Here is a 70,522-nt window from a genome sequence, read left to right on the forward strand (position 1 = left end):
TGCATGGGCCAGCTGGCCAGCCCTGCTCTGCTCTCTTCCGGCCTTTGAGGGGCTCAAGCTGCTCCAAACCCCCGGGGAAGGAACCCCAGAATGCCGGAGGATACGCAGCTCAGCACCTTCCCGGCTGGCATTGGAAGTGGCTCCTTGTTACGGCAACGCAGCCACCCAGTCCATGGAGCAAGGGCCTTGGCTGCGATGCCCAGGACAGCCAGGCGTTATCGCAAGCTGCTCCGCAGTCTGCATCCCCTCCTAGCACAGCCCCTGGGAGCCGAGAGCTGAGCTAGTGTCTGGGGCACGGCCTAGACGCTGGTTCTGCCTGCCGTTGGTGTGAAACGGGATGGGGGGGAGAAAACGTCCTGCCGATTCAGGCTACAGCATTGGCGTAGCTGTTGGTGCTGGGGCATGAGAGGGACAAGGTGCGGGAGGGAACGTGGTCCAGGCGACCAACTTGTGCTGGTGAGAGACTCTGCTGGGGGGCTGCATCGAGCTTGTCTGCAGCTGGCCGGGGGAGAAGAAGTGGGCCAATGAGTGATATTCCCGCACCCCATTGATCTCTCTTCAGAAATGTCATTGCCCCTCCTGCCCCCGGCTCAAGGCGGAGTATGGCTGGAAGGGTTGCTTGAAAAGTCAAAGCTTGGGTCGAAAGGCAAAGCGATGTGGGTGTTGCAGGACCTGCAACAGCAGGTGATTTCTGAAAGCAGGGGCCTTGTTAATGCAGCGTGAGATCCCGTGACCGGGGAGTCTCAGCTGGGAAATGGGGTGCAGGTTTGTAACACGGTGGGTGGGAAACCATTGGAACCGCTCAGAGCCAGGATGGAGCCTTCTGCACTCTGGCTTTTCAGCAAGATTGCTGCCTCCTTCTCGAGCCGAGCTAGCTCCCCCACCAGCTAGGGGCTGAAGGCAGGAATTAGGGTTTGTGAGGCTCCAGCCCGGGTTCCATAGAAGGTCATATGGGATGAGCAGAATGGGCCCTTCAAAACTTACACACACTGGCTGGGTTTTGACTAGAAAGATTGGGAGCAGGTGACAGAGGGGAAAATTTTAACTCTTGTCCTCCTGGCAGAATCCCACCCCACCCCCCCTTTGCAAAATTGCCCCGTTGGCTCACAAATAATATTTTGGCAGGATCCCTCCCCACTGAGTGCTCATCCATGATCGGCGTGGGATGTTCCCTCTTGTGAGGCATGGGGGATTTAAGGGATGTGTGTTTGATGGGGCTGGAGATTATGGCTGTTGGTGGGGAAGGGCTGGAACTGGCAGCTGGGTTAATGGACTCCTTGGAAAAATTGTTCTTGGTAGTTATCTTATTGCCTTTGAAATAAAGTTAACGCTCCGAACAGGAGCTTGTCTGCCAGGGCTTGACTGTCACCAGCCACTGTGGGCGGCAGGTCGGGGGCCCAGAAATGGCACATGCTGGTAAGGACCAGCAATTTATTCCGAGTATTTAACACCGCTGAGATTTGTAGGGCTTGCTCGTGCCTTATGAATGACAGGCTCCACCTCGAATTGATTCCTCGCTCTCAGCTACAGCTGTGCATCAGTCCAGCACAAAGCACTTTGCAAAGCAGGTCATCAGCCTTGTCTCCACTTTACAGATGGAGAAACTGAGGCACAGAGCAGGGGAATGACTCACCCATAGTCCCCCAACAGGACCAGGAATTGTGCTTAGAATAGAGTCAGGTGTCCAGTGCTCTAACCCCTGGGCCATGCTCCCTCCTGCCTGCATCACATTCCCCAGCCAGCAGGTTCCAGCTCACTTCTTGAGGTTCTTGCATTTCTTAAGGCCAGACTGCAGTGACTCAAACCACCACCAGCAGCTCTGGAGCAGAACGAAAGGCTAAAATCAATGGGCCAGTCAAGCGAGTCAGTCACAGCTGCAGAACAGGAAGCCAGGCAGGAGTTCAAAGCAAAAGCTTACGAAGGCACAGTCCTGAGAGGCCAGGCTGCTTAAAAGAGTTTGGGTCTCAGCTTGGCCACCCAGGAGCCTTTAATGTACCCAGGGAACAGGACGGTGTCATGGATTTAGCTCCCAGTGTGGGAGCTCAGTACAGCTGTTGTCCAAAGCATCTGATTGTGTAAGGGCCCCCGATGCTCCGCATTGAAGGTATTTAGGCACGTACCACTTATTGGAGTGCCCCTCCCAGCATACAGCCATGCACCCATGCATACTCCCCCATTGTACCGTGCCCCCCTTCCTATTGATTTCAGGAGTCAGGCCAAACCCTCTGAGCACAGGGAGTAACTCCATAATATTCAGTGCAAGGGCTCACGCTTTCTTTCAACCAGTGTTGGCAGCTAAACGGGCCGGCCAGCCAGCGAGGGCCCAGAACCGCACGCACGCAGCCAGCCTGGGGTGCGGCTGTAGCCTGGCGTGCCACAGGCAGCAACCGGATTTCGCTGCGTCTGGTGGCAGACAATTGCACAGGTGCACTCGGGCGCTGTCGGGGCTCAGAGGGTGAACAGCCAAGGGGGATCCTGTCGGAGCAAGGACAGGGGGTGGTACCTCTCAGTGCAGCCTGGGGCACACCTTCTGTTCTGATGAACACACTTCAGAAGGGCTGCGGACACATTGGAAAGGGCTCAAGGAGCCACGGAATGATTCCAGGGCTGGGAAATCTGCCTTAGAGCAAGCGAGCGAGCGAGACTAAAAGCAGCTCAATCTAGGTACTAGATGAGTGTACTTCACCACTGGACATGATGGATACAGAGGGAGAAAGTCTGGGCTAAATGCACTGGCATTGCGGTGGCAGCGCTCTGCAGTCTGGTGACCTAACACATCCGTGAAAGCAGGTTGGCAGCTGCTCTGCGGCAACAGGGCTGAACCAACCCAAGCACACTGGGGACTCTCTCGCCCTTGCAATTCAAAGAAAAATCAAGTGAAAAGTGGGCCTTCTTCACAGCCGAGGCTGTTAATTGCCCAGCCCTGGCCCCTCCCCCATGCAGCATGGCCAACAGAGTTTAAAAGCCCTAACTCCAACTCCTGAAATTTCCAACAGTCTCTAGAGTTTCCTCCTTCCCGGCCTCTCCTTGGCATTTCCCCAGACCCCCCGGGGCTATTTCACTGCCTAACCGGTGAAGTTGGCCACTAGGTGCTTCTGAGGCCACTTGCCAAGACCTTGGGAGATCAGGTGAGTGAAGGGTTGTTCCTTGGCACTCTGGTAAGACGCAGCCTGGGTCTAAAGAGGAAGAAAGAGGCACGCTGAGAATTGGCCAGGGCACAGCGGGGTTAACAGACTCTTGAGCAAAAGGGTTTCAGTCTCACTGTCAGACGTGGGTCAGAATCAGCCCCATGTTACAGAGCTGGAGCTGGGGGGGACGGAACGGGGACTGAGGCATAAACTGGGGAAGTGATCTGACTAAATCAGAGTGCTTTGTTCCAGGTGAGCCTTGAGTGGGCCTGACTGTTACAAAAAGCCAGTCAGCTGCCAACCAGCTGAGCAGCAAACAGCAGAGCAGCTAACCAAGGGAGTTTGCCAGGGATCTGCTGGGGAGAGCCCACTGAGGTTTACATCTTGCCGGCTTCTCTGAGTAGTTACTACAACTCCTAAGGAAGCTCGTAGAAGGAAGGTAATATGGATGGGGAGTGTTCAGCTGTTGTGACCTGCACTGGATGTGCCATGTTTGTCTTTCTTCCTCAGGACAGAAGCGACTTTGTCTGTACAAAGTGCAAATGTACAAAGTGCTGGTCTCCATATTGTAAGAGAAGGTTCAAGGTTTGGAGAAACAAGTAGCGACCCTGCATTGCATAAGAGAAACTGAAGATTTCCTGGACAGAAGTCAGGATATGCTTCTACAGACACTACGTTCTGAAGATTCAGAGCAGGCTGCACTGCGGGGACAGGAGGATGGTGAAGAAATTTGGCAGCATGTGACCTCCAGAAGAAGAAAGGGGAGCATCCATGTACCAGCAATGCAATACAAGTAAGTAACCGTTTCATGTTCTCTCCACAGGTACTAATGCAGAGAGTGGACTAGATAATACATCTGAGGGAAGGGAACAGAAGAAGACTCTGCCGATTGGAAGACATGAGATGCCCTGTCCTAGGGTTGGGAGTTCCATGACCACCACTCGCAAGAGAAGGAGGCGGGTGGTGATGGTCAGGGACTCTCTCCTCAGGGGGACTGAGTCATCTATCTGCCACCCCAACCGGGAAAACCGAGAAGTCTGCTGCTTGCCAGGAACTAGGATTCATGATGTGATGGAGAGACTGCCGAGACTCATCAATTCCTAGGATCCCTACCCCTTCCTGCTTCTCCACATGGGCACCAAAGATACTGCCAAGAATGACCTTGAGTGGATCACTGCAGACTACGTGGCTCTGGGAAGAAGGATAAAGGAGTTTGAGGTGCAAGTGATCTTCTCGTCCATCCTCCCCGTGGAAGACCAAAGCCCTGAGGTAAGTGGGGAAGTGGGATACTGGGAGGAAGCACGAGCAGGAGTGCACGAGAGGGAAGGGCTCCTGCCTCATACTGAGAAAGAGGGATGATCAGCGAGTTATCTCAAGCGCCTATACACAAATGCAAGAAGCCTGGGAAACAAGCAGAGAGAACTGGTAGTCCTGGCACAATCAAGGAATTATGATGTGATTGGAATAACAGAGACTTGGTGGGATAACTCACATAACTGGAGTACTGTCATGGATGGATATAAACTGTTCAGGAAGGACAGGCAGGGCAGAAAAGGTGGGGGAGTTGCTTTGTATGTAAGGGTGCAGTATGACTGCTCAGAGCTCAAGTATGAAACTGCAGAAAAACCTGAGAGTCTCTGATCAAGTTTAGAAGCGTGAGCAACAAGGGTGATGCCGTGGTGGGAGTCTTCTATAGACCACCGGACCAGGGGGATGAGGTGGACGAGGCTTTCTTCTGGCAACTCACAGAAGTTACTAGATCGCAGGCCTTGTTTCTCATGGGAGACTTCAATCACCCTGATATCTGCTGGGAGAGCAATACAGCGGTGCACAGACAATCCAGGAAGTTTTTGGAAAGTGTAGGGGACAATTTCCAGGTGCAAGTGCCGGAGGAATCAACTAGGGGCAGAGCTTTCCTTGACCTGCTGCTCATAAACCGAGAAGAATTAGTAGGGGAAGCAAAAGTGGATGGGAACCTGGGAGGCAGTGACCAGGAGATGGTCGAGTTCAGGATCCTGACACAGGAAGAAAGGAGAGCAGCAGAATACGGACTCTGGACTTCAGAAAAGCAGACTTTGACTCCCTCAGGGAACTGATGTGGAAGATCCCCTGGGAGAATAACATGAGGGGGAAAGGAGTCCAGGACAGCTGGCTGTATTTTAACGAATCCTTATTGAGGTTACAGGGACAAACCATCCCGAAGTGTAGAAAGAATAGTAAATATGGCAGGCGACCAGCTTGGCTTAACAGTGAAATCCTTGCTGATCTTAAACAAAAAAAAAGAAGCTTACAAGAAGTGGAAGATTGGACAAATGACAAGGGAAAAGTATAAAAATATTGCTGAGGCATGCAGGAGTGAAATCAGGAAGGCCAAATCACACGTGGAGGTGCAGCTAGCAAGAGATGTTAAGAGTAACAAGAAGGGTTTCTTCAGGTATGTTAGCAACAAGAAGAAAGTCAAGGAAAGTGTGGGCCCCTTACTGAATGAGGGAGGCAACCTAGTGATAGAGGATGTGGAAAAAGCTAATGTACTCAATGCTTTTTTTGCCTCTCTCTTCACAAACAAGGTCAGTTCCCAGACGACTGCACTGGGCAGCACAGCATGGGGAGGAGGTGACCAGCCCTCTGTGGAGAAAGAAGTGGTTCAGGACTATTTAGAAAAGCTGGACGAGCACAAGTTCATGGGGCCGGATGCGCTGCATCCGAGAGTGCTAAAGGAGTTGGCGGATGTGATTGCAGAGCCATTGGCCATTATCTTTGAAAACTCATGGCGATCAGGGAAAGTCCCGGACGACTGGAAAAAGGCGAATGTTGTGCCCATCTTTCAAAAAGGGAAGAAGGAGGATCCTGGGAACTACAGGCCAGTCAGCCTCACCTCAGTCCCTGGAAAAATCATGGAGCAGGTCCTCAAGGAATCAAATTTGAAGCACTTAGAGGAGAGGAAATTGATCAGGAACAGTCAAAATGGATTCACCAAGGGCAAGTCATGCCTGACTAATCTAATTGCCTTCTATGACGAGATAACTGGCTCTGTGGATGAGGGGAAAGCAGTGGATGTGTTGTTCCTTGACTTTGGCAAAGCTTTTGACACAGTCTCCCACAGTATTCTTGCCAGCAAGTTAAAGAAGTATGGGCTGGATGAATGGACCATAAGGTGGATAGAAAGTTGGCTAGATTGTCGGGCTCAACGCGTAGTGATCAATGGCTCCATGTCTAGCTGGCAGCCGGTATCAAGTGATGTGCCCCGACGGTCGGTCCTTGGGCCGGTTTTGTTCAATATCTTCATAAATGATCTGGAGAATGATGTGGATTGCACCCTCAGCAAGTTTGCAGATGACTAAAGTGGGAGGAGAGGTAGATACGCTGGAGGGTAGGGATAGGATACAGAGGGCTCTAGACAAATTAGAGGATTGAGCCAAAAGAAATCTGATGGGGTTCAACAAGGACAAGTGCAGAGTCCTGCATTTCGGACGGAAGAATCCCATGCACCGCTACAGACGAGGGACCGAATGGCTCGGCAGCAGTTCTGCAGAAAAGGACCTAGGGGTTACAGTGGATGAGAAGCTGGAAATGAGTCAACAGTGTGCCCCTGTTGCCAAGAAAGCCAATGGCATTTTGGGATGTATAAGTAGGGGCATTGCCAGCAAATAGAGGGACGACTACAAGAAGGCTTGGGAAAAATTGGAAAGATTCCAGCAAAGGGCAACAAAAATGATTAGGGGACTGGAACACATGACTTATGAGGAGAGGCTGAGGAAACTGGGATTGTTTAATCTGCGGAAGAGAGGAATGAGGGGGGATTTGATAGCTGCTTTCAACTACCTGAAAGCGGGTTCCAAAGAGGATGGATCTAGACTGTTCTCAGTGGTAGCAGATGAGAGAACGAGGAGTAATGGTCTCACGTTGCAGTGGGGGAGGTTTAGGTTGGATATTAGGAAAAACGTTTTCACTAGGAGGGTGGTGACGCACTGGAATGGGTTCCCTAGGGAGGTGGTGGAATCTCCTTCCTTAGAAGTTTTTAAGGACAGGCACGACAGGACCAGCCAGGGGACTCAGGGTACCAAGGGGACACAGAGATAAATTACCCCCCTGCATTGTGATCCCCGTCCCCCCACTCACTTCAGCACGGCCATCCCAGGGGCACCATCCACCCGCTCTGGGGCTGCATCCCTGCAGCTCCAGTTGAGGCTAAGCCTGCAGTACTTGGTGCTGGAGCTGAGGGGGCAGAAGTGGGGCCCCAGGAAGAAGCAGACCTGGTGCTGGGTGTAGGGGGCTGGCAGGCCGGCCTCGGGGCCAGCTGCAGCTGCTCATTGATGACCCAGTTGAGGGCAGGCTGGGTGGGGCCGGGGTCCGCTTGGCAGTGGGAGGAGAGAGGCAGAGGCAGCTGCAGAGCCATTGCTGTGTGGCCCCTTCCAAGGCATTGAGCCCCCCACCCTGCTCCCCACAGCACAGCGCCCCCTTGGGCCACGCTGGGGTCAGTGCTGTGCGTGGAGAGCGCCCCCTACTGAGCCCCCCTCCCTGCGGCACAGCGCCCCCTTGGGCCACGCTGGGGTCAGCGCTGTGCGGGGAGAGCGCCCCCTACTGAGCCCCTGGCCCCTCCCCGTGGCACAGCGCCTCCTTGGGCCACGCTGGGGTCAGCCCTGTGTGGGGAGAGCGCCCCCTACTGAGCCCCTGGCCCCTCCCCACAGCACAGCGCCCCCTTGGGCCATGCTGGGGTCAGCCCTGTGTGGGGAGAGCGCCCCCTACTGAGCCCCTGGCCCCTCCCCACGGCACAGCGCCCCCTTGGGCCACGCTGGGGTCAGCGCTGTGTGGGGAGAGCGCCCCCTACTGAGCCCCTGGCCCCTCCCCACAGCACAGCGCCCCCTTGGGCCACGCTGGGGTCAGCGCTGTGCGGGGAGAGCGCCCCCTACTGTACTTCCACCCCGCTCCACAGATCCTCTCCCGAACAGCCCCTTGCCCAGCTCCTCAGCACGGTTCCCCCATCGGGCCCGCTCCATGCTCTGCTCCCTGCTGCACAGAGCCCCCTACTGAACCCCCCTGCACCATCGTGCCCCCCACTAGCCCTCCACCCCACTCCCTGCAGACTGGCACCGCTACTGACCTCTCCCCGCCCCCGCATTACGCCTCCCCACTGAGCCCCCTGCAGCCCAGCACCCCCCCCCAGCCCCCTGCCCACGGTGGCCTCAGTTCTCACCTCGGACGATGCTGGAGGGGTTCGGCGGCTCCAGGAAGTGGCTGAGGGGCGCCCCCTGCAGGCCCAGCGCGCTCCAGCGGCTCAGCTTGTCGCTGCCGGAGGCGCAGCAGATGCGGGCGGCCAGCAGGCTTGGGGGGCAGCTGGGGACGGGCATCAGCGCGCCCTTGGCATGGACGTAGAGGCCGACCGAGGGCTTCCTCTCAGGGAGCGGGATGCTGCAGTGAGCGGGGTGGGGGGACGGGCACGGCGGGTCACAGGGGGGCAGGGGACAGGGGCACTGGGCCGGGGGCAGCTCAGAGTTTATCAGCCACTAGAAAGAGGGCTGATTTCTAGGGAGAAAATACAAACAGGCCCCAGCCCGACAGCAGCACCCCCGGGATCACCCCATGCCTCTGCCCCTCAGCCCATCCCCACCATCCTGAGCACCACACCCCCAGCCACTCCACTGCCCCACATCTCTGCCTCCCCAGGACTGCCCCTCAGCTCCACCCCACTGCCCTGCCACACCCTCGTACTGCTCCCCAGCTCCGCCATGCTCCTCTGCCCCATGGCAGCACCCTGCCCCCTAGCTCTGTCCCACTCCTCTGTTGATCCCCAGCTCTGCCTCCCCAGCCCACCCTCCCACAGCAATGCTGCCCCACAACTGTGTCCCACGGCACTGCCCTGGCACCACCTCACACCCTCGACCCTTCTACCCACCAGCCTCTCTGCCCCACCCCCACACTCACGGGAAGTTTTCGGAGGCCCCTATGGGTGTGCGGCTCAGATACAGGTGCACAAAGACCTTCGGCTTGAGGGCCAGCAGCCCCCCCTGCGCCGAGGGCTGGAAGATGCATTTCTCCCGGTCCGCCGGCTCCTTCACGCTACACCCCAGCAGCAGCTGTTTGTACAGGTACCTGCTGGGGGGAGCGGGGAAGCAGAGATCCCCCACCACAGTAGGGACTGGTCCCACAAGAGCTTGGAACCCTGTCCCCACCCCCACAGCATCGGACTGATCTCCCCAACCTTCACATCCGTCCACAGAAAACCCACAATGGGACATGGGACTAGATCCTTTTCTCTGCCCTCCATTGCTTTAAAACCCAGCACTCATCACCCCAACTTCTCCAGCCCAGATAACACCTTAATTTCATCTCCTCCCCCAAGGACTCAGCCACCCTGTCCATACAGTGGGTTACAGAAGGAGAAGTAGGAGGCAGGACTCCTGGGTTCTAGTCCCAGCTCTGGGAGGGAAGTGGGGTCATAGAATCATCATAGACTCTCAGGGTTGGAAGGGACCTCAGGAGGTGTCTAGTCCAACCCCCTGCTCAAAGGAGGACCAACCCCAACTAAATCATCCCAGCCAGGGCTTTGTCAAGCCTGACCTTAACCTCTAAGGAAGGAGATTCCACCACCTCCCTAGGTAACCCATTCCAGGGCTTCACCACCCTCCTAGTGAAAAAGTTTTTCTAATATCCAAGCTAAACCTCCCCCACTGCAACTTGAGACCCACGACTCCTTGTTCTGTCATCTGCTGCCACTGAGAACAGCCGAGCTCCATCCTCTTTTTGGAACCCCCTTCAGGTGGTTGAAAGCAGCTATCAAATCCCGCCTCATTCTTCTCTTCTGAAGACTAAACAATCCCAGTTCCCTCAGCCTATAAATAAATGGGTGGCTGATGATAAATGGGTTGGTGTGTTGCTGGTGCTGGGAGCCGGGACTCCTGGGTTCTGTCCCCCGCTCTCAGAGGGGTGTGTCATTTGAGGGTCAGAGCCAGGAATATTAGCTCCAAAACCTGCCCCCGCCCGGCCTTCTTCCAAATTCCAAGTGATGCAGAAGTCCCAGGAAACTCCACACAGACATATGGGTTGGGGTCAGGAGTGGGAGCCTGTCCACCTCCCCACCTATCTGACTGATGGAGTCTATGGCCTTGGGACCCAGCAAGGGAGCTAGACACCGGGGCTTTTCTGCAGGGTCCACCTCGTTCAAATCGCCAGCCTGCTCCAAGGCAGTGAGGGGGCATCCACATCCCCCCCCCCTTAACCAGGGGCAGCAATTTAGTCTCGAGGTTCCCTGAATAACTGGCCCCCCGGGGTCTATCCCCGCTCACCCCTGGGAGGTCCCCTCTGCCTCTCTGCTCCACCATCGCCAGTTCATGCTGCTGCTGCTCCTGCAGCTCTTTCTCGGGCTCTCTCTGTCTCTCCCAGTCCTCTTGGTCTCTCAGACTCAGCTCCAATCCCGTCCATCTCCAATCCCCCGATAGGGAACCCGATCGTGAAGACCCCCGTCTGGTCGGGGACAGGAGTCTTGGGAATGCCTGGCTACCACTCCAGCTGCTCCCAGATCCTGCTATAGCCCCATTGGGGTCAGGAATCTGCTCCTTAGAGCGATCATCCTCCTCCAGCTGCACGATTAACTGTGCCTTGGTGAACTATCCAATGTCAACCCTCTCTTTTTGCACAGGGTTACAATGTCCTTCTTAAGGAGACGGTGACAGGCCATCACTCCGCTCTTCCCAAGTTGTTGTGGACTCACAGGTCTGTGTGCTCTCAGCTCCCCACAATTTCCAAGGAGATCCCCTAGTGTGCCAGCCCTTCTCGAGGTCACCACCTCTTTGCCAGGGTTGAGCTGCAGACTCCTCCGCCCCAGGACCTCTCGCTGCAATTCCCAGGGGATCCCTGTTACTGCAAAAGTCCTTCTCTCTCCCAGAGCCAAGCCGCAGGCTCCTCCCACCCCTGAGAATGATCACCGCAGTCCCCAGGGGGACCCCATTACTGCACAGTCCTTCTCGCTGGTCACACACTCCCAGGGGTTAACTGCCCCCTGAAACCGTTTCTCTCTCAGCCTTCAGCACATCTGGTCCTCGTCAATTCCCCTTTGTTTTACTGCTCCCCAGCCACTTACTGCAGGAAGCGCCATCCATGGGGTGCAGTACATCCCACCTCTGCCACCAGATGTCACGGAGCCCCTGGGCGATGCTCTGGAACTGCTCCCTAGGAAGCCAGGCAGGACTCTGGGGGATCCTCCTCTCTGGGAGCAGCCTGTCTGCAGGACACACAGCTCACACAGCTTCCACCTTCCTGAGTCTGACCTCGGACCACTCAGCATCCTCTGCCCCTCCGTGCTCTTTCCACAGTGAATCCACCCAGGCGGGGTCCTGGGGAAACAAATGGGTCTTGCACCCCAACTCCGCAGTCAGACGTGACTCTCAGCCAGCCAGTAAAACAGAAGGTTTTAGATGACAGGAACATGGTCTAACACAGAGCTTGTAGGTGCAGATAACAGGACCCCTCAGCTGAGTCCATTTTGGGGGCAGTGAGCCAGACAAGCACTTCTGCACGTCACTCCATGTCCCCAGCCAGCCCCAAACTGCCTCCCGCTCCAGCCCCTCCTCCTCTGGGCTTTGTCCCTTTCCGGGCCAGGAGGGCACCTGATTCCTTTGTTCTCCAACCCTTTAGCTCTCACCTTGCAGGGGGGAAGGGCCAGGCCATCACTTGCCAGGAAACAGGGTGTCGGCCATTCTCTGTGTCCAGACCCCTGCACACACCTGCCCTCTAGGGCTCTGCAATGATCACACAGCCTTATCCCACCCCCTAGATACTTAAGAACTGCCTAGGGGAAACTGAGGCACCCCCACAATATTCAGAGGAAACATTAAGAACAGTCCTGCTTCGTCACAGTAGGAATCAGCCTGATGGGCCAGAGGTGATTCTGGATGTAAGTGAGACCCAGAAAGAACCTGTTGTTGCTCAGGGAAGTGTTCCCCTAGAGCAAGCCCTAGGAGAAGAGGATAAGGGCAGACTTTCTGTGAAGGGTGAATTGTTGCATAGAGAAGCCCCTAGGGAAAGCAATCCTCATGGTCATCTTTGCAAGCAGGTTACTGCAACTGAAGGGTGTGAAAGTGATTTAATCAAGAAAGTTTCAGTTCCTAACAACCAGACATTTTCTGTTGTGAATGAAGCCACTGACTTTAACCAAGTGGCTGTTTTTGGCCAGCTTCTTGGGGAGACAAGGTTGTTGAGAAAGGGGTGTCTCCATGCTAGTTCTGTAAGTGAACAGTCTGTGGCCCAGAGGAAGAGGATGCTGGGCTGCCTCAAGGAGGCAGGACTGACAGTAAAAACTGAAAAGTGTAAGATGGAGATAATCAGAGAGTGGCCTGTTCTCCAGACCAAGAAACAGGTCCAGGCCTTTATTGGGATGGCGGGGTTCTACTGGAGGTTTGTACCCCACTTGAGCTCCCTAGCTGCCCCCATCACTAAGCTATGTAAGAAGGGGAAGCCAGATGAACTGCTCTTGTCAGAGTAGTGCCAGAGGGCTCTCCGTGCTTTGAAGGAGACTCTGATCCAGGGCCCGGTAAATCCCAACTTTGCCAAGGCCTTTGTAGTGTTCACCTACACCTCAGACACAGGGCTGGGTGCGGGGCTGATGCAAGCCCATACTAAGGAATGGGAGAGATGCTGGGGCATCCATGGAAATGTTGGTTGATTCGAACTTCCCCAGGTCACCGGCTAAAATGACCTCGCTCAGTTCGGTCTCGAAGGGGGGAGAGATGTGACAAAACGGGACTGTTCTTAATGTTTCCTCTGAATATTGTGGGGGTGCCTCAGTTTCCCCTAGGCAGTTCTTAAGTATCTAGGTGGTGGGATAAGGGTGTGTGATCGTTGCAGAGCCCTAGAGGGCAGGTGTGTGCAGGGGTCTGGACACAGAGAATGGCCGACACCCTGTTTCCTGGCCCTTCCCCCCTGCAAGGTGAGAGCTAAAGGGTTGGAGAACAAAGGAATCCAGTAACCTTCTGGCCCGGAAAGGGACAAAGCCCAGAGGAGGAGGGGCTGGAGAGAGTTTCAGTTTGGGGCTGGCTGGGGACATGGAGTGAAATTGTCTGGCTCACTGCCCCCCCAAAATGGACCCAGCTGAGAGGTCCTGTTCTCTGTATCTATAACCTCTGTGTTAGACCATGTTGCTGTCATCTAATAAACCTTCTGTTTTACTGGCTGGCTGAGAGTCACATCTGACTGTGGAGTTGGGGGGCAGGACCCTCTGGCTTCCCCAGGACCCCGCCTGGGCGGACTCACTGTGGGAAGCGCACGGAGGGGCAGAGGATGCTGAATGCTCCGAGGTCAGACCCAGGAAGGGGGAAGAGGGGTGAGCTGTTTGCCCTGCAGACAGGCTGCTCCCAGAGAGGAGACTTCCCCAGAGTCCTGCCTGGCTTCGTAGGGAGCAGTTCCAGATCATCGCCTGGGGACTCTGTGACAGCCAGGGACAGGCTTCCTAGTCAGGGCTAGGCAGGAGGGAGGAAGAATCCCAGGCTGGAGCCCAGCGCACCTCTCCTCCTCTGGGCACCTAGAGCAGAGGCAGCTGGTGCTGACAGGTCCAAGGGAAGGTTTATAAGCCACAGAGCAACCGAGGATGGGGCAAGAGGAGGGGAGGACCATGCCTATGCATGACTAGCAGACAGGCAACGAGACACACGGCCACTAGCCTGCTCCCTGGCATACCAAACACCCACTGAAGGCCACCCACAGACCAGCATGTGGGGCAGCTGCTGATGCTTAGTGGCCAGCATCAGAAGATGGTAGGAAAGCAGGGCCAGCCCCGCCGGTGAGGCCTCTGACTGTTCCCACTCCAGGTGCTCACTGTTGCAGCAGGGCAGGAGATTTTACCCCAAGAGGCTTTTCCCCAGCTGGTGAGAAACAGAGAAATACCCAGCTCCCCAGGCGCTATTTAGCCCCCTCAAGCACAGGGACAGCCGCACATTTGGAGGAGGGAAACTGCTCTACACGCTAGCCCGGGCATCTGCCCATTTACTTTGGCAAGTCAGGAATGGCAAAGGCTAGACTGGACGCACCTGGGGCTCATGCCCTAGCCTTTGTGATGCCCAAACCCAACTCTTTCCCAGGTGTCTAGCTGAAGCCAGAGCATTGGCCTGAGCAGCCAAGAAGAGGATCCAGCCCTGAAGAAAGCAGGACTTTCAGCACAAAGGGAAAACTGCACAAGTCCAACCATGAAGGGACTCGACCCCTCAATCGCCTGATCCGAAGTCAGATGCCTTATCCATTATGCCACGCGGTCACACAAGAAACGCCTCTCCAAGCTCTTCTTTGGAAAATGTGAACACTGTGTTTCTCGGGTCAGTTACAGAGGGGGGCAGAGACTCTCTGGGCACAAGAAGTCGAGTTCCCAGCGAGACCTGACACTTAATTCTATGGAGCCAAGTGCAGGACTTTGGCAGGGAGGCTTAGGCCTGGGGGATTGGGGTGCAGCGGATGTACCGGCTGTCTAGGTGCAGAGATTTAATCGCACTGAGGCACAGAAGGGAGGAGAAGGAGGAATCCAGCTGATAGGCTGTGGCTGTGGAGAAAAACGGGTGGCTGGATTCATGCATGTGTTTCTGTATATTTGTAATTGTGTGTGTGTGTGTGTGCCTGTGTGTGTATGCTCTGCTGTCCTCTGACGGCTGCAGTGACAACTACTTCTCCATGTGTCACAGCCCCCATACCATCAACCATGGTGGCGATTCCCCCATTCTACAAGGGTACACACTCTGTGGAGTGTGGCGGGGGCTGCGGCTCGCCCTGTCATAACCATACAGCTAAGGGTAGCCCAGAATTTCTCCTTACCTGTAAGGGGTTAAGAAGCTCAAATAACCTGGTTGGCACCTGACCAAAAGGGAAAGAAGATACTTTCAAATCTGGGGACAGGGAGGCTTTGTTTGTGCTTTTTGTGGGGTGTTCTCTCTCCTGGGACCAGAGAGGCCAGGCTGAAATCCATCTCCTCCAACCAATCCTGAACCAGTCTCTAATACGACAAAAATAGTAAGTAAAGCCAGGCAAGGTGTGTTAGATTATCTTTTGTTTTAGCTTGTGAAGTTTCCCTTTGCTAGTGGGAGGTTTATTCCTGTTTTTTGTAGCTTTGAACTAAGCCTAGAGGGAGTTCCTCTGTGTTTGTGAATCTTTTGTTACCCTGCAAAGTTATCTTCTATCCTGATTTTACAGAGGTGATTCTTTTACCTTTTCTTTAAATAAAATTCTTCTTTTAAGAATCTGATTGATTTTCAGTGTCCGAAGACGCGGGGGGCGGGTTGATCTCTGCTCACTTTGTAACCAATTGGTTAGGATATTATTCTCAAGCCTCCCCAGGCAAGGGGTTGTAAGGGCTTGGGGGGATATTTTGGGGGAGATAGGGTTCCAAGGGGCCCTCCCTAAAGGGCAGCTCAGGTGGGGAGGGCCAGGGCCTGTGGTTTCTGTTCTGCATGGCTTGGTGCGGGGCCATTGCACAATCCCCAGCCATACCGCACAGGGCACCCTGAGAGGGGGCGGGGGGCAAAGCAGATGCTCCAGCACAAGGGGGGAGAGGATGTGTGTTTGGGGGGAGGGAAGGCCTTAGGCTGCACTGGGGGAGTGCAGAGCAGGGGAGACACCCCAAAAACCTGCAGCAAAGGGATGGACATGTGGGAAGGGGGGATAGAAGAGCCTGTGAGCCTAAAATCTAAAAGGGGGGTGTAGTGGTCAGAGCAGGGTGGGGGGCTGGGTGCCAGGACCCCTGGGATCCATAGTGGTGGTGTTTTTTTTCTGTGTCGTGCTCCCTAGAGATCCCAGCCCAGCCCCCTAGTGGGATCTGAGCAGGGGTGGGGGAGGGGGTTGCCTTGCAACTTCAGAGTTGTGATTTGAACTCCTCCTCCGACAGGCTCTGACATCACAGAATCTCCCCCCTCCCCGAGCCCAAGTCAGAAAGGAGGGGCCCCTCCCCATGGGTTTCTTGGGGGTCTCTGGCAGAGGTGTCAGCACCCACCAGACCCCCCCTCATGGCTGCAAGGAGACCCCCCTGTACCCTTCTGGACAGCCCCCTGCTACAAGGGGCGCGGGCACCCAGACAGGGTCAGGAGGTGAGATGGGGCAGGAAGGGGGCAGAGCTGGGGCTGGTGCCGGGTCAGGGGCTGGCTACATGGGAAAAAACTGCGCTGCTCTCTTACATATTTCCAAAGGTTGTGGCTGAATACAGGGTTTGGGAGGACTTTAGGGAAATGTTTTGTTTCCAAGCAGACTCCAGATACCAAATGATGGTGCTAAGATGCTCCCCCTGCCCCAGGATCCAAGCATCTTCCTAACCTGCAGGGTTCGTCTGCTCCCAGGCTCGTGGGTGGCTGGGAAGCGCCACCAGCACCATTTCCCGGATGGGAGAACTGAGGCCCAGAGATGCTGAGTGATGTGCCCGAGGGCACCCAGGAAGTCTGTGGCAGAGAAGAGGATTGGGACTGGAGGCTTTTTCTTAAGCACGTTTCTGTCTCCGACCTCTGGGTCTGGCCTGCTCCTGGATCGCTGTGTGGTGCAGGGGCAGGGACTGGGGGAAGAGGTGGTGTGAGGGCGGGGCCTTGGGGAAGGGGCGCTGCGAGGGCGGGGCATCGCTTGAAGGGGTGGCGAGAAGGTGGGGCATCGGGGGAAGGGGAGGTAGGGCGGGACATTGGGGAAGGGGCGGGGACTGGGGGAAGGGGCGCTGCGAGGGGGGCATTGCGGAAGGGGTGGGGACTGGGGAAAGGGGCGCTGCGAGGGGGGGCATCGGGGAAGAGGCGGGGACTGGGGGAAGGGGCGCTGCGAGGCAGGGCATCGGGGAAGGGGCGCTGCGAGGGCGGGGCATGGGGGAAGGGATGAGGATTTAGGGGAAGGGGCGATACAGCAGTGGGGATTAGAAGGAAGGGGCAGGGACACGGGGGGAATGGGCAGCGTGGCAGTGGGGACTTGGGAAGAGGCGGCACAGAGGAGAGGCCTTGGGGAATGGGGTGGGGCAGGGGCGAGGACTGGGGGAAGGGGTGGTGGCAGGGTGGCAGTTTGGGGCAAAGGGGCAATGCGGGGTGAGGATTCAGGGGAATGGGCAGGGGGAGGGGCAGGGTCTCGGGGAGAAAGGGAAGCCCAATGGTGCAAACTTGGGAGAAGGGGCGGTGTGAGGGTGGGGTGGGACCTAGGGAAAAGGGGGCCTAGCGGGGAGGGGCAGTGTGGGAGTGGGGATTTGGGGGAAGGAGCGGAGTGGGGACACTGCAGAGAGAGACACCGACCCAAAGCCCACACCTTCGGGAACTGCCAACGTGTGAGAACCGGCTTGGAGAGAACAAAGAACCAGCCACGGAAGCGCTTTATTAAGCAACCCTGGAGTCGAAATAAGGGAACCAGTCACCACTCTGGAGAACTCCACGTTAGAGACACAAACCAGAGAAGCCGACAGAAAAGCGACAAAACACCCGCACGACACTGGGCCTTTTCTTTCTTGGAACCGGCCTGTTCTCCTGGGGCAGGGGCGCCTTTCGCACCAGTTCTGCACCACCAAGGTGATGGGCGCAGTGAAGGGAAGAAGCTCCTCTTCCATCGCCCTCTTCCTAGCAAACGAGGCCCTGTTCCTAAACGAGACCCCTGGTCGGGGAAATAACCCACCTCCTTTGCTGGTGAACAGCGGGACACACCCCATCCAGGTACCTGTTCCCTGCACCAATACTGAGCTTGACTCTACACACATGCAATGAGTGGCATAGCCGAGATCACTTCTTCAGTGACACTTTAGAAACTTCCCGCACCCCCATCTGGGTCTGGGCTAGTTACGCTCTTTGTATGTACGTTGGGAACCTGATAACCCATGCTGCTAACTCCAGCCCGACCCCGGTTGTACAGCACCTCCCTTCTTCACTTGTGTAAATGTGATTTTAACCATTAGCTTCAATAACGTTCTCACCCAAAGACAGATCTGACACTGGACTGACCAGCACAGGGCCTACACTTGATCTTAGATCTAAACCCAAGAAATAATAATTTCCTACCACAACACCCCCTACCCTCTCACTCCCACCACTTTCCACACCCCGTGAGCTGCCCCCCACCAGGCCGCACACCCCAGTCACACGCCTTTGGTCACTATGGAGCCCAGCGGCAACCACTGCCCCGAGGTGACTCCGGCACCGGCCCTCACAGCACGAACTCCCCACACCAGATTCTGTCCACACCCAGAGAATTCTCTGAGCCCGGCTCCTTCAGGTCACCTCCCTGCGCCCCCTGCTGCCGCCAGCCACGGCGCCTCTGCATGACCCAGCCCTGGACACGGGCTGTCCAGGTGGGTGCAGGGGGGGTCTCCTTGCAGCCCTGAGGGGGGGGTCTGGTGGGTGCTGTCACCTCTGCCAGAGACCCCCAAGAAACCCACTAGTTTCCTCCACATGCGGGGAGGGGCTCCCACTTTCTGACTTGGGCGGCGGGGGAGAGTCTGTGATGTCAGAAGGGTTCGAATCACAACTCTGAAGGGGTAGGGCAGTAAGTCGGACCCCGCATCCGTCCGCTGCCTGGGTCACTGTCACAGAGTCCCCAGGCGATGCTCTGGAGCTGCTCCCTACGAAGCCAGGCAGGACTCTGGGGGATCCTCCTCTCTGGGAGCAGCCTGTCTGCAGGGCAAACAGCTCACCCCTCTTCCTCCTTCCTGGGTCTGACCTCAGAGCATTCAGCATCCTCTGGATGGGCAGTGAGCCAGACAACCGCATCTGCACTTCACTCCATGTCCCCAGCCAGCCCCAAACTGAAACTCTCTCCAGCCCCTCCTCCTCTGGGCTTTGTCCCTTTCCCGGGCCAGGAGGGCACTGGATTTCTTTGTTCTCCAACCCTTTAGCTCTCACCTTGCAGGGGGGAAGGGCCAGGCCATCAGGTGCCAGGAAAAAGGGTATCGGCCATTCTCTGTGTTCAGACCCCCAGCACACACCTGCCCTCTAGGGCTCTGCAATGATCATACACCCACATAGATACTTAAGAACTGCAGAGGGGAAACTGAGGTACCCCCACAATATTCAGAGGAAACATTATGAACATGTGCATCACATCCACTTCATCACATCGGCACTCCTTTCTTCAGGTAATATGTGAGAAAGCCGAAAAGTGTGGCCGCAAGCACAAGAACCAAACTTGTGGGTATCAGGTGAAGCAGCAAGAACCCCAACCACCAGGTCAAACCACAGGACTGCTGGCATCAGTAGCCAGTTCTGGAGCCCCAACCCATTGCAGGCATCCTGACCAAACACCTGGCTCTAGTGGGCACGAGTCACCCAGTAGGAGGTAAACAACTCACTCTTGTGCAGCCAGAGACAGGGAAGGGGAGCACTTTGAGCTCCAGGGATTTATCACAAGGTCCCACTGAGATTTGAACTCAGATTGCAGGATTCAGAGTCCTGAGCGCTGACCCTTACACCATGGGACCAGCTTCTGCTGCTTTCTCTGGCCATCAGAGACCCTCACGGGGCTGGTTTGTGTAAGGGGACTGTAGGCCCTTTACTAAAACTTTGTGGGGGTTTTTGGTTGGCTAGTTCCCAGTCCCAATAGAAGGGACCCATGGGAAATCAGGACCCTGAGAGTGACAGTGGCCTGGGGCAATGGTCACCAACTGGTAGGGAACAAGTGAGAATTTGTTGATGGAGAAAAATTCCTGCTGAAAATTGGCAAAGCTGTGGATATTTTGAAAAGTTACAGTGAATTTACGCATGAAGATACAAACAGAGAGACAAACACACAGGGAGAAAGAGAAAATCACACAGTGCACAGGCCCACACATGTATAAACAAAAACCACACACACACACAAAACCATATATGCATAAGGGAAAGACAATCAAAACATAAAAAGAACAAATCCACACCAAAAAAACAGAAAAAGCACACAACAAGAAAACACAAAAACCACATACCAAAAGAATACTAAGCAAAAAAACAATATGCATTCAAAAATCATACACACAGGCACACTAAACTGGGCAAGACATCCACAAAAATCACCCAGGACCCACATGCACATCAACACGACAGACACAAAACATATCAACATACAGAAAGTCAGGTAGGGTTTGAATCTCACAGGCAGGAGGGTGGCACACAGGTGATTTGGGGAGCAAAGATTGAAGGGGAGTCAGGGGGTGAAGAATCACAGGATGAGCAGCGCTCTGGGCTCTGCTTGACCCCTCCTGACACAGGTGGCGGGTGGAGAGCACAGCCTTGTATATGTGTGAATCTGCCCTGCACTTGGTAAAGGAAGGGACCTCGGTGTCTGCTGGGCTGGAATTGTATTTTCTCCAGTGCAAAATGATTAGCATAAGCCATCTGCTTACAGAAACCAGTGGTCTAGCTGGGGTTTGAACTCAAAACTACAGCATCGCTCTATAAGTACTGTGGGCTACCCCATTGCACCACTGGAGCCCACAGTTAGGCGCTTGTCTCTTTAGTTCATGAATGGATGGGTTGGTGGGGGTTACATTAGCGAAAACAAATCCATATGAAAGGCTGCAGAATGGCAGCAGCAGAGGTGGGGATCCTCCTTCTGTGTGATCGAGCTGGTTCCCACCTTCCACTGCTGAGGGGACAGTTGGTGCTTTGAGCCCACCTGGTGCTGGAACTTCTCCTGGGTGAGGTTAACGAGACTCTGAAGAAGCGAAGGGAAGTCTTTTCTCTTCCTGCCTAGCTCCATTTGTCTCCTGTGGCCCTTTTGGTTCATTGCTCCCCTGTTGGTGCAATGCAGAGGCAAGCCCCAACCTGGGTGAGTCACAGAGAGGCTGTGTCCCATGGAGTGTGTGTGGGAGAGGGGTAGGGTTGGGTTGGGCTCCAGGGGAAAAGGTTGGGTGTGACAGTGTGTGGGGAAGGGTGTGTTTCTTAGGATATAAATGATGGCAAACACAGCGGTAGTGACAGGGAAGCCCCGGGTCTGAGTGTTATGACCCTGTGTGGTGCTGCCATTCACCTTCCACTCCTGTGTCTCAGCTGTCATTGATCAATAATTTTGTCACCTGTCATCATCGGAGAGGTGTCGCACATGCCTCAAACATAGAGTGTACCTCTTGGAGATTCGAGGACTGGAGCAGATTTCAGCTGCTGGACAGCTCTGCTGGGTTTTCCACATTCGCCTAGGGAAGTTCTGAGTGTTTACATTCATTTCAAGCATCCCCATTCAGCGGACTCCTGAACACACTGGAGATGTGTCTGGAAATCAATTTTCATTCAAAAAATGGAAGCACTTGGATTTCAACTAGGAACCCATTGCCCTGCCAGCAAATATTCACCTACTGAGCTACACTCTTAGCAAAGACGGCCCTGTATAGCCTAGAGCAGGAACAACTTTGAACCTGTGGGTTAGTAAACTTTATCTGTATACAAACTCCATGGCTTACAAAACCCCCACACCTGCTCTGTGTCACCAGAGCACAACTTTCTTTGGAGCACACACTGCTCCCCAACTCCGTGCCCTTCAATCTCCCCAGCATTGCTCCAATCCCTTAAAGGAACAGGGCACAGGTAACTCCAACTCCTTCATCCCAATAGATTTAATACCCAAAATATTCTATGTAGACCAGAAATGCAGGACTCCTTTGAGTGTCACCCCTATCCCGGTATAGGTCCTCAGCAGTGAGTGTGGTCTACAATGCAGAGGTCACATTTTATAGTTTGAAGATTTGTGGTTCTCCGGTAGAATTATTGTCTCTCATATGGCAGACCTGGTTTTCATTCATGGCCAGTGAAGAGCTGAGTATTATTGTCCAATGAAGAAGTTACAGAATTTAAACTAGGAAGAAGGGTCAATTTTCCCATCATTTCCACCTTTACATCCAAACACGATGACTTTCTGAATGACCCATCCTTGTTCAGCCAGAAGACATTGGGGGTGGGATGTAGGAGTCACTGGGGAAAACACAGAAGAACAATTTCCTTTGCACAAATCCACAAAGAGCAAAACCTCCCTATGTGTCTTGTCTGAGCCAGGGCATTCAACTCCAGTGAACCCTTCTCTCCTGCAACGGCAATGGTTAGACAGAGGGGACGTGGCCACCTACATCCCTGATGGGGAGATATTGGCTCGGCTCTTTCTTTATGCTGCTCTTGTTAGGCCATGAAACATCAAGGAAGGAATGCAAGGCTGAGTTCATGCACCAACACCCTGAAAAATGTCCATGCCCCAGAGGAATCCTGACCCCTGCTATTGGAATGATGTGCTGGAGATTTGAATAGGAAAGGGACTGTCTGAATTGTCAATGTGGGGAATGAACAATGATCTACAGCAATGTCATTAACACAAACACACTCTCATCATGCTCCAGCTGGAAGGGAAATGGGCAGGAATTCTCGCTGTTCAGCTGTGGAGACACTTACACTAATGAGCAGCTGTGAGTGTGCTGGGGAAGCTGGTCTGAGCAAACAATTTGAAGTGACAATTCTGTGAGAACTGAATCCTAGTGTAGAGAAAGAGCCATCATTTAAGTAGTTGAGGCTGAGTAGTTAAGGTGATGGACTAGAACTCCATTGGGGTTGCCCTGCGCAGGTTCAAATCCTGCAAACTCCGGAGCCACTAGACTGTTCCTATTACTGTAGTCTTAGTGCCTGAGTATCCACAGTGCAAACTAGAGCCAGATCTGGTCTCACTATTAGTCTGTCTACACTTAAAACACTGCTGTGATGCTTCTCTAGACAAATGCATCCGATGAAGTGAGCTGTATCTCACGAAAGCTTATGCTCAAATAAATTTGTTAGTCTCTAAGGTGCCACAAATACTCCTTTTCTTTTTGAGAATACAGACTAACATGGCTGCTACTCTGAAATTTGACAGAATAGTTCTTCCTTTTATTTAGCCCTATGTAAGTAGGGCTTAGGTCAACTTAACTATATTGGTTTGGGGGTGTGGATTTTTCACACCCTGAGAGACGTAGCTCTGCCAGTTTCATGCCCAGCATACACCAGCCATTAGATCCCTCTGAATATTGCAGTGAATTCACTGAATTGTGAGAGGAAAACATCAACTCACAAACACAGAGACTGAATTCCCCACAGTTAATCTCTCTGCACTTTCGAGAAAGACACAAAATTCAATTCATTCCAGCTAGGACAGAGAGAAAATAAGTGACACTAAGTTTTTTGCTTGATTAAATAAAGGTAAGGGTTTAATTACTACAGTAAAAAATATGTACCGATTCCTCTAAATAACACCATAACTTGAAATAAAAACACAGACAAATCTTGTCAGTGAAGACTAATTTAGAAAAGATCTTCCCATTATTAATTGCCACTGTGCCCCCACTGCAGGTCTGGGCCCCTCCAGTGTAACTACTCTGCATTGGTCTTCCCGTTAGAATTGGTTTTGGACATTTCCAAATTTGGAAAATTGTGCAATTCAGAATTTGAATAGTGACCCCGGCTCCTTCCTGCACCTGCTCTACATCGCTACACAGCAGCTTCTCCACCTGTAGAGTCATCCCCAGGGTTCAGCAGGGACCCCGGCAAGGACAGTGGGTGCAGCTAAGAGCTCGGTGTGCCTGGCAGTGAGTCAGAGGCAGCCTGAGGCTGGAAGCTCTGAGTCAGCTGTAAAGAAGAAACCCCCCCCAAACACAAGTACAGAGATTGAATTCCCCAACTTTCGCATCATGACACCCTGTAGAAAGCCACACGTGTCCGTTGTTTTTTCACAGGGGGATGCAAAAATCAGGTGACCCCAATTTTGAAGTCTGAGTAAATAAAGTTTAGGAGATAGTTATTAAGCTCGCAAAAATATGACAAAGTTTCCTCTGTATAACATCGAAAGATGAAATAGGAACAGAGACAAACCTTGTCAGCAAAGGCTAATTTCCCAAACGATCCTCAAAAATGTTTCTAATTCCCATCTGTCCTCCACAAGAGCTCTGTGGAGTTTTACTGTTCTGCAGCCAGCTGCCCATTAGAAATGCTTCTGTGGGACATTCCCAGACCTGGACATTTACGAGCGACACAATTTGAAAAGCAAACGCGGCTCCCCGCACCAGGTGGGATTGGAGTGTTTTGTCCCTGACACTTGATCTTTTTTAATAATACAGATCCTCTTGTGCCCAGCCAGCCAATGAACTTGGGGAAAATGTTGCGGGAAGCAGAGACCTTAAAAACAAGGAAATAAGAGGCCATTCATCAGGTAAGGTGGCCTAGTAGTTAAAGCAATATCTGCTCATCTGATGCCATTCTTGAGCTGCCTGTTCTGAAGTGATCCCCACTTCAGTTCCAACGGATCTGCTAAAAACACCCCCAGGTCCCTGCTCACCCCAGGGGGAGTAAGATGAGAAACCCCCAGTGGGTGCTGAGCTTAGCCCCAGGCTGCTGTCTCAGGGGTGGGGGGATTGATGGTTTGCTGCTGAGGAGGGAGACAGGACAGCCCTCTGGGGCTCTCCTCCGAGTCTCTGCCCAGCCCAGGCTGCCCGCTGGCCTCAGCTGCTGCCCCTCCGTGCTCTGGAGCAGGGGTTCTATCACCATTTTTTTGGTGGCCTCAGAGTGCGGCCACCAACTTTTGCTGGTGGCAACTGTGACAATTTTTCCAAGCCGGAGCCCCACTGCCCCAGTGGTTGAAGCCTGAAGCCATAGCCCATGGGCTGAAGCCCAGAGCCTTCTGCTGAAGCCCTGTGGCTGGAGCTGGGGAAGGCTGGAGGTGGGTAGGCTAAAGCCCAGAGCCCTGGGGCTGACATGAGGGAGGGAGGGGCCCTGAAACCTCAAGCCCACTCCTGGAGCCCTGCAAGCTGGAGCCCAAAGTCTTCGCCCAGAGCCTCTCAGCCCCCGGTAGGTGAGTTGGGAATTCACCAGCTGCCTGCAGAGTTGAAGTTTCCTACCCTGTCAAGAACACCCCCAGCCCCACATGCCTGCATGAGCTGCCCGGAGCCCCAAGAGGTTGGGCAGTACATGATTCCAATCCCCTGCTGGTAGCGCCAGCTAACACCAAGGCAGTGCATCCAGGAGCAACAGCTGGACGCTGCAGGGAGGGGCTGCTGCTTTCCCCCCACCTACATCTCTCCCCAGGAGGCTGTCCTGGATGTAGAACAATCCCCAAATTTGAGCTATGCTGCTCTAGATTCAAAATGCAGGGCCTCAGTGGGGCAGAGGCTGGGGCAGGGCAGAGGCCTGGGTTGGGCTGGGAAAATGCTGGAAGTTCTGGTGTCCAGAGAACTGGCCTGACTCACTTCTCAGCAGCAAACAAGTCAATTCCACGTCCCCTCCCCAGAAAAATCAGCCTGGCACTAAGGGCAGCACTGGCGGGGGTGGGATGGTTGGTTCCCTTTTGTTCCCAGTGAGGCATGAGGGAACCCGGGGCATCTCTAGAAGAACTTTTGGAGCTGACCTTGCAAAAACGCCTTTAATAACAGCCAGCTTAAGTTGAAACTGACTTTTTTTAAACCATTTTTATTATACTAACTAACCCTTGAATCCTAGTGTCATCCCCCATAAAATGGCTTCAGCCTTGTATTTTACCCAGAGTAAAACTAAACATCCCTTCAAATACAAAGGAGTGGAGATCAATCCCTTTTCAGAGTTAATGCACATAAAAGAACCATAAAAAGAAAAGGAGTACTTGTGGCACCTGTTTTTTCCACCAAATGCATCCGATGAAGTGAGCTGTAGCTCACGAAAGCTTATGCTCTAATAAATTTGTTAGTCTCTAAGGTGCCACAAGTACTCCTTTTCTTTTTGCGAATACAGACTAACACGGCTGCTACTCTGAAACCTGAAATAAAAGAACCATGTTATGTTTCATCCCTTATGCCCTGGTCCCATCACCTTCCCCGCTTCTCCGTTACAAGTTGTGGTATTTTGCACAGAAACTTTATTTCCTCAGAGAGACCTGGGAACAAGGGCTGCTGGCTCCACGGTACCAGATAAACACCTTTAATAGGAGACAGCGTCCCTGTCACAAATCATCTCCCACCTTCAGTTCAGTGACACCTGAATTGTTCCTTGTCCCGGCGGAGCCTAAGGATTGAAAGCAGCAAAATCAAACTCCTCTGTACGGAGCAGGAACGCTCGGCTCTTTCTTCCTGCAGCTGCTGTTAGTCCGTGAAACAATAATGCTGGAACGCAAGGCTGAATTCACGCACCAGCTCCCTGAGACATTTCAGTACCCCAGAGAAAACTTGACCCCCACTATTAGAATCCCTGATTGGCTGGTGATTTGAATGGGAAAGGGATTGTTAAAGTTGGAAATGAACAATTGACAGTAATGTCATTAACACAAACACACTCTCAGCATGCTCCAGCGAGATGGGAAGTGGGCAGAAATTCTCGCTGTTCAGCCTGGACACAGGTGCACAATGACCCAGCAGTGAGCGTGCTGGGGGAGCTGGTCTGGGCAAACAATGGGCAGTGAGAACTCACGGAGCACAGATCTATAATGTAGTGGGAAAAACTGAAAAGTCAGTTAAGGCGATGGACTGGAAATCCATTGGGGTCCCCCTGTGCAGGTTCGAATCCTTCCGACTACGGAAGCATTAGCGTGATCTCATTGTTGCAGTGTTAGTGCATCTCTATGTACTGGGGGATCAATTTAGTGGGTCCAGTGAAGACCTGTTAAATTGACCCCCGATTGCTCTCCCGTCGACTCCGGTACTCCACCGGAACGAGAAACATAAGGTAAGACATAAGAGAAACTCTCCCATCGACCCAGCATTGTGCAGACACCTCAATAATTTGATCTAAGCTACATCAACTCCAGCTACATTATTCACGTAGCTGGAGTTGTGTCACTTAGATCGACTGAGCCCCGTAGCGTAGACCTGCCCGTAGGCTGTCTGCACTTAAAACACGGCTGTAGCACGTTGGAGTAGACAGTTGCTACACTGATTGGAGGTGTTTTCCCATCGCCATAGTAGCCAGGTTCATAAAATATCAGAGTTGGAAGGGACCTTCCATCCACCTAACGCTATCCATGCCAAGGGTACGGTCAGCTGAACTACATCTCCTGTCTCCTGCAGCCTCTGTGCTGCCATGTAGTGGGGGAACCTCGCTACAAGTGCAGACTGGGCAGCCTCTTTCATTGCAACAGCATGGGCGGGGCATGAACCGCCTTCTGGGGGAGACAGACCCCCTGCCCCACCACTGCCACCCGAGGCCCTGCCCCTTCTGCAAACCCCACTGGAGCCCAGAGCCCCACCCCCACTGCAGCAGCCAGCTCCCGCCAGAGGCTTGTGCCCCCAGGCTTCCTCCCAGCCCCAGAGTGGGATGTGCAGCCCCAGCCTCCCCACCCCCGGAGCACAGAAAGGGCAGGTTACATGGTCCTGACTCGATCTACCATTGACTCGCGGGACTCTGCGCTCCGTCAGCCGGGGCAGGACAGGCTGCGGCCGGGACTCAGATGGGGGCAGCATGGCTGCACTTCCCTGACGAGGCATGAGACACGCCAAGAGGTTTACGCAGCCAACAGGGAAGTGGGAGGGAGGCATCTTCAGCCGGCGTGTCTCGTCCGTTTCTCCCTTGCCGCTTGGCGGAGGCAGGAAGGGAGCAAAACATTCCTGGCAGAAGGTTTTGTGCTCGACCTTGAGGATTAAGCCTGAGCACCCGGCATGGCTGTTGGGAGATGGGTTTCTGACTGACAACCCAGCGCACTCTTCGGACAACCAGCTGAACCCACTGAGGCCAAGAGGGATAGTTTTGAGGTAGTAAAAAGGGGGCCTTTAAGGCTCCCAGCACATCTTGAGGAGCAAGGAAATAGCACAAGGTCACCAGCATCCCTGGGTGGGCTCGAACCACCATCCTCTCGGTTAACAGCCGAACACGCTGACCCATTGCGCCACAGAGACACCTAGAGACATGGCTGCTCTTACCGAGGCTGTGCAGCCTGCACATCTGCTGCCCGTGCTAGAGCTTGCAAGGTGCTACTCTGTCCAGGACCAGGTTCACCATAGCACCAATGGCTCCATCGTGCCAGGCCCAAGCTCAGATGGGGCCCATAACACTCGCTTCCTCCCCTCTCCCAGCGCTACAGGAGTGGTCCTGGTCCCACAGGAAAGAGGGGCCATGTGAGCTTGTTGCTGCTGCTCAGGGATGGGAACTTCCTGGTACACCAGCCACCAAAATCATCCAGGCTGCACTTTCTGCACGACTACATGCTAGCTCGGTGTGCGTGGGAATTGGTGGCCTCTGCTGCAGGTGATGGGCATCTCAACTACTTAAAGCCATGGCCTAGAGGAGGGAAGCGCTTAACTGCAGAGTCTGCTGCTGCCTAGGGCCAGTGCTGAGGATTTAGAGGCCCTAGTGCCGCTGTTGCAAGGTTCAAGCATGCTCAGCCTTGGAATTGCCACCCCTCCCTTGACTAGTAGCGGCAGCTATCTCAGGCTGGCCTCTGACAATTGGCCCCATGGCTAGAGTCAGAGAAGCTGCAGGTGGCTCTGTGAGTATTAGGGGCCATAAAACTAAAGCAGATAAAGAAACTGGAATTAACCTCAAGGAACAGGGACACACATAGGAAAGGAATGTCAAGGGGAACAGGGAAAGAGGAAGCAGGTCAGGCTTGCAGTGGGAGAATAGCCCCAGTTGGTTGGGGAGCATGTCCAAAGTAGAAAGGAAACAAGCATGGGGAGAGGTGGTGATGACCAGGCAGTAGACTAGCCCGTAGATGGGAGCAGAGGGAGAAAGGCTGGTGTCTTCAGATTCCCAAGGGCTAAGTCCTCACTTTGGGGAAATGGCGTTTGCAAGGGGCTTGCTCCAATGGCAGGATGGGCACTGGGGAGGGGATTTGTCAGAACTGACCAGGCATCTGCTGGCTTTGGATCGTGGAGCTGAGACTGGGACCACACTCAGTGACTGGTGACATGGGGTGGCACTGGAGACATGGCTATAGAAGGTCTGAATGAGGAAGGAGATAAATCTGTGGGGGGCTTCCCTGATCACTAGGAAAGTTCTGCTCACTGTGGACACTGATAAACCCACATGGGTAGAGCTCAATGAGTAGAACTGGGGGCTGCAGGAGCTGTGTACGGCAATGCAGATAGTCATGTAGAGGTGTGTGATCAAAATGAAAAATATCTCTGAGATTCAGTACCGGGTACACTAGGGCACCAATGGCCCTGCCACACCAGGACCATGCTCTGAGACCACAGTGATGACATAGGGGCCCACAAATATGTTTGGTGCTGGAGCCCACAAAAGGTTAATCTGCCCCGAAAACCAGGTGCTGGGGGCTGGGGGCCCTGATGGAAGACCCAGCAGAGTGGCGCTGTGGCAGCATGCTGGGCCCATAACCCAGAGGTCGATGTATCAAAACCATTCTCTACTAGGGATGTGTTTGTTTCCTTTTGCTCTGGGCCTTCAAATGAGGTGGCGACCAGCAGAGCGCCAAGAGCGGTGGCTGAGGCGGGGGCCTGCCAGGTAGCTCCGCGGCACCTCTGGCTGCCTGGGCAGAAGGCAAGAGGCCTGCATGTGGTGAGGGCTCCTGTCCTGGCCTGAGGCAGCCGCGCTTCCTCGTCCCCTTCTCCCACCCGAACCGGCAGGAGTCTACTGCAGGAGAACAGGAGGGAGGCTCTCGGGATGCTGGGCAGCTCTGTGTGGCTGTCAGGGGAAGGAGACGAGGCTCCCGACTCGACTTGCCATTGACTCGTGGGGCTCTGCGCTCCTTCAGCCAGGCCAGGCCAGGCTGCGGCCGGGACTCAGGCGGGGGCAGCATGGCCGCGCTTCCCTGACGAGGCATGAGGCAGGCCAAGGGCTTTGCGGAACCAACGGGGAAGTGGGAGGGAGGCGTCTTCGAGCAGGCGCGTCTCCTCCGTTTCTCCCTTGCTGCTTGGGCGGGAAGGGAGGGAAACGTTCCCAGCTGAAGGTTTTGTGATCATCTGTGAGGATTAAGACCAAGCCCCTGGCATGGCTGCTGGGAGATGGGATTCTGGGTCACATCCAGCGCACTCTGAGGGCCAACAGCTGAAACCACCGAGGCGGAGAGGGATGGTTTTGAGGTGGCAAAAAGGGGCCTTTGAGGATCCCAGCATGTCTTGAGGAGCAAGGAAGTAGCCCAGGCTCATCGCGCCCCATGGGTAGGCTCGAACCACCAGTCTCTTGATTAACAGCCGAAGGCGCTGACCCATTGTGCCACAGAAAGACCTAGACACTGATGTGCTATTATCAAAACTGCTGCCTAGCAGTCTGCACGTGTGGGGCAGAGTATTGGGGTGCGGGAGGCAGTGAGGGGTGCAGGCTCTGGGATGCAGCTTGGTGCAGGAGGGGGCTCTGGGCTGAGGCAGAATGTGGGGGTGTAGGAGGGGCTTTGGGGTGTAGGCTCTGGGGGGGATTTGTGTGCAGGAGGGGTTCCAGGATGAGGCTGAGTGTTGGGGTGCGGGAGGGGTTACAGGGTCTGGGAGGGAGCTCTGGGCTGGGGGTTGGGGTGCAGGCTCTGGCTGGGAGGGGCTTACCACAGAGGCCTCCCCAGTCAGCAGGTGGCTGCTGGCACGTCTGTGCGTGCGGCCCCTGGTAGGGAAGGAGGCAGCAGGTCTCTGCGAGCGCTGCCCCTAGAGCTCCCATTGGTCGGTTGCAAGCCAATGGGAGCTGCGGGGATAGTTCTAGGGGCGGGGGCACTGCGTGGAGCTGCCTCACCTTCCCCTTTCCCCACGGACCGCGGAGATGGACCAGCAGCCAGCCGGGCTCTTAGCGGCTCAGAGATCGGGATCGACTGGCCGAGGCTCCAGGATCAACCAGTCGATCGCAAATGACGGGTGGTGACCACTGTTATAAGGAGTAAACTGAAATGGCCACGCGATGGTGCCAGAGGCCCACAAATGAAAAGCCCCAAGATCCCTCATTCCTCATTGACTCTGAACAGGGGTTTATTTCAAATCCCTTTAGTTCTGCGGCTGGAAAAATATAAGGACCAAGCGATTTCAAGAGCTGTGACACTGGGGTTGTGGATGCTGTAACCATATCTCAGACTGAATAATGATTTTAGATCTGATTCCAGGCAGCTTCCCAAAAACAAACCCAATTGGTTCTTCCCTAGAATTTGTGATCCTGGGCAGCAGGGGATCCCCTTCATCTGCTGGGGAACCTCCCTGCGTCCCACTGTCAGGTCTCCTCGATTTTCCAGCACTTCAGGTGCTTCTGACTCCTTGGATAGGCTTTCCTTGCAAGGTCTGAGTGTGAATCTTTGTCTGTAGGAAGCAAAGTGTGTGGGACTGTCACTGAGCTGAAAGATGGAAATGGTTGGTTGAGAGAGATAGGGGAGAATAAAATACTCTCAGAAGCAGAGGTGCTGGAATGGGAGGGGAGGGAGTGGGCCCTATCTCCCAACTTTTAAAGGTTGGGGAGATTATGCTCTCCAACTCTTAAGCGGTTCTAAGGGCAAGGGACTGCAGGAGAAGGTGGAGAGGAGCAAGTGGGGGGCAGGGTATTGGGGAGATGGGGCGATGTGGGGTTGGGATCTTGGGGGGAGGGGAGGGGCTCAGGGGGAAGGAGTGGGGACACAGTTTGGGAGCCTGTGGCACCCACACCTTAGGGTGCTTCCGCAGCTCCTGCCCACAAGAATGACAAAAAATTAGCAGGCTACTGTTTTAACTACTCGAGCACTTTGTGAGGTGGACTTCTTGTGACTTAACTGTTTCTAAGGTCTCTGCTGTCTGTAACCTTTTCCCTGTTCATTGGCTGACTGAGGATGGTGTGGGGATGGTTTGGCTTTTGAAAAATCTTTCTCTGTATTATTATAAAGGAATAAGTGACAGGAAGAACAACCCCCCCCCCACTTCTTGGTGCAGGGAGCTGGGTTTCCTTCTCAAATTCTGTATTTCACCAATGTCCAGGTCTGGGAATGTCCAACACGGGCAATTCTAATGGGAAGATGGACATAGGGCACTTAACCTGTACAGACGTCCTATGGCAGTGGGGTGGGAATTAAGAATATTTTGAGGATCTTTGGGGAAAAGAGACTTTATTGACAAGGTTTGTCTCTCTTCCTGTTTCACCTTGTGGTGTTTGGTCAAGAAATTACTGTTTATTTTTCTATTATATTAATTAAACTCTAAACATTATTTAATGAGTCATAAACACTAGTGTCACTTGAATTTCCCCTCTGCTAGCAAGAATGAACTGAAGTGTATGACTTTCTGGGAAGGGCAGAGATAGTAAATTGGGGGATTTCAATGGCTGCATTGGTGGGTGGGTGTTTTCCACTCCCATCTAAGTGCATGGAGTGAGATACTCAGGCAATGTCTGTACTACACAATTATGTCACTGGAACTGACACAGTTATTACATTGCTTGGGTGTGTGCACACTTGGCTCCTTGCGTCAGCAACGCGCATACTCGGTCATGTGCCACGAGATCCAGCTAGGTCAGGACTGTCCTGGGCTCTGTGTGGGGAGGGCTCAGCTGGGAGAAGGGGCAGACTAGGGGAGTTTGTCTCTGATATATAAGGGCTTTGTCAGCGGGAAGCTGTAGGTAACATGCTGGGGGAGACAGTGGGGTTTGAGCTGGGGCAGCACAGCAGGGGAGCAATGTGTGTGTGCGTGTGTGTTGGGGAGGGGGGTTCACTTGGTAAAAATGAACCTGCCAAGCCTCTCCCACTGCTGGAGCAAAAGCCTCTCATTTATCTCCTCAACTCCCCTCATGAAAATTTCCATCCCTCCCCCGGCGCTGAGGGACCCCCTCACTCCCATGGAGATTTTTAATTGTTCTAACTTGTCCTTGGCCTTGTCCAAACAGTTTTCCCAGGCAAATTATCAAGAACATTTCAAATGAGAAAAACAAAACAAACCAAATGCAAACCACAGAAACCCCCACCACACACAGTTTGGGTCTGAATTTTTCGACTGAAATTTGGAGACAATAAAACTCATCCCTCTGTTGGCCAGAACCCAAAGCGAGGGTCTCTGTGACTTCTGCTACCAAACCACCAACGCCTCTCGTGAGACATTTTCCTGCACAATACTGCTGCTATTCCAGTTATTGGCTCCAGAAAACATTTTCCTTAGCCTGGTTCTGTGTGTCACTGGTTTCTCTAGCACAGGTCAGTCCCTGGCCCTGTGGTCCAGACACCCTCATTCACATCAAGTTTCAAGCTGAGAATCATTTCCCATTCACGCTTTGTGGGAGGGGAGACTTTTAAAAGCCCTCTCTGTGCGACTGCCCATGGCAAAGCAAAGAGAACAAACCCCAAATTCCCCTTGTGGTTTCACAGCCAGGTTTGCTCCGGAAATTCTATATTTCTCTTCAATCTCTTTGGTCACTCGATTACAGACCTAAAAGTGGCAATTCTTCAACAAAAAAACTTCAAAAACAGACTCCAATGAGAGACTGCTGAATTGGAATTAATTTGCAAACTGGATACAACTAACTTAGGCTTGAATAAAGACTGGGAGTGAATGTGTCATTACACAAAGTAAAACTATTTCCCTTGTTTATTTCCCCTCCTACTGTCTTGTAAAGTGCTGGAAATGGCCCACCTTGATTATCACTACAAAAGGGCACCACCCGGCCCCCGCTCTCCTGCTGGTAATAGCTCACCTCTCCTGATCGCTCTTGTTACAGAGCCACAAGTACTCCTTTTCTTTTTACTCTCCTTACAGTGTGAATGGTATCACCCATTGTTTCATGTTCTCTGTGTATATAAATCTTCCCACTATAGTTCCACTGTATGCATCCGATGAAGTGAGCTGTAGCTCACAAAAGCTTATGTTCTAATAAATTTGTTAGTCTCTAAGGTGCCACAAGTACTCCTTTTCTTTTTAAGCCTGGGCACTGTGATTATTTACCAGTTTCTGTGGCACTGAAGCACTAGGGTGCCCGCAGCTGTGATGGCCGAGTGGTTAAGGTGCTGGAGTCGAAATCCAACAGGGTTCCCCTGCGCAGGTTTGAATCTTGCTCACAGCGAGGCCTGTGTTTTAGCCAATCTCTAACCCGGGCAATACTCTCTACAACCCTGAGACGCTCTCAATTCTCTCCCCACCTCAAGTAAATCCTGTTCTGCTCCTTTCATAGAGATCCCTGGGACACCACCTCACACTGTGCCCCTGAGGTGTCAGGCAAACTCTCAGCACCTGAAGCCTCTGCCACTCACCTGACGCTCCCTGCCCCATAGATCAGCCATAACCCTGGCTGCTGCTCCTCTCTCTGGAGTGTGAAAGGAGCCGTCAGTGCAGCCAGAGGTGCCGACTCCATGGGTGCTAGAGGGCTGCAGCACCAACGGAAACAAAACAGTAGCTGCTCAGCGCCCACTGGCAGCCAGCTCCCCTCAGCACCTCCCTCCTGCTAGCAGGTCTGGCCCACAAGCTCCTCCTCTTCAGCACCTCCCGCCTGCCACTGATCCAGTGTGCAGGAGGAAGAAATAGGACAGGGTTGGGTTTGGGGCAGAGGTCAAGCAAGCCCCAGGAAGTCTCAAAGTCAGCACCTCTGAGTACAGAAGCCTTCCCTGAGTCTGAGCTACCAGGATCCCTGCCACAGAGCAGGGTGCACAAGTCTCAGCCTCCCTTTCCCACACATGGCTCTGGACACCACCAGGAATGATTTGGCTCCTGACACACAAGAGCTGAATGCCTGGAAAGGGGCTTGAACCCTGGTCCCACCCATTAAGAGCCTGATGCCCTATGGACTGAGCTGGCCAGGCTTGCTGAGAGCCTCTCCCCATCCTCCTTTTCTCCACAGCCACTGCCAATTCCTCCTCCTTTTCCTCCCTCCTGCACCTCAGGGTCAATAAATCTCTGCACCTAGAGAGCCGGACTGCTCGCTGCACCCCAATCCCCCATGCCTAAGCCTCTCTGCCAAAGTCCTGCACCTGGCTCCATAGAATTAAGTCTCACATCTCGCTGGGAACTTGACTTCTTGTACCCAGAGAGTCTCTGCCCCCCCTCAGTAGCTGACCCCAGAAACACAGTGTTCGCCTTTTTCCAAAGAAGTGCTTGGAAAGGCTTTTCTCATGTGGCCTAATGGATAAAGCATCTGACTTCGGATCAGACGATTGAGGGTTTGAGTCCCTTCGCGGGTGGGCTTGTGCAATTTTCCCTTTGTGCTGAAAGTCCTGCTTTCTTCAGGGATGTATCCTCTTCTTGGCTGCTCAGGCCAATGCTCTGGCTTCAGTTAGACCCCTGGAAAGGAGTTGGGTTTGGGCGTCACAAAGGCAAGGGAATGAGTCCCAGGGGCGTCCAGTCTAGCCTTTGCCATTCCTGACTTGCCAAAGTAAATGGGCAGATGCCCGGGCTAGCGTGTAGAGCAGTTTCTCTCCTCCAAATGTCCGGCTGTCCCTGTGCTTGAGGGGGCTAAATAGCGCCTGGGGAGCTGGGTGTTTCTCTGCTTCTCCTCAGCTGGGGAAAAGCCTCTTGGGGTAAAATCTCCTGCCCTGCTGCAACAGTGAGCATCTGCAGTGGGAATGGTCAGAGGCACTACCAGGGGTTGGCCCTGCTTTGCTACCATCTTCTGGTGTTTGCCACTTAGCATCAGCAGCCGCCCCACATGCTCGTCTGTGGGTTGCCTTCAGTGGGTGTTTGGCATGGCAGGCAGCAGGCGGCAGCCGGGTGTCTTGTTGGCTGTCTGCTGGCCATGCATAGGCATGGTCCTCCCCTCTTCTTGCCCTGCCCTCAGTTGCTCTGTGGCTTATAAACCTTCCCTTGGACCTGTCAGCACCAGCTGCCTCTCCTCTAGGTGCCCAGAGGAGGAGAGGTGCGCTGGGCTCCAGCCTGGGATTCTTCCTCCCTCCTGCCTAGCCCTGACTATGAAGCCTGGCCCTGGCACTCCTTTCTTCAGGCGCCATGTGGGAAAGAGGAAAAGTGTGGCAGTAAGCCAAAGGGCCAAACTTGCGGGCATCAGGTGAAGCAGCAAGAATGCCGACCACCAGGTCAAACCACAGGACTGCTGGCATCAGTAGCCAGTTCTAGAGCCCCAACCCTTGCAGCCATCCTGACCAAAGACCTAGCTCCAGACGGCAGGAGTCACCCAGTAGGAGGTAAACAACTCACACTTGTGCAGCCAGAGACAGGGAAGGGGAGCACTTTGAGCTCCAGGGATTTATCACAAGGTCCCACTGAGATTTGAACTCAGATTGCAGGATTCAGAGTCCTGAGTGCTGACCCTTACACCATGGGACCAGCTTCTGCTGCTTTCTCTGGCCATCAGTGACCCTCACGGGGCTGGCTTGTGTAAGGGGACTGTTGGCCCTTTACTAAAACTTTGTGGGGTGTTTTGGTTGACTAGTTCCCAGTCCCAATAGAAGGGGGAAGGGTCAGTGGGAAATCAGGACTCTGAGAGTGATAGTGGCCTGGGGCAATGGTCACCAACTGGTAGGGAACAAGTGAGAATTTGTTGATGGAGAAAAATTCCTGCTGAAAATTGGCAAAGCTGTGGATATTTTGAAAAGTTACAGTGAATTTACACATGAAGATACAAACAGAGAGACAAACACACAGAGAGAAAGAGAAAATCACACAATGCACAGGTCCACACACGTACAAACAAAAACCATACACACAGGCAGTGTTTGAGTCTCATAGACAAGAGGATGTTCACAAAGGTGGTTTGGGAAGCAAAGATTGAGTGTGGTCAGGGGTGAAGAATTACAGAACGGGCCAAGCTCTGGGCTCTGCTTCACCCCTCCTGACACAGGTGGCTGGTAGATAGTGGAGTCTTGTAGATGTGTGAAATCTGCCCTGCACTCAGTAAAGGGAGGGACCTCGGTGTCTTCTGAACTGGCATTGTATTTTCCACTGGGTAAAATGATTGGCAGAAGCCATTTGCTTAAAGAAAACCAGTGCTCCAGGTGAAGTTTGAATTCACAACCTAAGCACTATTCCACACAGGACTGCTCTATTAGTACTATGGGCTAACTCATTGCACCAGTGGAACCCCTAGTTAGGGACTTGACTCCTTGTTCCATGGATGTATGTATGGATGAGGGGGTTGCATTAGCTAAAACAAATCCACATTAAATGCTGCAGGACGGCAGTAACAGAGGTGGGGAGCCTCCTTCCATGGGATTGAGCTGGTTCCCACTTTCCGCTGCTGAGGGGAAGGTTGGCGCTTTGAGCCACCCGGTGCTGGATCTTCTCCTGGGTGAGGTTAACGAGACTCTGAAGAAGCGAAGGGAAGTCTTTTCTATTTGTAGGCTCATTGGTCCCAGTTGGGGCAATGCAGAGGCAAACCCCCATAAGGGTGTCACAGAGAAGCTGTGTCCCATGGAGTGTGTGTTAGAGAGGGGTAGGGCAGGGTTGTATTGGGCTCCTGGTGAAAAGGTTGGGCGTGACACTGTGTGGGGGAGGGTACGTTTCTTAGGATATAAATGAGGGCAAACACAGAGGCAGTGACAGTGAAGCCCCGGGTCTGAGTGTTATGACCCTGTGTGGTGCTGCCGTTCAACTTCCTCTCCTCTGGTCTCAGCTGTCATTGATCCAGAATTTTTTCACCTGTCATCCTCCCAGAGGTGTCGCACACGCCTCAAACATAGAGTGTCCCTCTTGGAGATTCGAGGACTGGAGCGGATTTCAGCTGCTGGACAGCTCTGCTGGGTTTTCCACATTCTCGAGGGAAATGCTGAGTGTTTATATTCATTTGAAGCATCCCCCATTCAGCAAACTCCTGAACACGCTGGAGATGGGTCTGGAAATCGATTTTCATTTAAAAAAGTTTTTGAAAGGAAGCGCTTGGATTTGAACAAGGAACCCATTGCCCTTCTGGCAAATATTCAACCAGTGAGCTACACTCTCAACAAAAAGAAAAGGAGGACTTGTGGCTAACAAATGTATTTGAGCATAAGCTTTCATGAGCTACAGCTCACTTCATCAGATGCATTCAACAAAGGATTCCCGGAGCAGGACCCGTTTTTAACCTGGGGGTTAGTAAACTTTATCTCTCTACAAACACCACAGTTTACAAAATCCCCACACCCGCTCTGTGTCACCAGAGCATAACAACTTTTCTTGGAGCAACACTGCTCCCCAGCTCCGTGCCCTTCAATCTCTCCAGCATTGCTCCAATTCCTTAAAGCAGGGTCTCAAACTCACTTTAGCTTAGGGCCAGTGCCAAACCTCCCAGTGGACCAATAATGTCACTCATGCCACCCAGAACCCACTCCCCAAAACTCTACCCACAAAAAACTCTGCCCCCCACCTGTCTACGGCTCTGGGAGGGAGTTTGGGTGCAGAAGGGGTGAGAGGTTGGGCTCTGGGAGGGAATTTGGATCAGGGAAGGGGTCTGGGGTACAGGCTCTGGGATGGAGTTTGGGTCCTGGGTGGAGGCTCTGGACTGGGGCAGCAGGTGGGGGTGTAGGAGGAGGGAGTGCGGGTGCAGGCTCTGGGAGGGAGTTTGGTGGTGGGAGGGGGTATGTGGGGTGGGGGTGCAGGCTCTGGGAGCGGGTCAGAGGTGCGGCACTTACCTTGGGCTCCAAGGTGGGGGGGGAACTCAGCACCCTGCTGTCCCCAGGTGCCACCCCCACAGTATCCCATTGACCGGAGGGGTACTCAGGGCAGGGGTAGCATGCGCAGGGAGGGGCCAGCAGCCACTGGAGTGAGCAGAAAGTCGCCGCTCAGCTCCACTGTGCTGCTGGGGGCCCTGGAGTGGCGGGGTGAGCATCTGGGGGCAGCAGGTGGGGCCGAGGGAGAGAACCGACCCCAAAATTGCTGGAGCCCTGTGGGCCACATTGGCAGGCTCGCGAGCTGCAAATGACCTGGAGGCTGGGAGTTTGGGACCCCGGATAGAATTGCTTCAGCCTTGTAATTCACCAAGTCCAAAAGTAAACATCTCTTCAAATCCAAGGGAGAGGAGATCAGTCAATATTCAGAGCCATCTCACATGAAAGCATCACGTTGTGGTTCATGCTGGCCCCATCATGTGGCCATCACCTTTCCCTTCTCTCCCTTAAAAGTTTTGCTATTTTGCATAGAAACTTTCTTCCCCCAGGAGAGACCTGGGAACCGGGGCTGCCAGCCAGACCAACACCTTTAAAAGGAGGTGTCCCTCTCCCAGTCAAAAAATGATCTTCTGCCTTCAGTTCAGTGACAGCCTGGATTGTTCCTTATCCAGCCAGAGATGGCGGTGGGGCCGAATATAAAGAGTTAAACATGACACATCATAGCTATGCACACAGTGACTGCAAAATCTTTTTATATACTTCTTATTACTTCAGTGTATTGTTTTCTCTGGAGTCTAGACCTTGACTGTCCCTTGTCCAAGAAATTTGGACCTTGATAAAAAGTATCGACTACCCCGGTTAAGGCCATGGACTTGACACCCACCGGGGTGTCCTACACAGGTACCAGTACTAACAGCAATGGCCGCCTTTTAGCCATAGTTTTTAACCGGGGCAATCAATTGAAACAAACCCTTGTGAAATCATTTCTCAGCCCGAGCCCTTCACCCACATTCCGTAGGGCATTGGGCTACCATGTGGATGTTTCATTTCCCTCCTTAATTTCACACAGAAACACAATTTCCTTTGCACAGATCCATGAACAGCAAAACCTCCCTTTGTCTCTTGTCTGAGCCAGGGCATTCAACTCCAGTGAACCCTTCTCTCCTTCAACGGCAATGGTCAGACAGAGGGATGTGGCCACCTGCATCCCTGATGGGGAGATATTGGCTCGGCTCTTTCTTTATGCTACTGTTGTTAGTCCATGAAATGTCAAGGAAGGAATGCAAGGCTGAGTTCACGAACCAAACCCCTGAAAAGTTTCCATGCCCAGAGAAAACCTGACCCCTGCTATTGGAATGATGTGTTGGAGATTTTAATAGGAAAGGGACTGTCTGTTTGTCAACATGGGGAATGAACAATGATCTACAGCGATGTCATTGACACAAACACACTCTCATCATGCTCCAGCCGGAAGGGAAATGGGCAGGAATTGAGGAATTGTCTCTGTTCAGCCATGGACACACTTACACTAATGCACAGCCGTGAGTGTGCTGGGGAAGCTGGTCTGAGCAAACAATTTGAAGTGACAATTCTGTGAGAACTGAATCATAGTGTAGTGGAATAACTTGGCATCAAGTAGTTGTGGCCGAGTGGTTAAGGTGATGGACTAGAAATCCATTGGGGTCACCCCGCGCAGGTACAAATCCTGCCAACTACGGAAGCACTGGGCTGTTATTATTACTGTAGTCTTAGTGCCTGAGCATCCACAGTGTGAACTGGAGCCAGATCTGGTCCCTTCAGTGGTCTACACATAAAACGCTGCTGTGACGTGTCTCTAGAACTTTGGGTAGACAGTGACTGGATGGCTTTTCCCATCCCTATAATAGCTACATGGACAGAACAATTCTTCCTTTTATTTAGCACTATCTAACCAGGGTTTAGGTCAGCTTGACTATACTGGTTTTGGGGGTGTGGATTTTTTCACACACCGAGAGACGTAGCTCTGCCAGTTAAGTGACCAGCATACACCAGCCCATAGATCCCTCTGAGTATTGCAGTGCATTCACTGAACTATGAGAGGAAAACATCAACCCACAAACACAGAGACTGAATTCCCCACAGGTTTCAGAGTAGCAGCTGTGTTAGTCTGTATTCTCAAAAAGAAAAGGAGTACTTGTGGCAAGTCAGAGACTAACAAATTTATTTGAGCATAAGCTTTCGTGAGCTACAGCTCACTTCATCGGATGCATTTGGTGGAAAATGCAGTGGGGAGATTTATATACACACACAGAGAACATGAAACAATGGGTTTTATCATACACACTGTAAGGAGAGTGATCACTTAAGATGAGCCATCACCAGCAGCAGGGGTGGGGGGAAAAGAGGAAAACCTTTCATGGTGACAAGCAAGGTAGGCTATTTCCAGCAGTTAACAAGAATATCTAAGGAACAGTGGGGGCTGGGGTGGGGGGAGAAATAACATGGGGAAATAGTTTTACATTGTGTAATGACTCATCCATTCCCAGTTTCTAGTCAAGCCTAAGTTAATTGTATCCAGTTTGCAAATTAATTCCAATTCAGCAGTCTCTCGTTGGAGTCTGTTTTTGAAGTTTTTTTTGTTGAAGGATAGCCACCCTCAGGTCTGTAATCGAGTGACCGGAGAGATTGAAGTGTTCTCCGACTGGTTTTGAATGTTATAATTCTTGACGTCTTATTTGTGTCCATTTATTCTTTTACGTAGAGACTGTCCAGTTTGACCAATGTACATGGCAGAGGGGCATTGCTGGCACATGATGGCATATATCACATTGGTAGATGCACAGGTGAACGAGCCTCTGATAGTGTGGCTGATGTGATTAGGCCCTATGATGTTGTCCCCTGAATAGATATGTGGACAGAGTTGGCAACCCCTCAGACAGAGACAAACACCTACAAGATCTCTATCATGCGTTCTTACAACTACAATATCCACCTGCTGAAGTGAAGAAACAGATTGACAGAGCCAGAAGAGTACCCAGAAGTCACCTACTACAGGAGAGGCCCAACAAAGAAAATTACAAAACGCCACTAGCCATCACCTTCAGCCACCAACTAAAACCTCTCCAACGCATCATCAGGGATCTACAACCTATCCTGAAGGACGACCCATCACTCTCACAGATCTTGGGAGACAGGCCAGTCCTTGTTTACAGATAGCCCCCCAACCTGAAGCAAATACTCACCAGCAACCACACACCACACAACAGAACCACTAACCCAGGAACCTATCCTTGCAACAAAGCCCGTTGCCAACTCTGTCCACATATCTATTCAGGGGACAACATCATAGGGCCTAATCACATCAGCCACACTATCAGAGGCTCGTTCACCTGCGCATCTACCAATGTGATATATGCCATCATGTGCCAGCAATGCCTCTCTGCCATGTACATTGGTCAAACTGGACAGTCTCTACGTAAAAGAATAAATGGACACAAATAAGACGTCAAGAATTATAACATTCAAAAACCAGTCAGAGAACACTTCAATCTCTCCGGTCACTCGATTACAGACCTGAGGGTGGCTATCCTTCAACAAAAAAACTTCAAAAACAGACTCCAACGAGAGACTGCTGAATTGGAATTAATTTGCAAACTGGATACAATTAACTTAGGCTTGAATAGAGACTGGGAATGGATGAGTCATTACACAAAGTAAAACTATTTCCCCATGTTATTTCTCCCCCCCACCCCACCCCGCACTGTTCCTCAGATGTTCTTGTTAACTGCTGGAAATAGCCTACTTTGCTTGTCACCATGAAAGGTTTTCCTCCTTCCCCACCCCCCCCACCCCACTGCTGGTGATGGCTCATCTTAAGTGATCACTCTCCTTACAGTGTGTATGATAAACCCATTGTTTCATGTTTTCTATGTGTGTATATAAATCTCCCCACTGTATTTTCCACCAAATGCATCCGATGAAGTGAGCTGTAGCTCACGAAAGCTTATGCTCAAATGAATTTGGAAGTCTCTAAGGTGCCACAAGTACTCCTTTTCTTTTTGTGAATTCCCCACAGTCAATCTCTCTGCAATTTTCAGAACATCACAAAATTCAATTAATTCCTGCTAGGAAAATTGTGCAATTCAGAATTTGAATAGTGACCTTGGCTCCTTCCTGCACCTGCTCTACATCGCTACACAGCAGCTTCTCCACCTGCAGAGTCACCCCCAGGGTTCAGCAGGGACCCCTGGCTAGGACAGTAGGTGTAGCTAACAGCTCGGTGTGCCTGGCACTGAGGCAGGGGCAGCCCGAGGCTTTGAGTCATCTGTAAAGAAGTAAGCGCCACACGTACAAGTACAGAGATTGAATTCCCCAACTTTAACATCATGACACCCTGTAGCAAGCCACACGTGTCCATTGTTTTTTCAGAGGGTGATGCAAAAATCAGGTGACCCCAATTTTGAAGTCTGAGTAAATAAAGTTTAGGAGATAGTTATTAACCTCGCAAAAATATGACAAAGATCCCTCTGCATAACACCGGAAGGTGAAATAGGAACAGAGACAAACCTTGTCAGCAAAGGCTAATTTCCCAAACGATCCTCAAAAATGTTTCTAATTCCCATCTGTCCTCCACAAGAGCTCTGTGCAGTTTAACTGTTCTGCAGCCAGCTGCCCATTAGAAATGCTTCTGTTGGACATTCCCAGACCTGGACATTTACGAACGACAGAATTTGAAGAGCAAACCCGGCTCCCTGCCCCAGGCGGGATTGGAGTGTTTTTTTCCCGGCACTTGGTCTTTTTTAATAGTACAGACCCCCCCGTGCCCAGCTAGTCAATGAACTTGGAGAAAAGGTTGCAGGAAGCAGAGACCTTAAAAACAAGGAAATAAGAGGCCATTCATCAGGCAAGGTGGCCTAGTAGTTAAAGCAATATCTGCTCATCTGATGCCATTCTTGAGCTGCCTGTTATAAAAAGCTGGTTCCCCACTTCAGTTCCAACAAATCTGCTAGAAACACCCCCAGGACCCTGCTCACCCCAATGGGAGTAAGATGAGAAACCCCCAGTGGGCGCTGAGCTTAGCACCAGGCTGCTGTCTCAGGGGTGGGGGTTTGATAGTTTGCTGCTGAGGAGGGAGACAGGACAGCCCTCTGGGGCTCTGCTAGAAGCATCTGCCCAGCCCAGGCTGTCCGCTGGCCTCAGCTGCTGCCCCTCCGTGCTCTGGAGCAGGGGTTCTATCACCATTATTTTGGTGGCCTCAGAGTGCGGCCACCAACTTTTTCTGGTGGTAACTGTGACAATTTTTCCAAGCCGGAGCTCCACTGCCGCAGGGGTTGAAGCCTGAAGCCATAGCCCATGGGCTGAAGCCCAGAGCCCTCTGCTGAAGCCCTGTGGCTGGAGCTGGGGAGGGCTGGAGGTGGGTAGGTTAAAGCTCAGAGCCCTGGGGCTGACACGAGGGAGGGACGGAGGGGCCCTGAAACCTCAAGCCCACTCCTGAAGCCCTGGCAAGCTGGAGCCGAAAGTCTTCCCCCAGAGCCTCTCAGCCCCCTGCTAGGTGAGTTGGGAACTCACCAGCTGCCTGCAGAGTTGAAGTTTCCTACCCCGTCAAGAACACCCCCAGCCCCACATGCCTGCAGATGTGCTGCCCGGAGCCCCAAGAGGCTGGGCAGTACATGACGCTGATCCCCTGCTGGTAACGCCAGCAAACACCAAGGCAGTGCATCCAGGAGCAACAGCTGGATGCTGAAGGGAGGGGCTGCTGCTTTCCCTCCACCTACATCTCTCCCCAGGAGGCTGTCCTGGCTGTAGAAAAATCCGCAGATTTGAGGTATGCTGCTCTAGATTCAAAATGCAGGGCCGCAGCGGGGCAGAGGTTGGAGCAGGGCAGAGTCCTGGGTTGGGCTGGGAAGATGCTGGAAGTTCTGATGCCAGAGAACTGGCCTGACTCACTTCTCAGCAGCAAACAAGTCAATTCCATGTCCCCGCCCCAGAAAAATCAGCCTGGCGCTAAGGGCAGCACTGGCGGGGGTGGGATGGGGGGTTCCCTTTTGTTCCCAGTGAGGCATGAGGGAACCCGGGGCGTCTCTAGAAGAACTTTTCGAGCTGACCTTGGGAAAACGCCTTTAATAACAGCCAGCTCATGTTGAAACTGACTTTTTTTAAACCATTTTTATATCACTAACAAACCCCTGAATCCTACTGTTACCCCCCATAAAATGACTTCAGCCTTGTATTTTACCCAGGGTAAAACTAAACATCTCTTCAAATACAAAGGAGTGGAGATCAATCCCTTTTCAGAGTTAATGCACATGAAAGAACCATGTTATGTTTCATCCCTTATGTCCTGGTCCCATCGCCTTCCCCTCCTCTCCGTTACAAGTTGTGGTATTTTGCACAGAAACTTTATTTCCTCAGAGAGACCTGGGAACAAGGGCTGCCGGCTCCACGGTACCAGATAAACACCTTTAATAGGAGACAGCGTCCCTCTCACAAATCATCTCCCACCTTCAGTTCAGTGACACCTGAATGTTCCTTATCCCGGCAGAGCCCAAGGATTGAAAGCAGCAAAATTAAACTCCTCTGTACGGAGCAGGAACGCTCGGCTCTTTCTTCCTGCAGCTGCTGTTAGTCCGTGAAACAATAAGGCTGGAACGCAAGGCTGAATTCAGGCACCGGCCCCCTGAGACATTTCAGTGCCCCAGAGAAAACTTGACCCCTGCTATTGGAATCCCTTATTGGCTGGTGATTTGAATGGGAAAGGTATTGTTAAAGTTGGAAATGAACAATTGACAGCAATGTCATTAACACAAACACACTCTCATCATGACCAGCCAGACAGGAAATGGGCAGGAATTCTCGCTGTTCAGCCTGGACACAGGTGCACAACGACACAGCAGTGAGTGTACTGGGGGAGCCGGTTTGGACAAAGAACGGGACGTGAGAACTCACAGAGTACAGAACTATAACGTAGTGAGAAAAACTGAAAAGTCAGTTAAGGTGATGGAGTAGAAATCCATTGGGTCTGCCTGCGCAGGTTCGAATCCTGCCAACTACGGAAGCATTAGCATGATCTCATTGTTGCAGTGTCAGTGTCTGAGCATCCACAGGGCCAACGGGACCCAGAGCTGGTCTCACTCTAAGGTCTTATCTCTACGTTCCGGTGAATCAATGCGCAGCAATCAATCCACCGGGGCAGGGGGGGCATCGATTTAGTGTGTCTACTGAAGACCTGTTAAATCAACCCCCGATTGCTCTCCCTTCGACTCCGGTACTTCACCAGAATGAGAAGCATAGGGTAAGTCATAAGAGAAACTTTCCCGTAGACCCAGCATGGTGCAGACACTGCAATAAGTCGATCTAAGCTACATCAACTCCAGCTATGTTATTCATGTAGCTGGAGTTCTGTAACTTAGGTCAACTGAGCCCCATAGCGTAGACCTGCCCGTAGGCTGTCTGCACTTAAAAGATGGCTGTAGCACGTTGGAATAGACAGTTGCTATGGTGATTGGAGGCGTTTTTCCATCGCTGTAGTAGCCAGATTGACGGAAGAATTCTTCCCTCCACCTAGCGCTGTCCACGCCAGGGCTTCGGTCAGCTGAACGACATTGGTTAGGAGGGTGGATTTCTCACACCCGGAGAGACGTAGCCCTGCCCGTTAAGTGTCCAGAGAACATCAGCCCTTAGATCTCTCTTAGTATTTCGGTGCGTGCAATGAACCGTGAGAGGAAAACATCAACTCACAAACACAGAGACTGAATTCCCCACATTTAATCTCACTGAATTTTCCAGAAAGTCACAAAATCCAGTTCATTCTTGCTAGGAAAGAGATACATTAAGTGACACTAATTCTTAGGCTTGTGTAAATAAAGTTATGGGTTTAATTAATATCGTAAAAATGAGGGTTGTCAATTAATCGCAGTTAGCTCAAATTCACGATCACAAATTCAAATCTACATCATAAGCAGAACTCCCACCCCAGAGTACGCTGGGAAGTGTCCTTCGCCTCAGTTTCTTCCCTTGCGGTGTGACAGTCCCATGCAATGTTCCTTTAACAGACCCCTCTGCTCTCCTTCCCCCAATCCCCACCCCCATGGTCAGCAAACCCCAGAGGTGGGGGGGAGGGGAAGGCATCCAGCGATACCTCAGCTTCTGCTGATGCCACTCCCTCACCTGGCTCTCAGGTTGCCCTGTTCCCTCTGCGTTGCTGCTGCTCCACGGCATTGTCGTTTCCCTGCTGCTGGGAGCGTCCACGTCGCCCCTTCCCCTGCGGTCGCCCGCCTGTCTCCAGCGTCACCCCTTCCCCTGCCGTCGCCCGCCTGTCTCCCGCGTCGCCCCTTCCCCTGCCGTCGCCTGCATGTCTCTTGTCTCACCCCTTCCCCTTCTGTCTCCTGTGTCACCCCTTCCCCTGCCATCACCCGCCTGTCTCCCTCATTGCCCCTTCCCCAGCTGTCACCCGCCTGTCTCCTGCATTGCCACGCCTCCTGCCATCACCCACCTGTCTTCCATGTCGCCCCTTCCCCTCACGTCGCCTGCCTGTCTCCCACGTCGCCCCTTCCCCTGCTGTTACCTGACTGTCTCCTGCCTCGCTCCTTCCCTGCTGTCGCCTGTCTGTCTCCGGTGTCACCCCTTCCCCTGTCATCACCCTCCTATCTCCTGTGTCGCCCCCTCCCGTGCCATCGCCTGCCTTTCTCCCATGTCACCTCTTCCCCTGCTGTCACCCACCTGTCCCCTGCAGCCTCTGCATGGCCACGTAGTGGGGGAACCTCTCTACAAGTGCAGACTGGGCAGCCTCTTTCATTGCAACACCATAGGCAGGGCAAGAACCGCCATCTGGGGGAGACTAACTCCCTGCCCCACCCCTGCCACCTGAGGCCCTGCCCCTTCCGCAAACCCCCCTGGAGCCCAGAGCCCCACCCCCACTGCAGCAGCCAGCTCCCACCAGAGGCTTTTCCCCCAGGCTTCCTCCCAGCCCCAGAGTGGGTGTGCGGCCCCAGCCTCCCCAGCCCCGGAGCATGGAAAGGGCGGGTTACGCGGCCCTGACTCGACCTGCCATTGACTCGCAGGGCTCTGTGCTCCATCAGCCGGGGCAGGCCAGGCTGCGGCCGGGACTCAGATGGGGGCAGCATGGCTGCACTTCCCTGACGAGGCATGAGGCAGGCCAAAGGCTTTGCACAGCCAAAAGGGAAGTGGGAGGGAGACGTCTTCGAGCTGGCATGTCTTGTCCGTTTCTCCCTTGCCGCTTGAATGGAGGCAGGAAGGGAGTGAAACATTCCCAGCTGAAGGTTTTGTGCTCAGCCGTGAGGATTAAGCCCAAGCCCCCGGCGTGGCTGCTGGGAGATGGGATTCTAAGTGGCATCCAGCGCGCTCTGAGGGCCACCAGCTGAAACCACTGAGGCCAAAAGGGACAATTTTGCAGTGGCAAAAAGGGGCCTTTGAGGCTCCCATCAGGTCTTGAGGAGCAAAGAAGTAGCCCAGGCTTATCGCGTCCCCTGGGTGGGCTCAAACCACCATCCTCTCGGTTAACAACTGAATGCGCTGACCCATTGCACCACAGAGACACAAGCCTGTAGTGAGCGCAAAAGTCCCTAGCACAAAGGTCTCCCGGCTCCAGCACTCACCTGTGGCGGGAAGCAGAGCACCGGGGCTGGGAGCTGGTGAAGAAGATCGGGCTGGGGCCGGGCTGCTCAGTTTTCCGCCACTGCCAGTGAGTGCGGGGGGGGGGTTCCCTTTCCCTTTCCCCAACCCCAGCCCCTGAGCGACATGGCTGGGTCCAGGGCAAGGGAAGCAGAGCCGGCTGCTCCCAGCCCCCCGCTAATGCCCTGGGCCACTCTGGGCCTCTGGGGCCCCCAAAAGTGCCCCCCATAGCTCCTGCCTCCCAGACCCTGGGGGGAGAGGGAGGCCTGGGGCCCCACACAGCCCCCCAGAGGGCGGGCTGCATAGGGCATTCAAATGGCTAGGGACAGCCCTGAATGTGGTCATGTGGTTTTCCCAAACTCAGGCTTGATTCTCTTTCCCTGTTACTAGAAGGTCTCATTGGCTCTCCCCCCCCACCCCCACCCCCCGCACAGCTGGGGAATGGAGACATGAGGCCTTTTCCCCTGGCAGAAGAGTGATGCCTGCCTAGCGAGTGAGGGTCAGAGAATCATAGAATATCAGGGTTGGAAGGGACCTCAGGAGGTATCTAGTCCAACCCCCTGCTCAAAGCAGGACCAACCCCCAACTAAATCATCCCAGCCAGGGCTTTGTCAAGTCTGACCTTAAAAACTTCTAAGGAAGGAGATTCCACCACCTCCCTAGATAATGCATTCCAGTCTTTCACCACCCTCCTAGTGAAAAAGTTTTTCCTAATATCCCATCTAAACCTCCCCCACTGCATCTTGAGATCATTACTTCTTGTTCTGTCATATGCTACCACTGAGAACAGTCTAGATCCATCCTCTTTGGAACCCCCTTTCAGGTAGCTGAAAACAGCTATCAAATCCCCCCTCCTTCTTCTCTTCTGCAGACTAAACAATCCCAGTTCCCTCAGCCTCTCCTCATAAATCATGTGCCCCAGTCCCCTAATCATTTTTGTTGCCTTCCGCTGGACTCTTTCCAATTTTTCAACATCCTTCTGGTACTGTGGGATCCAAAACTGGATACAGTACTCCAGATGAGCCCTCACCCCTGTCGAATAGAGGGGAACGATCACGTCCCTCGATCTGCTGGCAATGCCCCTACTTATACATCCCAAAATGCCATTGGCCTTCTTGGCAACAAGGGCACACTGTTGACTCATATCCAGCTTCTTGTCCACTGTAACCCCTAGGTCCTTTTCTGCAGAACTGCTGCCAAGCCATTCGGTCCCAAGTCTGTAGCAGTGCATGGGATTCTTCCGTCCTATGTGCAAGACTTTGCACTTGTCCTTGTTGAACCTCATCAGATTTCTTTTGTCCCAATCCTCTCATTTGTCTAGGGCCCTCTGTATCCAATCCCTACCCTCCAGCATATCTACCTCTCCTCCCAGTTTAGTGTCATCTGCAAACTTGCTGAGAGTGCAATCCACACCATCCTCCAGATCATTTATGAAGATATTGAACAAAACCGGCCCGAGGACCGACCTTTGGGACACTCCACTTGATACCGGCTGCCAGCTAGATATGGAGTCATTGATCACTACGCGTTGAGCCTGACAATCTAGCCAACTTTCTATCCATCTTATAGTCCATTCATCCAGCCCATACTTTTTTAACTTGCTGGCAAGAATACTGTGGGAGACTGTGTCAAAAGCTTTGCCAAAGTCAAGGAACAACACATCCACTGCTTTCCCCTCATCCACAGAGCCAGTTATCTCGTCATAGAAGGCAATTAGATTAGTCAGGCATGACTTGCCCTTGGTGAATCCATTTTGACTGTTCCTGATCAATTTCCTCTCCTCTAAGTGCTTCAAATTTGATTCCTTGAGGACCTGCTCCATGATTTTTCCAGGGACTGAGGTGAGGCTGACTGGCCTGTAGTTCCCAGGATCCTCCTTCTTCCCTTTTTGAAAGATGGGCACAACATTCGCCTTTTTCCAGTCGTCCGGGACTTTCCCTGATCGCCATGAGTTTTCAAAGATAATGGCCAATGGCTCTGCAATCACATCCGCCAACTTCTTTAGCACTCTCGGATGCAGTGCATCCGGCCCCATGGACTTGTGCTCGTCCAGCTTTTCTAAATAGTCCTGAACCACTTCTTTCTCCACAGAGGGCTGGTCATCTCCTCCCCATGCTGTGCTGCCCAGTGCAGTCGTCTGGGAACTGACCTTGTTTGTGAAGAGAGAGGCAAAAAAAGCATTGAGTACATTAGCTTTTTCCACATCCTCTATCACTAGGTTGCCTCCCTCATTCAGTAAGGGGACCACACCTTCCTTGACTTTCTTCTTGTTGCTAACATACCTGAAGAAACCCTTCTTGTTACTCTTAACATCTCTTGCTAGCTGCAACTCCACGTGTGATTTGGTCTTCCTGATTTCACTCCTGCATGCCCGAGCAATATTTTTATACTCTTCCCTGGTCATTTGTCCAATCTTCCACTTCTTGTAAGCTTCTTTTTTCTGTTTGGGGGACCCCACACTCTGGGCAGGCTAAGTGCAGATCTCTGCCCTTTACTCAGCCAAGAAGGAATGTTTTTCACTAACATCCCAAGTGTGCAAGTCCGTCCCCGCAGAGCAGCCCCACGCTCTGCGCTCCCTGAGTCCCAGGGAGAAGGGACCTTCTGCGGCTGGAATCCTGCCCGGCTGGTACCTTGAACCCTGGGCTGAGCCCATGCAAGAAAGGGAAGTGAGGGAGCTTGGAGCTCTCTGTCACCACCTGCTGGAGAGAAGAGGGAATTGACTGAGCGACGTCCTGGCAAACCTGGTGGCGGAACTTTGTGACTTTGTCCTCACCCATAACTATTTCACATTTGGGGACAATGTATACCTTCAAATCAGTGGCACTGCTACGGGTACCCGCATGGCCCCACAGTATGCCAACATTTTTATGGCTTACTTAGAACAACGCTTCCTCAGCTCTCATCCCCTAATGCCCCTACTCTACTTGTGCTATATTGATGACATCTTCATCATCTGAACCCATGGAAAAGAAGCCCTTGAGGAATTCCACCAGGATTTCAACAATTTCCATCCCACCATCAACCTCAGCCTGGACTAGTCTACACAAGAGATCCATTTCCTGGACACTATCGTGCTAATAAGTGATGGTCACATAAACACCACCCTATACCGGAAACCTAAAACCTCACCAACGCATCATCAAGGATCAACAAGCTATCCTGAAGGATGACCCATCACTCTCACAGATTTTGGGAGACAGGCCAGTCCTTGCTTACAGACAGCTCTCCAACCTGAAGCAAATACTCACCAGCAACCACACACCACACAACAGAACCACTAACCCAGGAACCTATTCTTGCAACAAAGCCCGTTGCCAACTCTGTCCACATATCTATTCCGGGGACACCATCATAGGGCCTAATCACATCAGCCATACTATCAGAGGCTCGTTCACCTGCACATCTACCAATGTGATATATCATAGAATCATAGAATCATAGAATATCAGGGTTGGAAGGGACCCCAGAAGGTCATCTAGTCCAACCCCCTGCTCAAAGCAGGACCAAGTCCCAGTTAAATCATCCCAGCCAGGGCTTTGTCAAGCCTGACCTTAAAAACCTCTAAGGAAGGAGATTCTACCACCTCCCTAGGTAACGCATTCCAGTGTTTCACCACCCTCTTAGTGAAAAAGTTTTTCCTAATATCCAATCTAAACCTCCCCCATTGCAACTTGAGACCATTACTCCTCGTTCTGTCATCTGCTACCATTGAGAACAGTCTAGAGCCATCCTCTTTGAAACCCCCTTTCAGGTAGTTGAAAGCAGCTATCAAATCCCCCCTCATTCTTCTCTTCTGCAGACTAAACAATCCCAGCTCCCTCAGCCTCTCCTCATAAGTCATGTGCTCTAGACCCCTAATCATTTTCGTTGCCCTTCGTTGTACTCTTTCCAATTTATCCACATCCTTCCTGTAGTGTGGGGCCCAAAACTGGACACAGTACTCCAGATGAGGCCTCACCAGTGTCGAATAGAGGGGAACGATCACGTCCCTCGATCTGCTCGCTATGCCCCTACTTATACATCCCAAAATGCCATTGGCCTTCTTGGCAACAAGGGCACACTGCTGACTCATATCCAGCTTCTCGTCCACTGTCACCCCTAGGTCCTTTTCCGCAGAACTGCTGCCGAGCCATTCGAGCCATATATGCCATCATGTGCCAGCAATGCCCCTCTGCCATGTACATTGGTCAAACTGGACAGTCTCTACATAAAAAAAATAAATGGACACAAATCACACATCAAGAATTATAACATTCAAAAACCAGTTGGAGAACATTTCAATCTCTTTGGTCACTCGATTACAGACCTAAAAGTGGCAATTCTTCAACAAAAAACTTCATAAACAGACACCACCGAGAGACTGCTGAATTGGAATTAATTTGCAAACTGGATACAATTAACTTAGGCTTGAATAGAGACTGGGAGTGGATGGGTCATTACACAAAGTAAAACTATTTCCCCATGATTATTCCCCCCACTCCCATTGTTCCTCAGATATTCTTGTCAACTGCTGAAAATGGCCCACCTTGATTATCACTACAAAAGATTTTCCCCACCCCTGCTCTCCTGCTGATAATAGCTCACCTTAATGATCACTCTCATTACAGTCCGATGAAGTGAGCTGTAGCTCACGAAAGCTTATGCTCTAATAAATTTGTTAGTCTCTAAGGTGCCACAAGTCCTCCTTTTCTTTTTGCGAATACAGACTAACACGGCTGCTACTCTGAAACCTCTCATTACAGTGTGTATGGTAACACCCATTGTTTCATGTTCTCTGTGTATATAAATTTTCCCACTGTATTTTCCACTTAATGCATCCAATGAAGTGAGCTTGTAGCTCACAAAAGATTATGCTCAAATAAATTTGTTACTCTCTAAGGGGCCACAAGTACTCCTTTTCTTCCTGGCTAATTTAAATCTCACCTTGTTCTCTGCCTGCAGGCTACCCTGGAGAGCTGGGGAGAGGCCTGAGCGCAGCAGCTCCTTATTTGCATATTAAAAATGGCAGTTTGGAGCCATTGGGGTGAAATGTGAGTAAATTTTGGGGCTGGGACCCACCTGTCTAGTGCAGGTGGTTGGGAGCCTGGCTGAGCAGAGCCTGGCCCTGACAGGGTGTGTGGTCACCTTCAGCTGGGAGCACGTTGCCCAGCTTGGGGAACGTGCGCCAAGGATTTGCAAAGAGGTTAGGGAGAGATTGTGTGTGTATCTGTCTCTTGCAGTGTGGACGCGGGGTGAGGAGGGGAAGGGAAGGGATTGAAATGTGCCCAGCTGAAGGTTTTGCACTTGGTCTTGAGGATTAAGCCTGAGCCCCCAGCATGGCTGCTGGAAGATGGGTTTCTGAGTCGCATCCAGAGCACTCTGAGGGCCACCAGTTGAAAGCACTGAGGCCAAGAAAGTCTGTTTTGAGGTGGCAAAAAGGGGCCTTTCAGGCTCCCAGCACATCTCGCCAAACAAGGAAATAGCACAGGATTACCACCGTCCCTGGGAGGGCTCGAACCACCATCCTCTCGGTTAATAGCCAAACACGCTGACCGATTGCGCCACAGAGACACCCAGAGACATGGCTGCTCTTACCCAGGCTGTGCAACCTGCACATCTGCTGTCCGTGCTAGAGCTTGCAAGGTGCTAGTCCAGACAGGACCGGATTCACCATGGCACCAACGGCTCCATGGTGCCGGGCCCAAGCTCAGACGGGCCCATAACACTCACTTCCTCCCCTCTCGCAGGGCTGCAGAAGTGGAGCCTCGGAGCAGCAGGGATCCAGCCTGGGAGCTGAGCCAACAGAGCCAGCCCTGGAGCAGGGAACGAACTAAATTTCCCAGCATTCCCTTGGCCACCATCCACAGGAAAGGGAGCGGGAGGGAGTGGGGAAGCTGAGACCCCAAGTGCTGCAGCTTGCTGTCAATGGGGAGCTTTCTGCTCAAAGGGGGTGGTGCTGTGAATGGGGAACAAGTGTGCCCAAGGAGTAGAAGGCTTTGGCCCGGATATCACCCTCAAAGACTTCCCCAGGCTGGATGAGGGATGCTGGTGTGACCTCGCCTGGCAGCCCCCAAAGGAGGAACTGGGTGGACTGAATGGACAGTGCCCCTCTCTGTCTGAAGCCTAGCAAGGGAGGTCTGTGGATCCCACTTAAAATGAAAATTAAAGGAGGGGAGGCTCTACTAGAGGACCTGAGCAGCTGTAGATACAGTACCAGGCCCGTCGGAGGGTTTCCATGTCTGAGCCACGGAAATTGAAATTGGCTTTTCCTTTCTAGATTTATCCAATATTCAGAAAGGGAATCGAGCACCTGCCTTCCACATTGGAACACTCTCAAAATTCAGGAGTGCTCAAGCTCAATTTGGGCTACTGTTACTTCATTTCTCCCCAATCAAATATGCTGATCCACTGTAACGTGCTGTGGAAAAAGTAGGTTAAAATTGAGCTACAAATGCTGGTATCTCCCCAGCACTAACTCGGACTGGAATTGCTATTTTCAACAGCTATTGTCATTTGGTTTAGTTTTGTTTGTTGAAAGGGAAGACAGTAATATTGCACTGACAAATTCCCCATTGAAACAAAGAGTGGAAGAAAAGAATAACAAAGGCAGCTCAACTTTTCCTCATTTATGTAGGACAGTCTTATCATACAGATCCAGATATCCTTCAATCACACAAGCTGAAAATTGTCCCACTTTAACGCAGTTCTGTAAGCATGCAGGGACCAGTCCTGTCTGTGTTCTGTGCACATCCAAAATTCCTCCTGAATTCAGAAGGACCTTGCTTTTGTGACCATACTTACTACCTGATATTTTCAGCCCTTGTAAGCGAAGCAGGTTTACATTTCGTAATTGGGCAGGAGGCCTCTCAGAAAAAGTTAGGTGTTGTCAAAGGTGTTGCTTATTCACTGGGTAATGTGAGACCTGCCTGTTACAATAGTAAACCACTGCAGTATAGAATGCGCTTTGCTCCCAGAGTCTGGAATGAGGTCCTTTGATTCTGTACGCGGCCCATTAAAGATAATGAAAAGACTCCCACTCACTTCAACAAGCTTTGGACAAAACTGGTTATACACAGGGTAACTCCACTGTCTTCACAGGGTCCTGGTCCCACAGCAGAAAGGGGCCACGTGAGCTTGTTGCAGAGCTGCTGCTCAGGGATGGGAACTTCCTGGTTCCCCAGCCTCCAAAATCATCCCGGCTGAACTTTCTGCACAACTACATGCTAGCTGAGTGTGCGTGGGAATTGGTGGCCTCTGCAGCAGGTGATGGGCAACTCAGCTACTTAAAGCCATGGCCTAGAGGAGGGAAGCGCTTAATTGCAGAGTCTGCTGCTGCCTAGGGCCAGTGCTGAGGATTTAGAGGCCCTAGTGCCGCCGTTGCAAGGTTCAAGCATGCTCAGCCTTGGAATTGCCACCTCTCCCTCGACTAGTAGCGGCAGCTATCTTAGGCTGGCCTCTGACATTTGGCCCCATGGCTAGAGTCAGAGAAGCTGCAGGTGGCTTTGTGAGTATTGGGGGCCATAAAGCTAGAGCAGATAAAGAAACTGGAATTAACCTCAAGGAACAGAGGTCACCCATAGGAAAGGAATGTCAAGGGGAGCACGGAAAGAGGAAGCAGGTCAGGCTTGCATTGGGACAATAGTCCCAGCTGGTTGGGGAGCATGTCCAAAGTAGAAAGGAAACAAGCATGGGGAGAGGTGGTGGTGACCAGGCAGTAGACTAGCCTGTAGATGGGAGCAGAGGGAGAAAGGCTGGTGTCTTCAGATTCCCAAGGGCTAAGTCCTCACTTTGGGGAAATGGTGTTTGCAAGGGGCTTGCTCCAATGGCAGGATGGGCACTGGGGAGGGGATTTGTCAGAACTGACCAGACATCTGCTGGCTTTGGATCGTGGAGCTGAGAGGGGGACCACACACAGTGACTGGTGACATGGGGTGGCACTGGAGACGTGGCTATAGAAGGTCTGAATGAGGAAGGAGATAAATATGTGGGGGGCTTCCCTGATCACTAGGAAAGTTCTGCTCACTGTGGACACTGGTAAACCCACATGGGTAGAGCTCAATGAGAAGAACTGGGGGCTAAGGGAGCTGTGTATGGCAATACAGATAGTCATGTAGAGGTGTGTGATCAAAATGAAAAATGTCTCTGAGATTCAGTACCGGGTACACTAGGGCACCAATGGCCCTTCCACACCAGGCCCATGCTCAGAGCCCACAATGACGACATAGGGGCCCAAAAATATGTTTGGCGCTGGAGCCCACAAAAGATGAATCTGCCCCTAAATCCACTTGCTGGGGGCTGGAGGCTGTGGGTGAAGACCCAGCAGAGTGGTGCAGCGGCAGTGTGCTGGGCCCATAACTCAGAGATTGGTGGATCGAAGCCATCTTCTGCTAGGAATGTGCTTGTTTCTTTTTGCTCTGGGCCTTCACGCGAGGCAGTGACCAGCAGAACGCCAAGAGCCTCAGCCAGGAGGCCAGAGGTGGCTGAGGTGGGGGCCTGCCAGGGAGCTCCCCGGCACCTCTGGCTGCCTGGGCTGAAGGCAAGAGGCCTGCGTGTGGTGAGGGCTCCTGTTCCGGCCTGAGGCAGCCGCGCTTCCTCGTCCCCTTCTCCCACCTGCACGGGCAGGCGGCTTCTGTGTAGAACAGGAGGGAGGCTCTCGGGACACTACACAGCTCTGTGTGGCTGTCAGGGGAAAGAGCCGAGGTTCCCGACTCGAGCTGCCATTGACTCGCACGGTTCTGTGCTCCGTCAGCAGGGACAGGCCAGGCTGCGGCCAGGACTCAGGCGGGGGCAGCATGGCCGTGCATCCCTGATGAGGCATGAGGCAGGCCAAGGGTTTTGCGCAGCCAAAAGGGAAGTGAGAGAGAGGCGTCTTCTAGCCGGCACGTCTTGTCCGTTTCTCTCTTGCTGCTTGAGTGGAGGCGGGAAGGGAGCAAAACATGCCAGGTTCAAGGTTTTGCACTCGGCCATGAGGATTGACCCCAAGCCCCTCGTGTGGCTTCTGGGAGATGGGTTTCTGAGTTACATCCAGCACACTCTGAGGGCCACTAGCTGAAACCACTGAGGCCAAGAGGGACAGTTTTCAGGTGGCAAAAGGGAAACTTTGAAGCTCCCAGCAGGTCTTGGGGAGCAAAGAAGTAGCACAGGGTTACCACCGTCCCTGGGTGGTCTCAAACACCAATCTTTCACTTTACAGCCGAACGTGCTGACCGATTGTGCCACAGAGACACCTAGATGCTGGTGTACTGTTACCAAAGCTGCTGCCTAGCAGCCTGCATGTGTGGGGCAGAGTGTTGGGGTGCGGGAGCAAGTGAGGGGTGCAGGCTTTGGGGGGGATGTTGGGTGCAGGATGGGGCTCTGGGCTGGGGCAGAGTGTTGAGGTGCGGGGTCTGGAGGGAGCTCCGGGCTCGGGGTTGGGGTGCACGCTCCAGCTGGGAGGTGCTTACCAGAGGCGGCTCCCAGTCAGCAGCTGGCTGCTGGCATGTCTGTGCATGCGGCCCCCGGGAGGGAAGGGAGCAGCGGGTCTCGGTGCGCTGACCACACCTGCAAGTGCCACCCCTACAGCTCCCATTGGCCAGTTCCAAGCCAATGGGAGCTGCGGGGACAGTTCTGGGGATGGGGGCAGCGCATGGAGCTGCCTCACCCCCTGCTTTCCCCACAGGACACAGAGATGTGCCAGCAGCCAGCCGGGTCTGGGAGGGGCCTGGGGCCAGGGCAGGCAGGCAGCCTTTGAGCCCCACTGCGCTGCTGGACTTTTAGCCGCTCAGAGATCGGGATTGACTGGCCGAGGCTCCAGGATCAACCAGTCAATTGCAATTGACAGGTGGTGACCACTGTTATAAGGAGTAAATTGAAATGGCCACGCGATGGTGCCAGAGGCTAACAAATGAAAAGCCCCAAGATCCCTCACTCCTCATTGACTCTGAACAGGAGTTTATTTCAAATCCCTTTAGTTCTGTGGCTGGAAAAATATAAGGTTCAAGTGATTTCAAGAGTGGTGACACTGGGGTTATGGATGTCGTAACCGAATCTCAGACTGAATAATGATTTTAGATCTGATTTCTGGCAGCTTCCCAAAAGCAAACCCAATTGGTTCTTTGTGATCCTGGGCAGCAGGGGTTCCCCTTCATCTTCTGGGGAACCTCTCTGGATCCCACTGTCAGTTCTCCTCGATTTTCCAGCACTTCAGGTGCTTCTGACTCCTTGGGGAGGTTTTCCTTGCAAGGTCTGAGTGTGAATCTTTGTGTGTAGGAAACAAAGAGTGTGGAACTGTCACTGAGCTGAAGGACGGAAATGGTTAATTGAGAGAGATGGGGGAAGAATAAAATACTCCCAGAAGCAGAGGTGATGGAATGCGGGGAAGGGAGTGGGGCCTGGCCCCCAAATTTTAAAGGTTGGGGAGACTATGCTCTCCAACTCCTTACCGACCCTAAGGTCAAGTGTCCGCAGGAGATGGTGGAGAGGAGCAAACAGGGACGGGGTCTTGGGGAGTGTCATAAATATAAAGGGAAGGGTAAACACCTTTAAAATCCCTCCTGGCCAGAGGAAAAATCCTTTCACCAGTAAAGGGTTGAGAAGCTAGGATAACCTCGCTGGCACTTGACCACAATGACCAATGAGGGGACAAGATACTTTCAAAGCTGGAGGGAGGGAGAAACAAAGGGTCTGTGTCTGTCTGTGTGATGTTTTTGCCGGGGACAGAACAGGAATGGAGTCTTAGAACTTAGTAAGTATCGAGCTAGATATCCATTAGATTATGATTTCTTTAAATGGCTGAGAAATTAGACTGTGCTGAATAGAATGGATATTCTTGTCTTTGTGTCTTTTTGTAACTTAAGGTTTTGCCTAGAGGGATTTTCTAGGTTTTTATCTAATTATCCTGTAAGGTATTTACCATCCTGATTTTACAGAAGTGATTCTTTTTATCTTTTCTTATATTAAAATTCTTCTTGTAAGACATTGAATGCTTTTTTCATTGTTCTTAAGATCCAAGGGTTTGGGTCAGTGGTCACCTATGCAAATTGGTGAGGATTTTTATCAAGCCTTCCCCAGGCAGAGGGGTGCAAGGTTTTAGTGAGGATTTTGGGGGGAAAGATGTTTCCAAAGAACACTTTCTCAAAAATAAACCCAGACATTTGATCGTGGCAGTGGAAGTCCAGGGGCAAAAGGTAAAATAGTTTGTACCTTGGAGAAGTTTTAACCTAATCTGGTAAAAGTAGGCTTAGGGGGTTTTCATGCAGGTCCCCACATCTGTACCCTAGAATTCAGAGTGGGGAAGGAACCTTGACAGGGAGGTGGGGCGATGTGGGGTTGGGATCTTGGGGGGAGGGTGGGGACTCAGGGGGAAGGGGTTGGGCCACAGTTTGGGTGCTTGTGACACCCACACTTTTAGGGGGCTTCCGCAGCTCTGGCCCACAAGGATATCAAAAGATTAGCAGGCTACTGTTTTAGGTGCTCAGTGCCCACTCCCAGCCAGTTCCCGCCTGCACCCCCACCTGCTAGCAGGCCTGGCCCACAAGCTCCTCCTCTTCTCCTTCAGCTCCTCCCACCTGCCAGTGATCAGGTGTGTGGGAGGAGTGGGGAGAGGAAGAAATAGGTCGGTATGGCAAGAGGCTGGACAGGGGTGGGGAGCAGGGCCTGAGATGGAGCAGGGGTCAAGCAACCCCCAGGAACTCTCAAAGGCAACGCCTCTGAGTACAGAAGCCTTCCCTGTGTTATACCAGTAAAATAAAAACCAGCAGAATCTTATTAAAGGGGAAAAGGCAAAATGCCACATTTATTGTGAATACAGAAAGAATCATAGTAAGCAGTTAGTTATAGCTATAACATTCCATTCAATTTCATATTTATTCACACATTCATTCATACACACACACACACACAGTTTCTGCAAGGTTGTTATCATAGTTACCAGCCTTAGAGTTGCTCATGCCAAGCCACTGGCCAGGTAGCCTGGATATGAGGGGGGAGCAGGGCCTTATCAGATGCTCATCTGACGCTCCTGGAAGTTGGTTTGCAGAATCAGACTCCAAAGTTCTCACTTTCTAGAGTCTATTTTTGTAGGAATTTCTTCCTATGCCAGTCTATGGGAATTGCTCCATCATGCTGATGCTGAATCAATCAGCCGATGGTACATTCCTGACAGCTCCGTGCTGCCAGATGTTATCTTGTTCTTTGGTTCTCCCATCCTTGAAGCTGTTGGGTGGATTCCAGTCTGCCCTCCGGGGGTCCTCTGGTTATTTCCACTTGATGCCTTCTTCAGTCGATGGACACTGGATTCTTAGCCTGGCACCTCCCTGATCATTCAGTTGTTATCCACACCAAGCATCCATCCACATACATCCTCTATCTCTATTTTAATCACAATTGTTAACAAAGCAAGATGAATACAACAAAAGGGCGGGGAGTCTCTGGGAGCTGTTTCTGTTGTTACAGGGTATTGCTTTGAGTCTCTTTCTGTGTGAGTAGTTGTTGTTCCAAAGAATTGCTTGGAGAATAGACTCTGTCTTAGAATGTACTAACACAATTAGCAGCTTGCAAGTTTCACACAGAGAGGGAGAGAAACAGTACCAAAAACCAAGAGACCTCTTAATTAATAATACCCTGGAATTTAAACTATGGGGAATCAAAGTCATTTGTGATTTTAATACAGAACATCTTTAATATGATCCAGCAGCTGAGTCTGTGTTACCAGGATCCCTGCCACAAAGCAGGGTGCACAAGTCTCAGCCTCCCTTTCCCACACGTGGCTCTGGACACCACCAGGAATGATTTGGCTCCTGGCACACAAGAGCTGAGTGCCTGGACTGGGGCTTGAACCCTGGTACCGCCCATTAAGAGCCTGATGCCCTATGGACTGAGCTGGCCAGGCTTGCTGAGTGCCTCTCCCCATCCTCCTTTTCTCCACGGCCACTGCCGATTCCTCCTCCTCTTCCTCCCTCCTGAACCTCAGAGTCAATAAATCTCTGCACCTAGACAGCCAGCCCACCCGCTGCACCCCAATCCCCCAAGCCTAAGCCTTCCTGCCAAAGTCCTGCACCTGGCTCCATAGAATTAAGTCTCACATCTCGCTGGGAACTCGACTTCTTGTGCCCAGAGAGTCTCTGCCCCCCTTCAGTAGTTGAGCCCAGAAACACAGTGTTCACCTTTTCCAAAGAAGTGCTTGGAAAGGCTTTTCTCATGTGGGCTAATGGATAAGGTGTTTGACTTCTGATCAGGCAATTGAGGGTGCAAGTCCCTTTGCAGTTGGGCTTGTGCAGTTTTCCCTTTGTGCTGAAAGTCCTGCTTTCTTCAGGACTGAAACCTCTTCTTGGCCGATCAGGCCAATGCTCTTGCTTCAGCGAGAGCCCTGGGAAGGAGTTGGGGGTTGGGCAACAAAAAGCTTAGGGCGTGAGCTCCGGGTGCGTCCAGTCTAGCTGTCAGGGTTCCTTCCCCACTCTGAACTCTAGGGTAAGATGTGGGGACCCGCATAAAAGACCCCCTAACCTTATTCTTACCAGCTTAGGTTAAAAACTTCCCCAAGGTACAAACTTTGCCTTGTCCTTGAATACTATGCTGCCACCACCAAGCGTTTTAAACAAAGACCAGGGAAAGAGCCCACTTGGAGATGTCTTCCCCCAAAATATCCCCCCAAGTCTTATACACCCCCTTTCCTGGGGAGGCTTGAGAATAATATCCTCACCAATTGGTTACAAAATCATCAAAGACCCAAACCCCTGGATCTTGGAACAATGGGAAAATCACTCAGGTTCTTAAAAGAAGGATTTTATTAAAAAAAAAAGGGAAGGTAAAAATCATCTCTGTAAAATCAGGATGGAAAATACTTTACAGGGTATTCAGATTCAAAACACAGAGGATCCCCCTCTGGACAAACCTTAAAGTTACAGAAAACAGGAGTAAACCTCCCTCGTAACACAGAGAAAATTCACATAAAACAAAAGATAAACCAATCCGCCTTGCATGGCTTACCTATACTGGTTGCAATATTGGAGACTTGGATTAGGATGGGTTGGAGAAGATGGATTTTTGTCTGGTCTCTCTCAGTCCCAAGAGAGAACAAACATATAAACAAAGAGCACAAAACAAAAGCTTCCCGCCCCTCACCCAAGAGTTGAATGTATCTTGTCCTCTTATTGGTCCTTTGGCTCAGGTGCCAGCCAGGTTAGTTGAGCTTCTTAACCCTTTACAGGTAACAGGATGTTGCCTCTGGCCTGGGGGAGGGATTTTTTAGCACTGTATACAGAAAGGTGGTTACCCTTCCCTTTCATGTATATTTATGACACTAGCCTTTGCCATTCCAGACTTGCCAAAGTAAATGGCCAGCTGTTCGGGCTAGCGTGTAGAGCAGTTCCCCTCCTCCAAATGTGCGGCTGTCCCTGTGATTGAGGGGGCTAAATAGCGCTTGGGGAGCTGGGTGTTTCTCTGCTTCTCGCCAGCTGGGGAAAAGCCTCTTGGGGTAAAATCTCCTGCCCCGCTGCAACAGTGAGCACCTGCAATGGGAATGGTCAGAGGCACTACCAGGGGTTGACCTTGCTTTGCTACCATCTTCTGATGTTGGATTACCAAAAACAAATCCATATGAAAGGCTGCAGGACAGCAGCAGCAGAGGTGGGGAGCCTCCTTCTGGGTGATCGAGCTGGTTCCCACCTTCTGCTGCTGAGGGGACGGTTGGTGCTTTGAGCCCACCTGGTGCTGGAACTTCTCCTGGGTGAGTTCAACAGGACTCTGAAGAAGCGAAGGGAAGTCTTTTCTATTCCTGCCTAGCTCCATCTGTCTCCTGTGGCCCTTCAGGCTCTCTGCTCCCCTGTTGGGGCGATGCAGAGGCAAGTCCTGACCTGGGTGAGTCACAGAGAGGCTGTGTCCCATGGAGTGTGTGTGGGAGAGGGATAGGGTAGGGTTGGGTTGGGCTCCAGGGGAAAAGGTTGGGTGTGACAGTGTGTGGAGGAGGGGGAAGGGTGTGTTTCTTAGGATATAAATTATGGCAAACACAAGGATAGTGACAGTGAAGCCCCGGGTCTGAGTGTTATGACCCTGTGTGGTGCTGCCGTTCACCTTCCCCTCCTCTGCTCTCAGCTTTCATTGGAATCCAGCATTTATTCACCTGAATCTGATTACCCTGTAAGGTATTTACCATCCTGATTTTACAGAGGTAATTCTTTTACTTTTTCTTCAATTAAAATTCTTCTTTTAAGAACTGGATTGATTTTTTTCATTGTTCTTAAAATCCAAGGGTTTGGGTCTGTGTTCACCTATGCAAATTGGTAAGAATTTTTATCAAGCCTTCCCCAGGAAAGGGGGTGTAGGGTTTGGGAGGATTTTGGGGGGAAAAACGTTTCCAAGCGGGCTCTTTCCCTGTTAGACACTTGGTGGTGGCAGCAATAAAGTCTATGGGCAAAAGGTAAAATAGTTTGTACCTTGGGGAAGTTTTAACCTAAGCTGGTAAAAATAAGCTTAGGGGTTTTTTTCATGCAGGTCCCCACATCTGTACCCTAAAGTTCAGAGTGGGGAAGGAACCTTAACAAGTCTAATGCTCCCCCAACTGAACTACCTCAGCCCTGACATAGCCCCCCTTTGGCCTGCTGCTTCTCATAGAATCTCAGGGTTGGAAGGGACCTCAGAAGGTCATCTAGTCCAACCACCTGCTCAAAGCAGGACCAATCCCCAATTTTTGCCCTAGATCCCTAAATGGCCCCCTGAAGGACTGAACTCGCAGCCCTAGGTTTAGCAGGCCAATGCTCAAACCACTGAGCTTTTCCTCCCCCATTCAGAATGTTTTGTCAGCCGTGGCACACAAAAAAGGATGTTGTGAGCAGCCCATGAAGGCAAGATTCGCTTTGGACTGCCGTGCTCAGCTTGACTTGCTTCCTCACCCCATTCCTGCCTTAGTTCCCGGGTTGACCTGGTGGTGGAAGGAGACTGGGGGGCCAGTGGTGTGGGGAGGTATTTGAGCTGGACCCTGAGCTACACTGGACCCTGGCAGCAAGAGTCTGGCCACCACTTCCCGCCCCACCCTGTTATTCTGGCTTCCCCACTGGACATCATTTAGGGAGGGAAGTGGGGCTTCTGCCTCCCCTTCCCGATTTTCATACCAAAGAGGAGTGTGGACAGGAAAACCAGTGGCTGCTCCACACTCCCACCAGAGGAACCCGACGCCCTTAGCTGTGGCTGAGTGAGAAGTGTCTGGGGGCTGACAGGCCTTTCCCGGAGAAACTGGAACAGCAGCTGCCGCCTACCCCTTGGCTTCAGGCTGTGGGAAATGCTTATTGCCTGGCTGCATGGGCGGAAACTGCTCCATACTCGGGAGAGCGTCTGTATTGGTCTGTCAAACCCCTGTCTTCACTGAGCCAGTCTGATAAGGTCCAAAGTGCCCCCTCTGGCTTGGCAGCTGAGAGTCTGTGCACACAATAACCCCCCTGCCAGCCCCCACAGCCAGCAGCAGCACTAGCCACCCCAGCACCACAGGGGCACTCAATGCACTTCATTATGGGAAATAGCTCCTTGGCATCCAGCTGCTAGAATGAGAGCCAGAAGAGAGCAGTGTCTGGCTCACCTTGGGGGAGAGAAGAGACCTGATGAGTGTGGAACTCCTTCAGTCTCCCCCACAATGCTGGTCAGTTTTATTGTCACTGTAATAGTCAGTGCTTCCCTTCAGGGCCATCCCTAGAGGGGTGCAGGGCCGAGGACAAACCCCTGCCGCTGCACCAGACCCCACCCCCACTCCACCCCTTCCCCCAAGCCTCCACCCAGCCTCTTCCTGCCCGGCTCTGACTCTTTCCGGCTTCCGCCCCCTCCCCCCATCGACACCAGGAGCCGGCGGGGTGGGCTAGGGTCGCTGCTGCTGCTTCCTGCTGGTGAGTGTGGGTCTGACCCCCACTGCTGATGCCAGGACCCCTACTAGCCCCCTGAGCCAGCCTGGCCCCCAGCATCCTAATCCCTCTCCCCAGGGCCAGCCTAGCGCCCCCCACATGAGACACACACACAGAGCCATCCCTAGGGTATGGCAATTCAGGGTGGCTGCCATAGGGCCCCCCAAAATGCGGGACCTGGAGCAGCTGCCCCAACACGCCATACCCTAGGGAGGGCTCTGCTTCCCTTGTATGTTTCAGTGGCTTTTGATGGAAACCAGAGGAAGTTATTGTACATACCTCTGCTTCTCAATCAGAAAATAAAAATGTTTCCTTTCTTCAATTCGTCCATAGCCCCCAAGACTTTTTCTTTTTACGCAATGCCTGGGGGACTCTTAATCGAACCAGGTTGTTGCTGCCTTAGAACAAGTCTCTTTCCTAACTTCCTTAATATTTGAGTATGCCCTTGAAAATGACTGTCTTCAGAAGGCAAATTTTCTTAATAACATTTAAGATGTATAGTGTCATACTGTATTTTCATTAAGGCACGGAAAAGAATCATCCAATTGGGTCACTGTAGATACATACTCAGGATTCCTCCTTTACATTATAGAACTGAACAGTTTCCAGAGGCTACAACAAACTTTTAGATCAGTCGTTTGTAAATGCAAATTCAATTTTTAAATTCGTTTTCTTGTTTTGACTCTTTACACCTTTAGTACCTTGAACTGAAGTGTGTTTTCATTGGCACTGGAGAAATATCAAATGTGTTGTATAAACAGATTATAATGTTTAAGACTTTATTTCTAATTACTAAGCAACTTAATAGGAAAAGAAATCTCATTGCCATTGAAAAAAAACCATGTTGGCCAATCTATTGTAATATTTTTTTCAATTATCACTTTAAAAGCTTTTTGTCTTTCCTCTTTTTTTTCAGATAGTGCCAAAATGAATTTGTTCTCTAACTTGTTAGTTACTCCAGGTTTTAGAAGCTTGTCTGAGGGGAAAACTCATCTACTTTAGACTTCATAGTTTTTTAATGAGCTATGCAAAGAAGAGTGCACGTTTGCTTGCTTATAATTTTCCAGAAGGTAATATAAATGAAAACTAAAAAGTTATGTGGGGGTTTGAGGGTGTGACGCTATATGGAATATGGGAGACACTTTATGATATTCTTGATACCAATATTATGAAATTGCAAGGAATCTGACCAGATAGCCCATGTGAGATATCTGTGAAAATGTTATAAATTTGCCAAGTATGATGATCTTGTTTCTATGTTTGTATCACCTTTGTATTATGAGTTATAGATATGTGGGGTATATCTGTATTTCCAAACTTGTGCTGTGTTTCTGGGTGGCATCCCCTGTTCTGACTGGCATCAGCACTGCCTCACTTGTTCAATGGCCCATCTAGGGTCATCAACTGTACAGTGAACCCATTGAAAGGAACTAGGGGATACAGCTTATGAGTCGGCCAGACATGTGGTATGCTTATGGACAGAATTGTAAGGCTTGCCCATGCCATGTGCTGTAAAGCTTGTGTTTAGGGACATAGGAAATACAAGCCACATGGCAAAAGAATATAACAGGCAGCTGCATAGGCTCCATTTTGCCTTCATTCCAGCTTCTTACCTCTGCAGTAACTTTTTTTACAAACTGAAGCTCTGAACAGGGACTGACTGATCCATCCAAGCTGTGGATGTGTTCCAGAGGGACTTTCAATCCAGCAAACTCACCAATATTGCTAAGAACCTGATCTATGGACTTTGGAGTCTGTATGTATCTGACTGCTTTACCATTTAACAAATCTCTTCTTGTTCTTTCCTTTTTCTTTATAATAAAAACCTTCAGTTTTAGATACTAAAGGAGTCACTAGCAGTGTGGGATTTGGGATAAGATCCACCTAATATTGACCTGGCAAGGTGGCTGACCCTTTTGGGTTCAGAAAAACATTTTGTATAGTGAGCAGAGCTTTTTAAATAACTTCTCACTGTACTGGACCTACATGCTGATTGGGAGCCAGAGAACTGGAATGCAATAAAGGGGGGGGTGATTTTTTTTTCTACTCAATAACCAGTGTGAGGGATCAGGAGCATAGTTTGTGAGTGGTTGGTGAGTTTAACTTCAGTGTTAATCAGCAGTGTGGGGAGTATCTGCTCTCCCTTTCACAGCCTGTCCTGACCTTGGCATTTTCAGTGAGGGCTACCCCAGGCCACAGAGGATACTTGGTGTGATGTGTAAGGACAGTGATATTGAGCAAATATTCTGTATGAATTTTATTTATCGGTTAAAGTTATTAGTTCTTATATTAAGGCTCCAAAACTGATATAGGAAAGTAAGTGCTCAGTAATGCACATTGAAAAACATAATCCCAACTATAAATACAGAATGATGTGGTCTACAGTAGCTGCTACAACCCAAGAAAGAGATCTTGGAGTCATTGTGGCTAGTTCTCTGAAAACATCTCAATGTGTAGCAGCAGTTAAAAAAACGAACAGAATGTTAGGAACCCTTAAGAAAGGGATAGATAATAAGACAGAAAATACCCTAATGCCTCTTTAAAACTCCATAGTACACACACATCTTGAATACCCTGTGCAGATCTGGTCATCCCATCTCAAAAAAGATATTTTGGAATAGGAAAAGGTACAGGGAAGGGCAACAAAAATGATGAGGGGTCTGGAACAGCTTCTGTATGAGGAGAGATTAAAAAGACCGGGACTGTTCAGCTTGGAAAAGAGACGAGAAAAGGAGGATATGATGGAGGTCTATAAAGTCTTGACTGGTGTGGAGAAAGTGAATGTTATTTACGCCTTCACATAACACAAGAACTAGGGGTTACCTTATGAAATTAATAGGTAGCAGGTTTAAAACAAACGAACAAAAGGAAGTACTAATTCACACACAGTACAGTCACCCTGTGGAACTGGTTACCCGGGCATGTTGTGAAGGCCAAAAGTATAAGAGGGCTAAAAAAAGAACTAGATCAGTTCATGGAGGATAAGTCCATCCATGGCTATTAGCCAGGATGGGTAGGGCTGCAACCCAATGCTGTGAGTGTCCCTAGCCTCCGTTTGCCAGGAGCTGGGACTGGATGACCGGGGATGGGTCATTCCATGGCTGCCTGTTCTGGTCATTCTCTCTGAAGCACCTGGCATTGGCTATTGTCAGAAGACAGGACACTGGGCTAGATAGACCACTGGTCTGACCCAGTCTGGCCATTCTCATGTTCAGATGAGACCTCAAGTTTTGGGATTAGGAATATCTTTCTGTATTAGCTCCTGATTATTCCAAATTTACACATAAACTTAAAATATGGCTTTAATTGGTGTTTGTGTATATTTTTCTCTTTCTCTATATATGAATTAGATACAGAGCTCCTGTCAGATAAATTTAAAGTTACCTGCAAAGAGCCTACAGCAGTGGTCTCCAACCTTTTTACACCCAAGATCATTTTTGAATCTAAGGGCAACTCAGGATCTACCCTGCCCCTTCCCCAAGGCCCTGCCCCACTCACTCCATCTCCCCTCTCTCTGTTGCTCGCTCTCCCACCCCACTCACTCACTTTCACCTAGCTGGGGCAGGGCGTTGGGATTCAGGACAGGATGCGGGCTCTGGGCTGGGGCCAAGAGGTTTGCAGTGTGAGAGGGGGGCTCTGGGCTGAGCCTGGGGCAGGGGTTTGGGGTGCAGGAGAGGTTGAGGGGTGCAAGCTCTAGGAGGGAGTTTGGGTGTAGGAGGGATCTCCAGGCTGGGGCAGAGTATTGCGGTGCAGGAGGGGGTATGGGGTGCTGGCTCTGGAAGGTGGCTCAGGGCTGAGGGTCAGGGTGCAGGAGGGGGCTTGGGGGTGTAGGAAGGGGTATGGAGGGCTGGATTCACTAGGGGGCTCAGGATGGGGGTTGCGGTGTGGCCTCTCACCAGGCAGCACTTACCTCCAGTGGCTCCCGGTCAGTGGCAGGCGCAGCTAGGCTAAGGCAGGCTCCCTGCCTACACCGCCCCCACATCGCTCCCAGAAGGGGCCAATGCCCCCCTGCAGCCCCTGCGGTCAGGAGGGAAGGGGCACCTGGCTCCTTACGCTGCCCTTCTCTGCAAGCCCCACCCCACAGCTCTCCCTGCCAATGGGAGCTGCGGGGGCGGTGCTTGCAGGAAGGAGCAGTGCACAGAGGGAGACCCCTGCCCCCCCATCCCCAAGGCTGTGGGGCTGCAGTGGCCACTTCCAGGAGTGGTGTGGGGGCATTGTAGCCTTAGGCAGCCACAGAGCGCTGACCGGTTGGTAACCACTGACCTACAGTTTTCAGGCACCTAAGTAGCCCCTGGAATCATGGTTAAAGTTGCCCATCCCAAACAAAATCTGAAATGATGCCCCATGGCTCTTACCAGGGTCTGGCTTCTGGCCTGGCCAAGGGGCAGGGCCATGTGGCAAGGGGAGCTAAGGCCCACCTCAATGGCACACAGGGGAGAGGCTGCCACTGCCACACTATGCCTTCCCCAGGCTACTACGCCCATGTAAAAAAGTGGGCAGCCATGGTCCTCCCAGTTTTAAAAGTGAGGGGCATGGCCCCCTAGCCTTCCCAGTTCTGGTGCCCCTCAGCCCGCAGGGTGTGGGGGCCCAAATGTTATTTTTGCCCAGGGCCCCATTAAATCTTAATGTGCCTCTGAATATACCACCATGTGTGCCAAGTCTTATCCAGTTCCTCCAGCCCTTATAACGGTTGGAGAACCTTTCCACAGTGGGTTTCCATTGCCAAGATGTCTGCTAAGGTGGGGTCCACAGTAACCTTCTTCTTTTATGCATAATCATTATCTTTACTGTACATTCCCACACTGACCATAATTCAACTTACTCTTTACCTCATCTCCACATGCTTCTTTCCACTGGTTTGAACCACATAGGCTCCAATCAAATCAATTACAGGTGGTTCCAGAATTCACAATTCTATACCTTTTAACCATTTCACCGAAGCACCATTTCACCATCCCATTATCCAAACATGCTTTACCCCTGTTATCAATTTCCTGAGGATCTGGGGCCTCCCAAATTCAAGGCAAAAAACCCTCCCCTTCCCCACCTAGTGTCTTGTCTTGTCTTCCCCAAACTTTCCTGCCAAGTGTCTGCGTATAAAGGAGTGTTTCAGCCTAAAATGAATTGCCTTTTTCCCGATGCTGTTCAACTGATGCGGAGTTTAGCCATCAGATCCTTGCTCTGAGAAAAGCTTCCTCAGAATGCTCCTATGTATTTATCTTTACATAATCTTTTATAGCGTCTGCTAACAAGAACATAACATGATTCTGAGTGGGTCAGCATCACAACCTCAACTGAGTCACCAATTCTCCTAATTTCAGCAATCTGCTCATTATTTCAAATCATTTCTAGTATTTATAGCCATAACAACAATATATTGGAGTACCTAAAACCAAGATCACTGTTCATTCACTCTCCTCAATACATTTCTCTCCCATCCTTTCAACCTGATTAATATACTACACGAATGCAGCTCTCTCATCTTCTCTCACAAAGGCTTAAGATTATTCCTAGTTATGTGATGTTGGGTTTTCAGACGGCAGCAGCTGAACGTACAAAAGAGGTGACTACAGTAAGATAAAGTCCTGGGGAACATGCAGGAATGTCCATTTCTAGGGCAACAGGGGCTCAGAAAGCTAAGGAGAGAGAGAGAGAGTGCACCAGAGAGAGGGGAGGAGAGAAAGTGATGAGAGGGGA

The 70,522-nt window shown here is 51.8% G+C and overlaps 1 protein-coding gene and 6 non-coding genes across 7 annotated transcripts; 2 read left to right on the plus strand and 5 right to left on the minus strand.

Moving 5' to 3' along the window:
• Nucleotides 1–2,278: 2,278 nt before the first annotated feature.
• Nucleotides 2,279–14,157, minus strand: LOC119841305 (adenosine deaminase domain-containing protein 2-like). The gene is given in 8 exon segments (XM_043495239.1): nucleotides 2,279–2,475; nucleotides 3,071–3,176; nucleotides 4,419–4,470; nucleotides 7,248–7,425; nucleotides 7,428–7,481; nucleotides 8,323–8,537; nucleotides 9,051–9,218; nucleotides 14,147–14,157. Coding segments are annotated over 8 exon segments (981 nt in total).
• Nucleotides 14,158–19,443: 5,286 nt separating this feature from the next.
• TRNAQ-CUG lies at nucleotides 19,444–19,515 on the minus strand. The gene has a single exon. It is a non-coding gene; the product is annotated as a tRNA-Gln (tRNA).
• Nucleotides 19,516–27,796: 8,281 nt separating this feature from the next.
• Nucleotides 27,797–27,870, minus strand: TRNAN-GUU. Its single transcript has one exon. It is a non-coding gene; the product is annotated as a tRNA-Asn (tRNA).
• A 5,961-nt stretch (nucleotides 27,871–33,831) lies between these two features.
• On the plus strand, nucleotides 33,832–33,913 carry TRNAS-CGA. Its single transcript has one exon. It is a non-coding gene; the product is annotated as a tRNA-Ser (tRNA).
• A 2,135-nt stretch (nucleotides 33,914–36,048) lies between these two features.
• On the minus strand, nucleotides 36,049–36,120 carry TRNAQ-CUG. Its single transcript has one exon. It is a non-coding gene; the product is annotated as a tRNA-Gln (tRNA).
• A 3,890-nt stretch (nucleotides 36,121–40,010) lies between these two features.
• TRNAS-AGA lies at nucleotides 40,011–40,092 on the plus strand. The gene has a single exon. It is a non-coding gene; the product is annotated as a tRNA-Ser (tRNA).
• Nucleotides 40,093–53,460: 13,368 nt separating this feature from the next.
• TRNAN-AUU lies at nucleotides 53,461–53,534 on the minus strand. The gene has a single exon. It is a non-coding gene; the product is annotated as a tRNA-Asn (tRNA).
• Between the last annotated feature and the right edge of the window lie 16,988 nt (nucleotides 53,535–70,522).

The sequence above is a fragment of the Dermochelys coriacea genome, chromosome 12 (assembly GCF_009764565.3).
Source record: "Dermochelys coriacea isolate rDerCor1 chromosome 12, rDerCor1.pri.v4, whole genome shotgun sequence".
NCBI classification, from domain to species: domain Eukaryota; kingdom Metazoa; phylum Chordata; order Testudines; family Dermochelyidae; genus Dermochelys; species Dermochelys coriacea.